Genomic DNA, 72,089 nt, shown 5'->3' with positions numbered 1-72,089 from the left:
GAGGGGACAACCTAAGACAGGCACACTCTCCGTTCAGTTCCTCTTCCTCTCTTTAATATAAAAAAAAGGGGGGGGCATTGCCTAAAATCTCCATTACAATATGGCACCTGGCAGATGTTCAAGGGGTGTGTCTGCGGCTGCTGTGGTTAAGATCAGACCACCAGCAGGGATAGGTCTGCTTTAGTTCCGGACACGTGGACAGTGCGTGATCCCTATACTTTGCTTAAGAAGCCCCTTTGCGTGGTCCACCCATGCCTGCGTGACCTTTTCGCTGATTGGCTCCCCTACTGCGCATGTCTTTCATAAGCTTTATAAGCCTGCACACTTCTTCAATAAAGCGGTTCCTGCTTCGACAGAACTCACAGGTGCTTGTGGTGTGTTCATCACCAGTGGACCTTACCTCTCCTGTTTGCCTTGTTGGGGAGTGTCTGTAGTGGCCCCTGCTGGTCAGGGGCCAGCATTGGGCTTGAGACCCCAACAATTATGAAACTTGATTATAATGTATCATGGTAAAGATCTTTTCTAGTTATGTCTATTAGGAGTTCTATGTGTTTCCTGTACTTGGATATCCCTATCATTTTCCAAATTAGGGAGGTTTTCTGCTATTATTTCCCTGAATAGGCCCTCTAATCCATTCTCTCTTTCAGTGTCTTCAGCAACTCCTAAGATAGCTTTGATCATTTGATAGTACCCCACAAATATTGAACACTGTTTTCAATTTCTCCCTTTCTGTAGAATTTCCACTGCAAACTTCTATCCAACTCTCCCTTTGGAATGCAGTTAGTCTGCTTTTTTTTCTGTTGTCTTCCCCTGGTCAAAATCAACACATCTTTTCTCTATTTAGCCATCTTAGTATCCCTCAAACAATATGCTCTTGAAGGACCAACTCTTCATTAAAGAAATTGAAGGTAAATAAAATTTTTTTAAGAAACAAAAATGAAAATAACATATCAAAATCTGTGTGATACAACAAAAGCAGTATTAAAAAGGTACCTTATAACAATAATTAAAATATGTTTATGTATTATTAAAAGACATAATTCAACATATCAATTTTTAAACACACAGTTATAAATTCTTTATTTTTTTTTTGTGAAAACAATCATAACAATAGCTTAATTAAGCACCTGCTATTGAACTCACTTGTGGTAACTCTAAAAGTATGTCAAGTCCTCATTCCAGGTATTCTCCTGCCATCTGAAGGTACTGAAAAGCCAGCTCACTCAGGTGTAGAGACCATAAAGCCAGTCTACTCAAGCAGGCCTGATTTATTAGAAAAACCCCTGGAAAACCAAGATGTTGAATGGTTCACAGATGGCAGTAGTTTCATGAAGGAAGGAGTTAGAAAGGCAGGATATGCCACAGTTGATCTTAAGTGGCAAAAGCTCAGACTTAGCCACCTGACAAAGCACAACAGGCTGAACTTATTGCTTTGACTAGAGCCTTACCATCGAAAAAAAGCTAGAGTTTATATTTATACAGACTCCAAGTATGTTTTCCTTGTGTTATATGGGCATGCAGCAATTTGTCTAGAAAGGTGCATACTGACTGCAAAGAACTCTTCCATCAAACATGAGAAAGAAATTTGAGTTCTCTTCTAGGCAGTTTTGGAGCTTCTAGAAGTGACAGTTGTCTGCTGCAGAGGACAAGAAGAGTGGAATAGCCACATCATCAAAGGCAATGCACTTGTAGATAGAACAGCAAAGAAGGTTGCTACTTAGGAGATGTTAGAAATGGCTGTAATACCTCAGGCAACCGGAAATCCCCTTTTCAACATACCTGACATAGAATGGGCCCAGCAATAAGGTTACACTAAATACCAATGGGTGGTATACTTAAATCATAAGGTCATGCTCTTAATGGCCTCAATGGAGGCCATTGGAACATTGTTAGAGAAATGCTTAATTATATTCCTGTGGGAAAAGGTGCTGTAATAAAGATAGCCTCCTGTGTTTTTAGAGGGAAAGGACTACATACTGTTTTAAGCTGAGTAACTCAATCCTGCCAGCTCTATCTACAGAATATCCCTGGTAGTCACACCAGACTACCTCCTTTACTACTACAGAAAGGAGAGAAACCTACCCAGGTGAAGACTGGCAGGTAGATTTTACTTACATGCCCCTAGCAAATGGTTACAGATGCCTGTTAGTCTTCATTAGTACTTATATAGGATGCATAAAGGCTTTTCCAATCCAAATAGAAAAATCAAAATAAGTTTATGTCCTGTTAAAGGAAATAATTTCACATTTTGCGCTTCCCAAATTACTCCACAGTGATGATAGACCCTCTATTGTTTCTAAAGTAATCCAGAAGATAACTGTTTTAGGATTTTTTTTTTAACCATCTCCATGCTGCTGTGCCTGTTGGAGACCTTAATCTTCAATTAAGGTTTAAAAGGCTGATCATTTTATTAAAAGGATTCTGGTTAAAATCTTCCAAGAGACCTCAGGTTCATGGCTTAAGCTATTGCTTGTTGTCCTCCCTAGGGTGAAGGATGACACCTAAGGCTGCCTTAAAATTTAGCCCTTTTGGGGCCAGCATTGTGCAGTAGCATTCCAAATCAGAATGCTGGTTTATGACCCAACTGCTCTGCTTATGAGCTATCTCCCTGCTAATATGCTTGAGAAGGCAGCAGAGAATGTTCCAAGTACCTGGATGCCTGCCACCTATGAAGGAAATGAAGATGGGGTTCCTGGCTCCTGGCTTTATACTGGCCCAGCCCTGACTGTTGTGGCCATCTGGGGTATGAAACTGAGGCTGGAAGATGTCTTTCTCTCTTCCTCTCTCACTCTGGCTTTCAAATATACATAGCTAACATTATATCTATATAATATGTAATTATATAACTATATCACATTATCAATATAAGTATATATTTATATTATACATTATATAATTATATATTATATATAATTGTAATATTATTATACATATTTATATATATATAGTTAACACTTAGCTCTTTTCAAATGGTATGTGGGAGATCCTTCCACAGTTTGGATATCCTCTTTTATTCAGATACCCAGGAATTGATAAAGCATTATTATCAATTTAGGTCAGGTACAAAAGGCTCTGACAATATGGTGACAAAATTCTCCCAGTGTCGGATTACAACAATCACAAGTAGCTTATTTCTCCAGGAGATCTAGTTTTGTTAAAAAGTTAGAAAAATCAGTTTCTGACCAGTTGCAACCTAAGTGGGAGGAATCTTGTCTATGCTACTTAGCATTCCTACTGCAGCTAAATTATAGGGAATTCCTCACTGGGTACATCTTTCAAGAACTAAACCTCTACCTCTTGAATCTTCTTAGGTACACACACAGGATAATTGTTCTTACTCTTGTGAACTAATTCACATACCTCTTCATAAAAGCAAAAGATAAGGAAAACATTTGCTTTTATTATATTCAGGCTGTTTTACTTTCTAGCCAATATGTTTTGCTTACTTTTTTCCTGATCCTCTCTAGAAGCTGATAGTGTCCATAAAACTTGCTGGTGACTTCTTCCACCATATGGGAGAAGGTTTTTTACATCTTGTGGGGTTGCTTTAAGAAATCTCTCTATTGGGGCCAGCACTGTGGCATAGCAGGTAAAGCCGGTGCCAGTATCCTATATGGGTGCTGGTTTGAGACCCGGCTGCTCCGCTTCCAATCCAGCTCTCTGCTATGGCCTGGGAAAGCGATGGAAGATGGCCCAAGTCCTTCGGCCCCTGTACCTGCATGAGAGACCTGGAAGAAGCTCCTGGCTCTTGGCTTCGAATCGGTGCAGCTCCAGGTGTTGTAGCCATCTGGGGAGTGAACCAGTGGATGGAAGACCTATCTCTCTCTCTCTCTCTCTCTCTCTCTCTGTGTGTGTGTGTGTGTTTCTCTCTCTATCTCTCTCTCTGCCTCTCCTCTCTCTGTGTAACTGTGACTTTAATAATAATAAAATAAATCTTTTTTTTTTTTTTTGGACAGGCAGAGTGGACAGTGAGAGCAAGAGACAGAGAGAAAGGTTTTCCTTTTTGCCGTTGGTTCACCCTCCAATGGCTGCCGTGGACGCCGCGCTGCGGCCGGCGCACCACGCTGATCCGAAGGCAGAAGCCAGGTGTTTCTCCTGGTCTCCCATGGGGTGCAGGGCCCAAGCACTTAGGTCATCCTCCACTGCACTCCTTGGACACAGCAGAGAGCTGGCCTGGAAGAGGGGCAACCGGGACAGAATCCGGTGCCCTGACCGGGACTAGAACACGGTGTGCCGGCGCCGCAAGGCAGAGGATTTGCCTAGTGAGCCACGGCGCCGGCCAAAAATAAATCTTTAAAAAAAAGAAATCTGTCTATTGTCTTGGGTAACTTAGCTCAGACTTCTGGCCAGCAGCTATGCAAGTCTGTGGATTTGACTACTATCTGAATGACTACTATATGAAGTCATTGACAGTTGATCAGCCATATCTACTGGTGGAGCAAGACAGAGTATGTGCAGTAATTCATGGAATCTATTTTGTTTACTTTCAACAATAGCATATTTAGAGAGAGATCACAAGGATTTGTATTCAGGGAAGAAATATAAGATTCTTTCCCTGTTCTAAAATTAATCCTACTCTTGACTTTTGTTTTTCCAATTATGCTCTTCTTAATTCTCAGGCTTGTCTCTTGGAATTCAGCAGTTTCTCACATAAATGATGATCACATAGGCACTCCAAACATTGCCAATGACTGGGGGCAATTCTCTGGCTCTTGAGATGGAATCTCTAGATAAGTTAGCTAAGAATTTTCATTTCCAGTATAGGCAGGGACAATGCCATGATTTAGCATGAAGCAGATATAGAAGACAGATCTTCCTCCCTCAACCTTCCATAAAGATTAAGTGAAAAAAAATCTCTGAGTGCATGATATAGGGCTAGAGAAGGAGTCAATCAGGGAATAAAAGAGTGGGAAGATTTTCTACAGATTCTGAATCTAGCACTACACCCTAATTCCACCCACTTACACATGCCAATCCAGTACATCCATTTTCTTATGATGTAACTGGGTCTCTTCTAGCACCAAGAAGATGCCATGACAAACACATGTATACTGAGCTACATTTAGAGATGCCATACAAACTTCCCAGAGAATATGACATTTGCTGAACCTCACTCAAATGCCACTCTTTTGCATATTCAATTAGGACGCCATCCCCTACTCAATAAAGAAGTCTGTTAAGCTGGGGGTCTCTATTTCTCTGGGTTTGCTCATACTCATGTCTGAATGTATACTCTTTCTTTTTAAAATAAATCCTGCTGTCATTATTATTATTGTATTTTACTTATGTTCCTCCTCTGAAAATTCATTTTCCCTAGTACAACTGAAAAACATTCTCACAAAAAACTGCTGATAGGCATCTTGGTTGATGCCCTGCAATGGCTATTGTGAACAGGACTGCTGTAGACATGGTGTAACAGATATATCTTGACACAAGTTCATGTCTTTAGATAGCATACACAGTAGTAGGATTGCTGGATGATATGGAAGTTCCATTTGTAGTTTTTAAATAAAATGATTATTTATTTGTAAGAGAGAAAGGGAGAGAAATATATCTTCCATTCACTAGTTCACTCCCCACATGGCCTCAGTGCTTGGGGCTGGTCCAGGCTGAAGCCAGGAGCCAGGAGTGTCATCCAGGTCTCTCACATGGTGGCAGGGGCTGTCTTCCACTGCTTTCCTAGGCACATTAACAAGAAGCTGGATCAGAAGCAGAGCAGCCTGGACTCAAACAGATGCTCTGATATGGAATGCTGTCATTGTAGGGGCAGGTTAGCCTGCTGTGCCAAAACACTGGTCCCTATTTCTATTTTTTAAAGAATTTTATCTACTGTTTTCTATAGTGTCTGTATTAATTTACATTTCCATCAACATTATATAACAATTCTCCTTACTCCACATCCTCATCATCAGCCTTTGTTACACTCTGTCTTTTTGATAATAGCCATTCTGACTATTATCAAATACCTGAAAAATATCAGATACCTCATTATGGTTTTGATTTATATTTCCCTGATGGCTAGTGATATTGAAAATTTTTTCATCTATTTATTGGCCATATGCATTTCTTATTTTGAGGAATCTCTATTGAGGTTCATTGTCCATTTCTTCACAGGATTGGTTATTATTATTTTTTTTGGTGGTTGAGTTTTCTGAGTTGCTGATATACTCTGGATATTAATCCTTTTTCAGGAAAGTAGCCTTCAAATATTTTCTCTCATTCTGCAGGATGTCTCTTCCCTCTGTTGACTGTTACCTTTGCTGTGGAGAAACTTCCTGAATTTGATAGAACCCCATTTATCTGGTTTTGCTTTTGTTGCCTGTGATTTTGTGTTTTATCCAGGAAGTCATCCCTACACAAGTATCTTAAAGTGTTTCCCTATATTTTCTTCTGGCTGTTCCAATAGTTTCAGGTTTACATTTAGGTCTTTGATCCATCTTGAATTGATTTTTGTATGTAGTGAGAGGCAGGAATCTAATTTCATTCTTTTACATAGATATACTGAATTTTCACTAGAACTATTTATTAAAAAGTTTATCCTTTCTTCAAAGTATATTCTTGGTACCTTTGTCAAAAGCCATTTGGCTCTATATAAGTGGGTTAATTTCTGGGCTCTGTGTTCTGTTTCACTGATCTGTGTGCTGTTTTTAATGCCACTATTCTTTTAATTATTATAGTTTTCTAGTGTGCTTTGAAGTCAGGTACTTTGAGGTCTCCAGCTTATTATTTGTTTATTTACTTTTGGTTCAGGATCACTTTGACTATTTGTCTTTTGTGATTATGAGTTTTAGGAACTTTGAAAATTCTGTAAAGACTGTTACTGGTGTTTTGGTTTAATCTTGGTAGGTTATATGTATTTAGCAATACATATATTTCTTTGAAGTTTTATAATTTGTTAGCATTAATTGTTGGTAGTGATTTTTTATGTCCTTAATGCCTAGTTTGTAACATTTTAAGCTTTCTCTAGGCTGCTCTGCCAAATTCCTCCAACCTTTCCTAGTAAAACAATTCCAAAGTCTCCTCTATATCTTTAGGCATCGTTAGTAGTAACATCCCCACTTCTCAGTACAAATCTTTAGAATTGGTCTACTGTATTAACTTTACTGTTATTTTAACTAAAATACCTGAGAGAAACTTCTTGGGAAAGAGTTTACTTCAGTTTAGTTTGGAAGTTACAGTTCAGGATCAGTCAGCCCCACAGTCCAGCATCTGTGGAAATTGTCCATGGTAGGTGTGGTGGAATGATCACATGGTGAGCCAGGGAATAAGAAAGCAGCTAGGCAGAACTTGAATTAAATAATAATCAAGTCTCTCACAAGAGCCACCCTCTGAAGGCACATCCCCAATGACCTAAATACCTCCCATCAGACCTACCTCTCAGACACCATAATTAGATTGAGCATTAATTTAGCAACAATCAGTATTAAGATATCAGGGTTCAGTGGGTTCAAAGATGATGGGATAGCGACAGGGCGGTCTGCTCTAGGCCAGGAGAAAATAGTAGAAAAAAGTGGAGAAAGTGCATTCTTAGGGGAAAGTTTCTGGGAAAACTGCAGTGGGAGATCCTGTGGAAGCAGTACTAGAAAACATTGGGGAAACTCTGTAAGACATTGGCATAGGCAAAGACTTCTTGGAAAAGACCCCAGAGGCACAGACAGTCAAAGCCATAATTGACAAATGGGATTACATCAAACTGAGATGCTTCTGTACCACACAAGAAACACTCAGCAAGGTGAAGAGGCAACCCATAGAATGGGAGAAATTATTTGCAAACTATGCAATTGATAAAGGGTTAATATCCAGAATCTATAAAGAGTTCAAGAAACTTAACAACCACAAAACAAAAAATCCAGTTAAGATATGGACAAAGGACCTGAACAGACATTTTTCAAAAGAGGAAATTCAAATGGCCAACAGACACATGAAAAAATGCTCAGTCACTAGCTATCAGGGAAATGCAAATCAAAACCACAATGAGGTTCCACCTCACTGCAGTCAGAATGGCTTTCATACAAAAATCAACAAACAACAAATGCTGATGAGGATGTGGGGAAAAGGGTACAATAATCCACTGTTAGTGGGAATGTACACTGGTGCAGCCACTGTGGAAGACAGTATGTAGATATTTCAGAAATCTGAATATAGACTTACCATATTACCCAGCCATACCACTCCTGGGAATTTTACACAAAGGAAAGGAAATTGGCATATGAAAGAATGATCTTTGCCTCAATGTTTATAGCAGCCAAAGTTACAGTAGCTAAGATATGGAAACAACCCAGATGTGCATCAACTGAGGATTATATAAAGACATTATAGTATTTATACACTATGGGATACTACACAGTAGTAAAAAAAAAAATGAAATCCTAACATTTGCAACTAGAAACCATTATACTTAGTGAAATAAGCCAGTCCCCAAAAGACAACTACTGTATGTTCTCTCTGATTTGTGCTAACTAATAGAGTACCTAAAAGGTAATATGTGAGAGTGAAACTGACACTTTATGATGTGATGATTTTGAACAGCTCCTGTTTGTTGAGGAATAAATGCTTTTTACTTGTTTTTGTTTTTTGTTCATACTATTTGTTGAACTCTCTACTTAGTGTAGGGTTAATCTTACCAGTATGAAGTTAACCAAAAATAAATCTTTGTAAAAATAAGATTGGGAATGGGAGAGGGAGGAGGAAGAAGGGTGAGAGTATGGATGGGAGGGAGATAGGGTGAGAAGAATCACTGTATTCCTAAATTTGTTTATGAAATGCATGAACTTTGTATTCTTTAAATACAAGAAAAACTAAAGACAAATATATCAGAGTTTAAACAGCTGCATGATCTTTAGGGAGACAAGCCCTCCTGAACCCATAACATGGAGCAGCCTAGGTGTACAGCAATCACTGTGCCTTTATAAAACCATAACCAGACTTAATATACCTGTTAGAGTTTTCCTGATTCTGTTGCTTCTAGTATTCTTCCCTTCTGCCTTTTATTTTTATTTATTTTACTTTTTCATTTACTTGACAGGTAGAGTTATAGACTGTGAGAGAGAGACAGAGAGAAAGGTCTTCCTTCCATTGGTTCACTCCCCAAATGGCTGCTACAGATGGTGCTGTGCTGATCTGAAGCCAGGAGCCAGGTGCTTCTTCTTGGTCTCCTATGCGGGTGCAGGAGCCCAAGCACTTGGGACATGCTCCACTACCCTCCCGGTCCACAGCAGAGAGCTGGACTGGAAGAGGAGAACCGGGACTAGAACCCGGCGCCCATATGGGATGCCGGGGCCACAGGCAGAGGATTAACCAAATGAGCCACAGCGCCAGTCCCTATTAATTTATTTTAAAGATTTATTTATTTATTTGAAAGTCAGAGTTGCCCAAAGAGCGAGTTCTTCCATCTGTTGGTTCACTCTCCAATTGGCTGTTACAGCTGGAGCTGCACCAATCCAAAGTTCTTCCACGTGGGTGCAAGGGTCCAAGGTCTTGGGCCATCTTCTACTGCTTTCCCAGGCCATAGCAGAGAGCTGGATTGGAAGCGGGGCAGCCAGTATATGAACTGATGCCCGTATGGGATGCCGACAGTGCAGGCTTTACCCACTATGTCACAGTGCTAGCCCCCCTTTCTGCCTTATAGTCTCTCCAGCTCCAAGTCATAAAATACTGAAGGTTCAGTTTACTATTAGGTAATACTGTTGGTAATATAATGTATTTAATAAACTATGTATTTATATGTCTTTAAGCCCTTTGTATCACAAGTAGTTCTCTTGTTTGTTTTCTACGTAAAATGTATTCTTTATAGATAATATTGGGTTTCTTTCCAAATTCACTTCAAAAGAATGTTATCTCTCTCTGTCTCTCTCTCTGTGTATGTGTGTGTGTGGTGTGTGTTTGAGCGTCTACTGTCCTGTTGTTCATGCTAAATCCCCCTCATTAATACGCCAACATATTTTCAATAGAAGCATCTGTTAGCCCTATGTAGATAATAAAGGAGTCTCACTTGGATGTTTCCTTCTTGGTTCTCAGGCCTATTCCTGGTTTGTCCTTACTCACTACTCTAGTGTTATTCCTAAATCTGTTCATAATATAATCCCATCAACACAACTAATGCTGGAAGCTATCAGTCTTAAACTGTGTTCAATTTTGCTCACAGACCTCTCAGTAAGAAACACATCTTTCTGCAGATCTTGATGGGGTAAATAATATCTAGGAATATATCTTCACTTAGTAATATTAAAAATTATTAGGCATCAGTGACAATCCAAGCCTCACGTAAAGTGTAGTGGTCTGCCTATATTTGGGGAGAGGCATGTTCTAAGACCCCCAGTGGGTGCCTGAACCATGAGTAACACTAAACTCTTTTTATGCCATTTTGTCCTATATATACAGCTCTTTAATAAAGCTTAATTTATAAATTAGGCAGAAGAAGTATTTGACAAATATAGCTTGCATCAAAATAGGACAATTATAACAAAATATTGTAAGAAATATTATGTGAATGTCATCTCTCTCTCTCTCAAAATATCATATTGTGCTGAAATTACTCTTCCTGTGATATAATACAATGCCCGTGTGATGAGATGAGTGACACAGGTATTGCAATATAGTGTTAGGCTACTGTGTAAGACTTACTTGAAGACAAGTAGAATAATAGCATGGTGGTCATCCAGTAACTGAAAGAGCTACTAAGAGGTGAATGGTAGAAACAATGTAAATACTTTGGACAAAGAGATGACTGACCTAGGCAGGACTCACAATGTTTTTATAACTTAAAACTTATGAATTGTTTACTTCTGGAATCTTCCAATGGATATTTAGGTTTGCAAGTAGCTAAAGCCATGGAAAGTGGAACTGCAGATAAATAGGGTTTACTATGCTGATATGTTCCATACAGCTCTTGTAGGAGCAATTATTACTGCTTGTATTTATTTATTTTTCTATCACCTCACCTTTTTCCTCTCACATCCCTGCCTGGGTTTGTGGTGATTTCTAACAAGCATACCCATTAAATTAAAGGGGAATGAGAAATCCAGAGTCATGATTGGAGGTGGTAGTAATGAGTAGGGAGTCAAGGACAAGCTTCAAGGCTGTAAAAGTCCAAAAAGGCCTACATGGTTGTTTGTCAGGTTTCCTGGCAGTCAAAGGAAGTAGAGAAGTCTATTGATCCTTTTAAAAAGTTTGAAGTATCTAAGGTCCTTGGGGAAAGCAATACTGTTTGTTTTTAGCACTAAGATTTGAAAAGTATTTTCAATGTGGTACTTTATATAAGGGGTACTTATTAATAAATAATATTCTTCAGTTCCTCTGTACAGCAAGAGCCAGAATGGCTTTCATATGACTGTTCCTTGTGTCTTTATATAGTAGAGATGCATTCTTTTTTTTTTTTAAGATTTATTTATGTGAAAGTCAAAGTTAACACAGAGAGACAAAGAGAGGCAGAGAGAGGGAGGTCTTCCATCTGCTGGTTCACTCCCCAGTTGGCCACAATGGCCAGAGCTGCACTGACCCAAAGCCAGGAGCCAGGAGCTTCCTCTGGGTCTCCCACATGGGTGAAGAAGCCCAAGCACATCGCCATCTTCTGATGCTTTCCCAGGTCATAGCAGAGAGCTGGATCAGAAGTAGAGCAGCTGGGTCTCAAACAGGCACCCATATGAAATGCCAACAGTGCAAGCAATGACTTTTACCTGCTATGCCACAACGCTGGCCTGAGTGATGCATTCTTAAAAGCATATCTCAAAGGATGTGACTATGTAAGGATCCACCTTTGATGAAATGAAAACTGTCTAAACCAAATGAATTCTATCTACCTGACGGTCTGGATTATACCTAGGACCAAGGAAAAGAGTTGAATCTATTCAATTTTTTCCTGTTTTAGTTATTCTAGGGCTTCATCCTGACCCCAATATAGTTGTCTCTTTTTGTTTATTTAATTTGTAGTATTTTACTCCAGGTAGCTGTTAATAAAATCAGTACTGTGGGAATGTGATTCTTCTTCTTTTTTTTTTCCTGGTAACTTTTTGTCCCTGAGATCTATGCAGCTTCTCACTATTCAGCCATTTTAGATCTCCTCTAAATCTTTATTTTTATCTATTTGTATAAAGATTTAATATCACTAGGGAAGTTTCAAATGGCTCTTGAGACATTTGCATCCCATATTGAAGATGGGAATTAAACTGCAAGCTACAGTCCTAATTCCAGCCCCCTGCTAATGCAAATCCTAGGAGACATCAGTAGTGGATCCAGTAGTTGGATCCCTGCCACCCACTTGAGTTATCTAGATTGAGATTCTGGTTCTTGGTTTTGGACTGACCAAGTGCTGACCTTTTAGGCATTGAGAAGGTGAACTAGTGGATGAGAAATCTCTCTCTCTCTCTCTCTCTCTCTCTCTCTCTCATCTATTTATATCACAAACAAAATCTATAAGTAAATCTAAAAAATTAACATTAAAAAAGGTTATAAATGTCAACTGAGTTTTGGATTTGCTGAATTTTAAAAAAGTTTAAGGGGCTAGCGCTGTGGCACAGCAGGTAAAAGCCCGTTTGTGTCCCAGCTGCTCCTCTTCTGATGCAGCTCTCTGCTAAGGCCTGGGAAAGCAGTAGAAGATGGCCCAAGTCCTTGGGCCCCTGCACCTATGTGGGAGACCTGGAAGAAGCTCCTGGTTCCTGACTTTAGATTGGCTCAGCTCCAGCCATTTTGGCCATTTGGGGAGTGAACCAGTGGATGGAAGACATCTCTCTGTTTCTATCTCTACCTCTCTCTCTAATTCCATCTTTTAAATAAATAAAAATAAATCTTTAAAAACAGTTTAAAATTCTATTAAAACATTGTTGGGCTTTTCAGAATTTTTCATATGCCTGTATATTGTGACTGTCTAGAAGAGAAAAATAATGCTCAGTATTCCTTGACCTTATTTGAGCATAGATTCCCTCACTCATCATCAAATACCTTTGTGAGATGTTGCTGAAATTTATTCTTTTTTAAAAAATGTTATTTATTTATTTGAAAGAGTTACAGAGAGAGAGGGAGAAAATAAGACACACACAAACACATGCATACACACACATACATAAACACACACATAGAGAGAGATATCTTCCATCTGCTGGTTCACTATCCAGATGGCTGCAACAGGGGTCTGAGTCAGGCTTAAGACAGGATCCAGGAGCTTATTCCAGGTCTCCCACATGGGTGCATGAGCCCAAAGACTTGGCTCTCTTCCTGTGCTTTCCCCAGCACATTGGCAGGAAGCTGGATTGGAAATGGAGCAGCCAAGACATGAACTGGTGCCTATATTGGATGTTGGCATTGCAGGCAGTGGTTTAACCTGCTTTGCCATAGTGCTGGCCCTGAAGTTTATTCTTTGATCATTGTATTTTTCATTTTTAAAATTTATATCTTATCATTTATAATCTATTTTTATTTTATTTGAAGGGGATAGTGTGTGTATATGTGTTGGGGGGAGAGAAAGGGAAAGAGAAAGAGAGAAAGAGAGAGAGAGAGAGAGAGAGAGAGAGAGAGAGAGAGAGAGAGAAATGTTCCATTCACTCTGCAAATGCCTGCAATAATCAAAAGCTGAACCAGTCTGTAGCCAGCAGATAGGAACTCAATCCAAGTCTCCCATGTGGGTAGCAGGGGCCCAAATACTTGAGGCATCATCCACTGTCTTCCAGGGTGACATTATCAGGAAGCTGAATTTGGAAGTGGAGTCAGGACTTGAACCAGGCATTTTGACATGGGATGTGGGAGTCTCATGCAATATCTCAATTGCAGCACCAAATGCCCAACTCCAATAATCTCTTATTTAACATAAACATTAAAAGATCTCTCACATGGATATTGACACTTTAGCATAGGATTAATAATGATCAACAGATCTTTGAAACTGAAAGGTATGAATCTATAATAGAGCATTTGAACATCCTTGGTGCCCTGAAAAGTGGATTTTTATAAGATTAGCTGCTTCCCTCTCCCTCCAGTCTTGTTCAAAGTCTAAGTGTTTCTTTTTGTGAAATCGAGATTTATTCTATCTGAATAAACTAATCAATAAAATACCATTTAGATAATTTAAAACTATCATTTTAACTACCACTTAAAGAGAACAGTACATAATTCTTTGAGAAAGAGTTGTAAACAATATATAAGATGATACCCTTCAAAATGCACATTACTGTCAATATGACACAATGTAGATAAACATTGTTAATTGTGAAATCACATCAGAACAAAGCTTATTAGTGACATGAAGCAAATCCTTATAATTTTCTGAAGGTAGAAATTGCTAAAGACCCTCAGAATGGATAGAATGAAGACATCTCATTTTATACATATGAGAAGTAAATATTTGGAACCATCTGGAATCTATTTTCTGGATAGAGAACAAGAGCATTTATCTCAGAAATTTATATTTTAAATTCTAGTTCTAACTTTTGCTGGTGAACAATACTAAAGCTTCCCTCCTCCTCATTATATTAAACTATTCCTATACTAAAAACTATAAAGTATTTTTTCTCTTTAAAAATAGCATTTTGACATTTTGAAACAAAATTAGATTTTATCCTCCAAGCTTTAACAATAGTTACCAGAGAATTGAATTCTGTTTGGAGATTAGACTTCTTTATTATCCTTGATCAGACCAGATTGAACACTCTTAACCTATCCACTCTTCTCTGTCTGGCTTATTGTTATGTTTATCTTCCCCCAAAGAAAATGAACTCTTATTCATACTCTAAAACCCAACATGGTGTAGTTTTCAAAGAAGAGTTTTCTTGTCCCCTTCTTGGCTTTACACATATTTCATTAATCTGCTGTGTTATACCTTTGATCTTATATTTATTTCTGTTTTCCTGGTTATGACACTATGTTCCTAAGGGATATTCTCTCCATAGGTAGAGTTTGTTGAAGGGAGATATGAGCTACAACATAGTTATTTTTGTCTTTTGGAGTTTAAGTTACACTGCAGCACCAGTGTTGTGGTACAGTGGGTTAAGCTGCCACCTATGATGTCGATATCACATATGAACACTGATTTGAATCCCAGCTGCTCCACTTCTGATTCAGCTCCCTGCTAATGTGCATAGGAAAGCATCAAAGGATGGCCCAAGTCCCTGGGACCTTGCACCCATGTGGGAGACATGTGAGAAGCTCCCTGTTCTTGGCTCGTGGTGCAGTCCCAGGTGTTAAGGCCATCTGGGGAGTAAACCAGGGGATGAAAAGTCTTTTTTCTTTCCCTTTCTATCTCTAACTCTGCCTTTCAAATAAATAATTAAATCTTTTTTTAAAAAAAGTTACACTGAAATAGAGATCTCCAAAAATGTATTGCTTCTTTCATTTGCTATATTTGATCTTTTCCAGCTCCACATACCCTAGTTCTGCAGCTGGTTAGAGCATGAGTTGGTGTAGAAAACACTTAACTTGCCTATCAGTGATAACTCAGCCTCTTTTGGTATAATGAAAGTTCCTTGTGATTGATTTAGCCTTTGGCATTATAATAGTCTTCCCATATCCATTATTTTGTTGCTGTGGTCAACAGAGATCTGAAAATATTACTATAGTGCAAGGAGAATTTATGATAGAGAACATTGATATAATTAAAGGAAATTGTTATTATTGTTCTGTTTTATTAGTTGTTATCTATCTGCACCTAATTTGTAAATGTAACTTTGTCATAGGTATATATGTGTACAAAAAGTTTTATATTAAGGTTTGATTCCAACTGCAATTTCAGGCATCCACTGGAGGTCTTAGAATATATCCCCATCAGGGCTGGCGCCGCTGCTCAATAGGCTAATCCTCCGCCTGCGGTGCCGGCACACCGGGTTCTAGTCCCCTTCGGGGTGCCGGATTCTGTCCCGGTTGCCCCTCTTCCAGGCCAGCTCTCTGCTGTGGCCCATGCACCCCGTGGGAGACCAGGAGAAGCACCTGGCTCCTGCCTTCCTGTGGCGGCCATTGGAGGGTGAATCAACGGCAAAGGAAGACCTTTCTTTCTGTCTCTCTCTCACTGTCCACTCTGCCTGTCAAAAAAATAAATAAATAAAATAAAATAAAATAAAAGTTTAAAAAAAGAATATATCCCCATCAGTGAAGGGGGATTACTATAGTCTCCAGGGTGATGGTGGAATAAAATGCCAGTTCAAAGTTAAATCTCCCAGGGCCAGCTCTGTGGCACAGAAGGTTAAAGCCCCGGCCTGCAGTGCCAGCATCCCATATGGGTACCAGTTTGGGTCCCGGCCGCTCCACTTCTGATCCAGCTCCCTGCTGGTGCTCCTGGGAAAGCAGAGGAGAATGGCTCAAGTCCTTGGGCTCATGCATCCATATAGGAGACCCGGAAAAAGCTCCTGGCTCCTTGCTTTGGATTGGTTCAGCTCTGGCCATTGTGGCCATTTGAGGAGTGAACGAGTGGATAGAATTCTCTCTCTCTCTCTCTGTCTCTAATTCTCTCTGTAACTCTTTCAAATAAATAAAGTAAATCTTTTTTTTTTTTTAAGTTAAACCTTCCTATCAAGTCTCTTTCTCCCATCCTCTCATGAGGTGTCTTTTTGTTTTGGTTTCTCCCAAGAAGACATGCTTGTTCCAAGAAAAGATTGAACTGTTGAATTCAGTAGGGTATATTCTTTTGGGTTGGAGATGGCTTCTCAACTATGGATTGACAAGCAATCAGCCTCCTCAGTGTCTGATTTTCTTCAGTTGGTGCCCACTGAAATATAGGTAATCCTGCAGAGTCTCCTTGAGGTTCCTGCTGGACCTCTGAATGTCTATATATCTTTCTTGAGTGAGTTTTTCAGGGTCTTGTGTTCTATGCTTTTACTCTCTCAGTACTAGATTCTTCAAATCTCTCAAAATCAAGTATCCTAAGATCCTCATCTTGGACTGTGGAAACTTTAAGGTCTACCCATGTACCCCACGATCCAAGTGTTGCTCATGGGGTGTACGGGTTCTGAAGATCATCTGCTTGTGTTTTATCTTCCATACCCACTCCACGCTGGTTCAGTGGTGGAATGGAGAACAACACTCAGTGTTCTTATTTTTTCCCTCAAATAAACTAGGGTCTATTTCAGGGATTCTGACACTTTTTCTTCTTTGCTTGACTTTGGGACACTGGATTTCTCAGATATCTAGATTATATTGCTTGTCCTACTGTAATCTCTTCTAAATACTCACTTTTTAACTGAATTATATGATTTCCCTCTACACTGAATCTTAATTCTACCCTAAACCTTTTAGTAAAATTCTGTGGTCCAGGCCAAGTCATTCAGATTTGTCTTCTGATATGAGAATGGAACTTTTACAATTTTGAGATAACCTTTCTGAATCAAAGTAGCCTGGCTTACAGGACTAATGTCCCACTGTGTACTCAAAATTTATTTTTTGGTAATCAAAAGCTGAATATTATCTATATTATTCTTTCTTGTATTTGTACATTGATGTACAATTAATAAAGTTGGTATTATATGAAAGAGACAATTGAGCTTTTGATTATCAATATCAAAAAATTGACATAGGTTTTTATTTTACCTGACTTTCTCCTTTTCTGACTATCTATAGACTTCATGGTTCTGCTATATTTGGACCCATACAATTACACCTTATTAACCCTGTCATTCTTACTCATACTGATTTTTCTCAGTCCTGCAGAAAAGATAATTCTTTGTCTTTCCTTTTCTTTTTGTGTTTAGAGATAAATTAAAATTTCCAGCTCTTTACAGATAGTGAGGGCTATGTCCCTGAGTTCTGGCCAAGGAATGTGGGTGCAAATTTGTACACTACTTCCAAGCCTTCCCACTGCTATGTCTTTTGTAATCCTCCACACTCTTTCTCAGAGTTCATCAGTTGGCTACAGGAAGAGAATTCACTAACAGAAGGACATGAGATCCTTGCTGGTTGACAGATTCACTAGATGAACTTGTGAGTTCCATTTATTATGCACCAGCATTTAATTGAAATTTCATATCTCCTTCATCTGTGAATGTAGTCTTTAAACTGAAGAGCATTTGCTGTACCTCTTTGTCACTTACAGATTCATAGATTTTATTATATTGGATTACAGATATATCAAAATGCTTGTTTATGTTCATCTCTTTTTTTGTACTGGGTTTATTATTAAATTTCTACTGGAACTTCTTAGCCAATGTATTGAAAACAAATATATATATGTGTATATATATATCCAAATTTTAAAAATACTTTATAATTATATTTTAATGTATTTTTGTCTGTGTTTTTCTTTATTTTTTCCTCTAAATTTTGGCCCTTTGTTCTATTTCTTGACATTTATTAATTTTTGATTAAGCACTGAATATTACAATAGTGTTTTCAAAAATTAAATGTTAAAAGGAAAATAATTTAGGAGAGTTGCTGACCAGAACCTATATCTCAGATACTTCATTCTGTTTAGCCACTTGGCTCTAACAGTGTTGCTTGGTTTGGCTTCATTAAGAAAATTAAACTCTATGGAAAATAAATGTTTAGCATTTACTTGCTTCTGTCATTCTAGGTGCATAGGGAAGCATTCCATTTATTTTACATGTAGTAGTTGTCTTATTGCATTGGTTGAATTATTTCTCAGAACTCTGGTTAAGGAAGCCTGCACTAGAAAATGGTAAAATTTTCAGAGGCAGAATAGCTTCAGTCTGTCTGATCACAGTAAAGGGAGTGACTACTCAGAAAGTCACTGTCATAAGACACCTGGGAGAATCAATAAAAACTGAGTACATTTCGCAATTTATGTTGATGGAAAGTCAACATTTGGTGGGCCCTTGTTGGGCCATCAATATTTTCCAGAAAATGGTGGCTTTGTCAGGTCAGGAAGTTGGTCTAGATTTATTGAAGAAGCATAAACTGAAGAAAGGTGACAGATTTTCAGCTATAGACACTTTGATGACTCAGAGACTATCTGGGATTGATGCCTTTAAAAAAGCTTAGAGAAGTAATATCAAACTCTTTCATAATAATTTCTATTGTTAGTTTTCTGTAAAAACTGTAAAGATTGGTTAGTGGGATTGCTTACATGCCATTGCTTAATCCTTTGGGAAATAAATGAATGTTGCATTAGTCCTTGCACTTCTACCATTAAAACTCTGGCTATAAAAGCATAGAATCTGGTGAATGATAGATAGCAAACTAAAAACAGTGACTAACATTTGTTAATCTTAAAGATCATTTAGCTTTACATCATTTGCTTTTCCACTTCTGCTGAAAATATCTAAACATTTTCCAGAAGCTCTGAATATAAAAACTATAAGAATTCACAGTAGGCTGAGTTGTTTACTGAGACACTCAGGATCAGCAGGTGTTTTGGGAATATGTGGCATCAAAAGCCATTTTTCTCTCAGCTAAAACCATCTTTCACAGGCAGGTACAAAATGATATCAAGATTCAGACAGGAAAAATTATGAAGCAGTCTGTTATTTTTCACCCCTATCTGTTTTTTTTCTCATTTTTATTCATTTTATTTGAAAGGCAGAGATACACACACACGCACACACACACAGAGGGAGAGAGAGAGAGAGAAAGAGAGAGAGAGAGGGCTCCCATCCACTGATTTCAGTCTCTAAATGCCTGCAACAGCTGAGGCTAAACCAGGCCAAAGCCAGGAGCTGAGGACACAATCCAAGTCTCCCATATGGGAGAAAGAGACTGAAATACTTGAGCCATCACCAGTGGCCTTCCAGGATATGCACTGCAATGAAATGAAATTAGGAGCAGAGCAGGACTTGAAGCCAGGCATTCTGATAGGAGATCTGAGCATCTGATAGGAGATCTGAGCATCTCACTAGATGTCTTAATTGCTGCACCAATTCTCACCCTCATTTTAAAATCATTTTAAACATTTTCCTCTTTCTAAAATATTTTACTTATTTGAATGGCAGGGTTATGGAGAGAGAAGGAGACAGACACACACACACACACACATAGAGATAGAGAGAGAGAGAGAGAGATCCTTTCTCCATTGGTTCACTCACCAAATGGCTAGAATGGCCAGAGATGGATTAGGCCAAAGCCAGAAGCCTGGGATTCCATCAAGGTCTCCCACATGGGTATTAGGGGCCCAAGCTTGCTGCCCTCTTCCACTACTTTCCCAGGCACATTAACAGGGAGCTGGATCGGACTTGAACTGGCACCCATATGGGATGCTGGCATTAAAAGCGGTGGCTTCCCATACGGACTTGAACTGGCACCCATATGGGATGCTGGCATTAAAAGCGGTGGCTTGCTCAGGCTGACTTGCCCCAAGTGGTGGAGTTGGAAGCATACCAGGGGATTCCAATTCAATCCCATCGAGGTGGCATGTACCAATGCCATCTCACTGTTCCAGGTGATCAATTTCGGTTCACAGTTGGTCATGGTGGAGGGACTGGGAGTCAAAGGGAGCACATAGACAAGTCTAGTACCTGCTAACGCTAACCGATGGAGTAAATAAAGGGGAGAGTGATCCAACATGGGAAGGGAGATACTCAGCAGACTCATAGAATGGCAGATGTCCTAAATAGCACTCTGGCCTCAGAATCAGCCCTAAAGGCATTCGGATCTGGCTGAAAAGCCCATGAGAGTATTTCAGGCATGGAAAGCCAAGACACTCTGGCAAAAGATCTCTGTGAGTGAGATCTCAGTGGAAAGAACAGGTCATCAAAGAAGGAGGTACCTTTCTCTGAAGGGAGGAGAGAACCTCCACTTTGACTATGACCTTGTCTCAACAAGATAAGAGTCGGAGAACTCAGAGGGCTTCCATAGCCTTGGAAACTCATGACTGGAGCATAGGGAGATTACTGATGCCATAGACAGGAGTGTCAATTGGTAAAGTCAACAACAGGAGTCACTGTGCACTTACTCCTCATGTAGGATCTCTGTCCTTAATGTACTGTGCATTGAGAATTAATGCTATAATAAGTACTCAAACAATATATTTCACTTTGTGTTTCTATGGGGGTGCAAACTGTTGAAATCCTTACTTAATGCATACTAAACTGATCCTCTGTAAAAAAAAAAAAAAAAAGAAATTATCAATTCCCAACTTGACTCTCACTGGGATTAAACATGACAATAGGTCTGCTCTGATTTCATCATCATTTAAAAAAAATCATCTATTATTTTTCACTTTATGTTTCTGTGTGGGAGCAAACTGTTGAAATCCATACTTAATGTATACTAAGCTGATCTTCTGTATATTAAGATAATCGAAAATGAATCTTGATGTGAATGGAAGGGGAGAGGGAGTGGGAAAGGGGAGGGTTGTGGGTGGGAGGGACGGTATGTGGGGGAAGCCATTGTAATCCATAAGTCGTACTTTGGAAATTTATATTCATTAAATAAAAGTTAAAAAAAAAAAAAAAAGCGGTGGCTTAACCTGATGAGCCACAACACAGGCCCTAAAGCATTTTCTCTTTTTGCTTCTTTGTGGTAGCATATTTGTTATGCAATTAGTCAGAAGTTCTCTGTTCCTTTTCCTATCAGAACTGCAGGCAGCATCACTCAATTTAGCACTTAATTCTCTGCCATTTTGTTTGCCATTATTTATTATGTTTATCTTCCATCTTACTTAAATGATAGGCTCTTTTTTTTTTTTTTTTTTGACAGGCAGAGTGGACAGTGAGAGAGAGAGACAGAGAGAAAGGTCTTCCTTTGCCGTTGGTTCACCCTCCAATGGCCGCCGCGCCCGGCGCGCTGCGGCCGGCGCACCGCGCTGATCCGATGGCAGGAGCCAGGAGCCAGGTGCTTTTCCTGGTCTCCCATGGGGTGCAGGGCCCAAGCACCTGGGCCATCCTCCACTGCACTCCCTGGCCACAGCAGAGAGCTGGCCTGGAAGAGGGGCAACCGGGACAGAATCCGGCGCCCTGACCGGGACTAGAACCCGGTGTGCCGGCGCCGCTAGGCGGAGGATTAGCCTAGTGAGCCGTGGCGCCGGCCCAAATGATAGGCTCTTTGTATATGTAAGAATGTGGTTAGTTTTTTGTAAGTGGGCCACCACATGCCCATATATTTGACTAAACATTATTACATAGTGTCTGTGATGGTGCTTCTGAGTGAGATTAACATTTGAATTGGTAAACTGAGTAAATGTGATTGCCCCTCCTAATGTGACTAGACCTCAATCAATAAATTACACACACACACACACACACACACACACACACAGAGAAACAGAGAGGGAGGGAGGGAAGGAGGGAAAGGAAGGAGGGAGGGAGGGAGAGAGAGAGAGAGAGAGGGAGAGATGCATGAATCCACACTCACGTACGGATCTCCAACCTGTGGATTCTGTTTCTCTGATGAACTCTGGCTAATATAATACATCTTGTCTTTGATATGCATTTCACATTATCCATAGCACATGGCAATCCATACTTGGGTTAGAAATGTAAAGTAGACTCTTAGAAGCAGTATTCCTTGATGAAAATAATTCATGAAACTTAAAATCAATTACTCTGAGGACGTAACTACACATTTACTAGATTCTTAACTATATGTACTATTGCACTTGGTGATTTCGATATAAATGGAAATAAAGACAATGAAAAAATCAGTATTGATTTGGAGTAGGTGTCAAATGAGCTGAATTGCTATTTATGAATGATGAATTATAATTATAGCATATAACATAGCTTACTTTTCATAATGAAAGATATTCTTTAAATTGTAGGTTAAGCTCATTTACCATAGTCAAAAGTCCATGTGTCTTCTGAAAATTCATGATATTATAAGTGACATAAGGAAGGTTCTATTTTTCATTGCTGCTTCTAAGATTTGTAAACCAGATAAGACATACCATCTTCCTGAAGAAATTAGTGCTTTTGACCCAAATTAGGGCATGCATTTGGAGTTAGTTTTCAAATTCTCTTGATGAATATCTTGTCTGATTTCACCTGTGATCCTTGACATGAATGTGTAGGAGGACTGATCAAGATAAAAGTTCTTCTTAAAGATATTTAAACATTTTTTCACTTTATTTTAAAGACAGAAAGACACAGAGACTTAAAGATCTTCCATGTGCTCTTCCAGTGTAGAATAGTCACTGTCAATATCGCTGTGTCCCTGAAGTTGAGAGTTTAACAAATGTATTCCAGGGGTCTGCATATTTTCTTCAATATACAGCATTTAAAAATACATTAAAACAGACCAGTTTCCAGATTCAACTAGTGAAACATTATAATTCAGTGCAAATATTTTAGACTGTATTTCATTATAGTTTTCCTCCATTCTCTGCCATATTTTGAAAACAAAATAACATTTCTATATTGCCAACAACTTTTTTTAATGTTACAGATGCTATTCTCAAAGCATATCTGTTGATATATTTTATAACACAGTAACCGTCAAAGTATATTTAACATGTGATTTTTTCGTGTCCCTCCCCTTCCTGAATTCCAAATGGAGGAACTAAAAGTGTGATGTAAAGTTGGGTGATCCATACTCTTTTTAGAAAGTTTGTATAAGCACTGTTGTAAATGTAATGTAAAAGAACTGCAAACTAGGATATTCTTTAGTTTATGAAATACCATTCAGGACTGCTGCTTCTTGAGTGTTTTTGTCTTTTAAGGTATTAATCTTTTTTCTCCCAGAGTATGCTGTAGCTTAGGAATATCATCACCAGGAGCACTAGTTGGGCCATTTATTACTTTTTTCTGAAGGACTTTCCTCTTTAATCACCTCTTTTGCTATTTCTTTCTTGTTTTTAGCTAAAGTTTCCCTTGGGAAGTTTCTTTGTCTGCTCTGAGACTGAGCTCCAGAAATACAATCTGCGACTGTGACTAACCACTGAAGCTCTATCAGGTTCATTCATTTCATACATCAGAATAGCATCTTCATCAGTCCTTAATGTGTGAGACAGCCTAGGACTGTTAGTACTGTGACGAGATTCACTGGGATCTGTGTCTGCAATCTGATCTGATTCTATGTTATTAAGTAAGCTGTATGGATTGCTGTCTGGATCGTTGAGCATTGAGCACAGAACCGATGGAGAATGTGCCAACACATGGTCTTCTTCCTGGCTGTCTGCTGCCGTCACACTGTTGTTGGCTTTCTCAGTCATCTTCTCTGGCTAATGACCAGCCACTCAGCTTGTTTTTATGTTCAGGATGTGTACCACACCTGGAGGTGTAATTAGGGTTAGGGTCCGACAGCGTCTGCCTCTTCCACTATGAGACCTAGAACTCATCTGTCTTAGTTGTTCATCAGTCTGTCGGCATTCCATTCTTAACTATTCTACTTCATTTAGATAAACAATATGATATTCTAAAAGAACCAGCACAATTCTGATGCTTTCTTTTGTATCAATAGATACAAATGGAACCATTCTATCTTCTCTAGGTAGTTTATTTTCATTGTCTCCTTCAATTCTCACCCAAACCACACCAGATTTGCTGTCTTTCAATAGTAAATTCGTATGTCATTGTGGTTTTGACTTGCACTTCCCATATGTTTAGTTATAGTCAGCATTTTTTCATATACCTATTGGCCACTTATATGTCTTCCTTTGAGAAATGTCTGTTTAGATCTACTGTCCTTTTAAGAAGCAGGATTATTTGTTATTTTTGCTACTGAATTGGATTCCTTATACATTGTGGCTATGAACTCCTTATTGTAAAGCTTGCAAGTACTGTCTCTCATTCTGTGCATTATCTCTTAGCTTTGTTGATTGTTTCTTTTGCTGTGCAAAAGCTCTTTAGTTTGATGAAATTTCTTTTGTCTATTTTTATTTTTATTTCCTGTGTTTTGGGATTGTGATCTAGAAAACCTTTGCTCATTTCAATACCTTGAAAGGTTTTCTCTGCTTTCTTCTAATTTTTTCAAAGTTTTAGGCCTCACATTTAGGTCTTTAATTCATAACACAGTTGGTCATGGTGGAGGGACTGGGAGTCAAAGGGAGCACATAGACAAGTCTAGTACCTGCTAACGCTAACCGATGGAGTAAATAAAGGGGAGAGTGATCCAACATGGGAAGGGAGATACTCAGCAGACTCATAGAATGGCAGATGTCCTAAATAGCACTCTGGCCTCAGAATCAGCCCTAAAGGCATTCGGATCTGGCTGAAAAGCCCATGAGAGTATTTCAGGCATGGAAAGCCAAGACACTCTGGCAAAAGATCTCTGTGAGTGAGATCTCAGTGGAAAGAACAGGTCATCAAAGAAGGAGGTACCTTTCTCTGAAGGGAGGAGAGAACCTCCACTTTGACTATGACCTTGTCTCAACAAGATAAGAGTCGGAGAACTCAGAGGGCTTCCATAGCCTTGGAAACTCATGACTGGAGCATAGGGAGATTACTGATGCCATAGACAGGAGTGTCAATTGGTAAAGTCAACAACAGGAGTCACTGTGCACTTACTCCTCATGTAGGATCTCTATCCTTAATGTGCTGTACATTGAGATTTAATGCTATAACGAGTACTCAAACAATATATTTCACTTTGTGTTTCTATGGGGGTGCAAACTGTTGAAATCCTTACTTAATGCATACTAAACTGATCCTCTGTAAAAAAAAAAAAAAGAAATTATCAATTCCCAACTTGACTCTCACTGGGATTAAACATGACAATAGGTCTGCTCTGATTTCATCATCATTTAAAAAAAATCATCTATTATTTTTCACTTTATGTTTCTGTGTGGGAGCAAACTGTTGAAATCCATACTTAATGTATACTAAGCTGATCTTCTGTATATTAAGATAATCGAAAATGAATCTTGATGTGAATGGAAGGGGAGAGGGAGTGGGAAAGGGGAGGGTTGTGGGTGGGAGGGTCGGTATGTGGGGGAAGCCATTGTAATCCATAAGTCGTACTTTGGAAATTTATATGCATTAAATAAAAGTTAAAAAAAATATTTATTTGTGTTTTTGAAAGTTAGAGTTATGGGGAGATGGAGAGACAGTGAGAGACAAAGAGATTTTCCATTGGCTGGTTCACTACCCAAGTGACCACAACAGCGAGGGTTGAGCCAGGCCAAAAACAGGAGCCAGAAACTTCATACAAGTCTTCGACATGGGTGGCAGGAGCCCAAGCACTTGAGTCATCTTCTGTTGCTTTTCCCAGGCTATTAGCAGGGAGCTGGATCAGAAGTGGAGCAGCCAGGACTTGAACTGGTACCAATGGATGCCAGCATTGGAGGTGGTGGCTTTTCCCACTATGCCACATTGCCAACCCGTTTAATCCATTTTTGAGTTAATCTTTTTACATGGTGAAAAATCAGGTCTAGTTTTATTCTTCTGCATGTGAATTTCAAGATTTCCCAGCACCGTTTATTTAAAGACTATTTTTTCAATGCATGTTCTTAGCATCTTTGTCAAAGTTCTGCTGGCCATAAATGTATGGACTTCTGTTCCATTGATCAGTGGTTCTGTTTTAATGCCAACAACATGCTGTTCTAATTTCTGTAACTTTGTAATATATTTTAAAAACAGGTAGTGTAATGTTTTGATATCTCCTGCTTTGTTCTTTTGTGTAAGATCACTTTGGCTATCTGGTGTCTTTTATGGCCCAAGGACTTCGACTATCTTCAACTGTTTCCCCAGTCACATTAGCAGGGAACTTGACTGGAAGTGGGACAGCCAGGCATTCTGATATTGGATGCTGCCTATGCAAGCAGTGGTTTAACCTGCTGTGACACAATGCTGGTTCCAGTCTGTGTCTACACTTTTGGGTACTTCTGCAATTTCAGCAGTAGCTAGCACTCTAAGTTGTGATTTGACCCAGGTCTTCTATTGGTTTGTTTGTTTTTAGATTTATTTCTTTGAAAGGCAAAGTTACAGATAGGAGGAGGAAGGAGAGAGAGAAAAAGATATCTTCCATCCATTGGTTCAGTCCCCAGATGACCACAAGACCAGGGCTGGGCTAGGCTAAAGCCTAGGTCTCCTACATGGGGGGCAGAGCCCAGGTACTTGGGCCATTCTCCACTGCTTTCCCAGGCCATTAACAGTGAGCTAAATGGGAACTGGAGCAGGGAGAACTCCATTTCGCACTCATATGAGGTGCTGGCATCACAGGTAGCAACTTAACTCACTGCATAACAGTGTCGGTGCTCTGTTGATATATGTTTATTGATTCTATCTTACATATTCCTCAAATTCAAGTTATTCAATGTAGACTAGGGAAGTGCTGAAAGCCTCTTCTATTGTTACAAAGGTAACAAAGTCTTGGCTTAAAGAGTGTATCAGAGTTTCTATAGGTGACTGAATGAGAAAGACAGTATCTGAAAACAGTAGGCTACATCTGCCTTTGCTATGCTCATTTTAGTTTAGAGGCACCAGACCATCCATACTTTTTAGAAACCACCAAGGTTTTAAGAGGTTTTGAGGAAGAAAAAATGAGCATGATGAGAAAGAATGCCTTTAAAATTTTATTCAGTTTACCGTGGACAACCTCACTAATTGTGAGAAGTCCTTGGGAGTGACGATATGCTGGGAAGAATCTGGACATTGATTATTCCCAACTAAGACCTGGTAATTCAAAAGAGTCCCCTCTCCGCTCAATTCTAAAATGAGAGCAAACCAAGTAGAACATATTTATTCACCCCTTTCTATGGGCCCAACACTGAGCTAAATGTAAGATATACAAAATAGAGACCAGCTCTATGCTTGAAGCTATAATAATTGTTCTAATTACATAGAAACACAAAAGAAAGAACTGTCCAGATATAAATATTTCACATTAACAAGAGAGACAATAGAGACAAATTTAAAGAAATCAATATTAACTGAAGCAAAGTGGTTTCATAATGACACACACTTCTCTGATGGAGAAGTATGGGGGGAGGAAAATGGATAGGCAGATGACAGAAGCAAGTTCACAGCACCAGAAAGCCCATTTTAAGGTTTGTACAACATCCTTGACCTTTAGCCTCGCTTCTGAATGTATCTGTATTTCTGTCACCAACTCCATGATACTCTTGTATAGTTTCCATGACTACTTCCTTATAATTCAGTTTCTGATATTGAGTCCCCTACAAATAAAAATTATTTATTTGATAAATGCAGTCACAGTGAGAGAGGTGGATAGAGAGAGAAAGTCAGAGACAGAGAGAGGGCTCCTAGCCTATAGTTCACTCCTCAAATGTCCAAAGTGGCTAGAGCTGGACTGAAGCTGGTGCCAGGAGCCAGGGACTTAATTTAGGTCTCCCACATGGGTGGCAGAAACCCAATTAACTTGAGTTATCACCACTGTTCCCAGCATCTGTACTAGCAAGAAGCTGGAGTCAGGAGCTGGAACTGGGAACAGAGCTGAGGCACTCCAATGCAGGATGTGGGTATCTTAACCAGCATTTTAATCACTAAAGGTTAAACATGTGCCCCAAATTTCCCTAAGTTTTAATTCTACTTCACCTTTATAGCTGTTTGTACTCCAAGGCGTAGAGTTTGGGAGAGAGAGGGTGTTTGGTCTTAGGATTTATATGTAAAATTTTCAGCTTGATTTTTTAGGAGGAGTTATTCCTTTTGTATGCTTTTAAAGTAAATGTTCCCAAGCGACTGCAAAATAAAATACTAATTGTGGCACAGATGATGATTACCCATTGATCTGATGAACACTTCTCATATTCAACACCATCATCATTGATTAACTAAATATCACTATCAAATTAAAGCGTACAAATTAGTTTCTTATAATGGTGCATAGCCATTTTGGGTAAATATTGAAATAACTTTTTATTTGGAAATAATTTAAAGACAGAGTTGTGAGAATAGCACAGACAACACTTGCAATGCTGTCTACCAGCTTCAGCTATGTTTTGTTACATTTGCTTCATCTATTGCTTTACCTAGCTACATATGTTTCTGAGCTTATTAACCTGTTAAACATAGCGCTATTTTCTTACCCAACCACAATACAGTTATCTAAAAAAATAAAAAAAAGGAAACAGACACCCTCATCTCTATCCAACCTATCTTCTGAATTCCAGTCTATGAATTGATTCCACATTGCTTTTCATTACACTTTTTCCTAATTCAGTGTCCATTGTAGGAGTGAGTACTGGTTTTAATTGTTGGTGTAATTTTAGTCTTCTTTAGCCTGTGTTTTTGCCTCTGATTTTTTTCCTGATATTTTCATTTTTTATAATAATACAGTGTTACTTCTTTAATAGGATGTTTTTGCATTTTGGATTTACCTCACAATTCCTCCCTGTTACAGTCAGCTTAAACATTTGTTTAGAAGATATTTTTATTAAAGTACAATAAGCATAACATTTTTGAACCAAACTTTTAATGTCACATTGAACAGGGTTGGAGGTGCCATGTTGTGATTGTTTAGTGGCTGGGTTACAAGGTAGATGCAGTTCCTGCAAATCACAGTGACAACAATGTAGTCTCACAACGAGCCCAAAATACCATATTTCTGGAGAAGGGAAATTTATGTAAAATTAGGAAATTGGTAATTTCTTGATGGTGAAGCACAACTTCCCTTTCAGCCTTTCAGGGCTCCTTCTGCTCAGCATTGTCTGAATGCAGCAGATTCTCTTTTGTCGGGATAAACCTATGTGATAATCTGGAACTCACGTGTTAGTGTCTAAATAGGAGCATTAACCTACCAAGGGTGTGTACAGTTTAGAAGATGATGTCCAGAAAGAGCAATCCATGACTCAAAGCATGGTTTTATAGAGGTGGCATTTCTGGCACATGGTACCCAGACACAGGAAAGACTTTGGGGCAGCAATGGTTAGTTGTATGTGACAGCTGGGCCAGCCAATTGTACCAAATTATTTAATCCAACACTAATCTAGATGTGGTTGTAGAAGTATTTTGGAGTTTTGTAAATGCAGTTAATGTCTACAATTAGTTGATTTTAGGTAAAGTGTATTAACTTTGATAAAGAGTGAGTCTCATCTAATTAGTCAAAGGCCTCAAAAACAAAAACACTTCTTATGGAAGAAGAAATTCTGCCTGAAGACTGCAATAACAACTCTTGCCCGGATTTCCAGCCTGCTGCTGTGCCCCACAGGTTTCTCAGTTTCCATCCCCCATATTTACATTATTTACATGAACCAATTTCTTTTTTTTAATTAATTTATTTATTTGAAAGTCAGTTTTACACAGAGAGAGGAGAGGCAGAGAGAGAGAGAGGTCTTCCATCCGATGGTTCACTCCCTAGATGGCCACAATGACCGGAGCTGCTCTGATCTGAAGCCAGGAGCCAGGTGCTTCTTCCTGGTCTCCCGTGTGGGTGCAGGGGCCCTTCTACTGCTTTCCCAGGCCACAGCAGAGAGATGGATTGGAAGTAGAGCAGCTGGGACTAGAACGGGCACCCATATGGGATACCAGCACTTCAGACTAGGGCGTTAACCCGCTGCACCACAGCGCCAGCCCCAAGAGCCAATTTCTTAAAATACATCTTTTTAAACACACATACATACACACACACACACCCTTATACTGACAGCTTTAACCAACCATAAATCTAAAATACTAGGAAAAAAATTGTGTCTATACTGAATATACTCAGACATTTTCACTCTATTATAGTCTTTAAACTATACAGTATAACAACTATTTACATATCACATTATATTAGGTATTACAAGTAATTGAGAGATAATTTTAAAGTATACAGGAAGCTGTACATAGGTTATGCAAATACTATAAGATTTTATGTAAGAGATTTGAGCATCTCTGGATTTGATATCTTTGTGTGTGTGGGAGTGTCTCCTGGAATCAATCTTCTGCAGATACTGAGAGATGACTGTTCATCCATATAGATAACAAGAGAAGACTGTTCATACATACCTATCTTATTGCCTCTCTTTTTCTGGAGTGTTCTGACTGATGCAGTGATAGATAGGCAGTAATTTTTCTATTCCTCAAGTCATGCCTCAAAGTGGTCATTACTAGCACCATGTTATGAATATGTAAAAAGTTCAAATAATATATGCTAATAGTTTCCTGTTTGACAAGTAATGATATAGATTTATTCTTAATTTCTATAGAGTAGATGTATTGCTAATGTAAAATTTTTTGCTGCCCTCTGGTGGACATAAATTAACAAAAGAAGAATGTATGAATGCATTGTCAAGTTCTGTGTATTAAGCAGTCTTCTTTTTGTGTATGTTCTCAAAGTTCCTTTCTATATTTGGGACTATAAATGAATATGTCACATAAGATGAATTATTAGCATTTCAGATTTGAATGTAAATCTCCATTATAATACATGAAATACTTAAAATGCAGTGCCATAAGAAGTAGAGCCTAGCAGAAGTTGTGGATATAATTGTATGAAGAGGAAAATGAATTGACAGTTATCATTTGGTACTTTAGAGGCCATCTATACTGCTGCAGCCTTGATTCCGGAGGAGGGTTGCATGCATTTCCTTAGATCTTTCCCTGGGGTGCTTCTGTGGACTGGGAATGTGTGCGTTTTGGGAGCTAGGGAATACAGAACCAAATACTTTCCAGGAATGCACTGAGGGGAGGGGAGGGGATGAGAGGGTGGGTCTTAAAGGGATGTTCAGTAGGGCTCAAATCTTGAGGAGCAGGATAAGTAGCTGAATTTGAGAGAAATTGGAGGTCTGGAAATAAGATACATAATGGGATTGGAAGGACAGAAGTGACAGCAAAGACAGGGAAAGGATAGAGAAGAACAATGGTGAGAACTGTGTTGGAGCTGACTTGTACCCATTTTGCAAGACCTAGTTGGTTGATTTTCAGTAATTTTGGAAGTTAGTTATGAAACATGATTAAAAATTGAATTGTAAAATCTTCCAACAAAATAAATTGTCCTTAGGACTAAGATACACACTCAAATTATGATTTGTTAATTATTTTACTACATTTTATTATTATTCAGTAAAGTCATCAATTGAGATGACTTACGTCTTTTGTGTTTGCATGGTGGAAATGGTGTGCTGCTGTGCATCTCCCCCCAGCTCTGCATACTGAGGTATCAGTTATTGTAGGTCACCACGGAGATACTTTGACCAAGGAGATTGGAAACGCAGAAGCCAAGGCTCTTCTCTAAGAGCTGATTGTTAAACATTTGCCAGCATTCCACTGGATAAGGAAGTCTCTTTGGAAAAAGTACCTTTCTTCCAAATTAGTTCTACCATTATCCTGGAATGGTGCTCTAATCCATTTATTAAATCAGGAAATATCTTTTACCTTGTTGAGAGACAGTTTCCCATGGATCTCTTGTGTTTCTGTGTATTTTACATGGACATCTGCCCATTGTCCCAGAATATTCTTTCAGGAGTGTTCATATAGCAAATGGGCTTGGAAAATAGTAATTGTATCTCCATCAGGAGCAAAAGGCAGGGAAGTTTTCTGCCACTGTCGAGTTTTTGGATTTCTTATACTCAGGGCTCCTCTTTGGTACCACAACCCACTGTAGATCCAGGTGGCCTCTGGCCCGCTTTGTGTTGTCCTGAAAACCTGGGGCTTAGGAAACTGAAGCAAAAATGCCAACTCTCTAGCTATTGCTATGGCTGTGGTTAATAAAATGTCCTTCATCTTTAATCCACAGTCTTTTTGTTTTTTAAAGATTTATTTTTGAGAGGCAGAGTTACAGAGAGAAGGAGAGACAGAGTCTTTCATCTGCTCATTCACTCCCCAAATGCTGTAGGGGTGGAGCTGGGCCAGTCCAAAGACAGGAGCCAGGAGCCAGGAGCCAGGAGCTTTTTCTGGTCTCTCATGTGAGTGAAGGGGCCCAAGCACTTGGGCTGTCTTCCATTGGTTTTCCAAGCCAGTGGCAGAGATATGGATAGGAAGAGGTACAGTTGGGACATGAACTGGCACCCATGTGGGATGCTGACACCACAGGTGGAGGCTTAGCTTACTACGGCACAGTGCTGGCCCTTCTGATCCAGAGTCTTATGACTTCCATCAGCATCAGTGAAGCAGATTAACTTTTTGGCTGCAAGAAGGGCAAAGTTTAACAGGCTCTCCAGCTCTCAAATTATTATGTCCTGGGCTCTGGGCTAAGCACTGGGATACAGAGGTGAGTAAGGCAAAAAGATCCACAATAACTTATAGGATTATAAACAAAAACACTAAAAGTAACTATGCATCTCTAAAAGTTATATTGAGATAATCATTAAGAAAGAATTGACCAGTGGTGGGATAGAACAATGGGAGAGTCTAGAGAGGAATCTATAGAAGTTGTTGGGGAAGTTCTATGTGGTAAGTTGAGTCAGCAGAAGTTGATTATCCTGAGGAGAGAAGTGAGGGAGTAAGTAAAACATAACAGGGTAGGATTATGAAGTAGCACTTGTTGAATGATTCTTTAAAGATTTGTTTATTTTATTTGAAAGGCAGAGTTATAGAGAAAGATGGGGAAACACACACACCCCACCATGAGTGGGAGAGAGAGATCTTCCACCCCCTGGTTCACTCCCTAGATGGCTGTAATTATCAGGACTGGGCCAGGCTGAAGCCAGGAGCTAGGAGCTTCATCCAGATCTCCCATGTAGGTTCAGGGTCCCAATACTTAGACCATCCTCTGTTGCTTTCCCAGGCACATTGGTAGGGAGCTGGATCAGAAGTGGAGCAGCTGGGACATGATAGCATGACTATACTAGATGCCAGCACCCAGGTGTCAGCTTTACTGCTACACCACAGTGCCAGCCTCATGTTGACTGATTCTTGATTTAGTAGGGAATGGAGTAGCATTTGCTGGTTCATTAATGAAGGAGTTTTTTTCTAATTAGGGGAGTAGTGTCTCTTCCAGTTTCTGCTTTTCATTATTTAGGTAAATAATTGGGAGTGATTTTCAATGGTGGGGAATTCTTGCAACACATGAAATTCTAAATATTCTGTAAAAATTTCAGAAACTTCCTGGAAAGAATACTTGGGGCTGGAAGGGAGTAGTATTCATTTTGAAGTGGGAAAGAACCAAGAGGATAGAAAAGGGGCTGGGGTGAGGGGAATGGGATGAATGTATTTGTACCTGCCCTGGGCAGCACTCCTAGGTGAGAGCTTAGGCATCGGTGGTAGATTGCCAGGAGCATTAACATTAACATATTTTTCCAACCATTATTCTGAGAAATTGTGTATCAGAATCCATGGAGTACGGTACACTCACCATTCAGAATTAGCACAGGATTAAGGAAAAGGTTTTTGAGAATCAGTTCCTGACTCCTAACTGATTGCTCTGTGACCTCTCTACTGTGCTTGTAAGATGTGGAGCTTTTTAAAGAAAGGTTACTTTAGCAGCTTTGCTGAAGATCTGACACATGAGAGCAAAGGCACAGGCAGCAGAATACAAAAATTCCCTTCCTATGTCTTCTATATATGTGGTGCTTGAGTACCTCTGTGGCTTTTTAAAAACGTGGGTTAGAGTTTGCCCTCAAAGCAATTGAAAATGTTTTTATACTCTATTTTTATTGACACAAATGAATATAATGTATTTTAGATGGAATCTCTTAAGTTATAATTGCTTCTTTCTTTTAGTACTGGACATTAGACAGCATAATGGTATGCACAAGGGAACAGTTTCTGGATAATAATACAATGCTGGATTCTGGGGAGTTTCCACAGTAAAGTATCAACAAAATAAATGTGGTAAACATTCGAATTGTTTTACTGTAGAATTTTGTAAAAATGAATATATTGCTGTAACCATGCATCTTTACAATTAATCAAGCACTTAACATATTTTATCATAGTTCTATAATAATTTTCCAAGTAGTTATTGTTATTACTCCTATTTTAGAGACAAGGGAACAGGTTCAGAGTCATGGAATGTGTTTCTTCAGGTCTTATAATTGATAACTAACTGAGTCGAAAATCTGATATGAGCCCTTGAACATCTAGGCAATGCTCTCTCCGATAAAACCTTAAGAATTTTTGGCAAATTTCCTATTTGCTGCTACCCTATTCATTTACGGGAATATCCTTGCTTCATACACTGATTCTTGTTTTCACTTCCTGTTGTGGCTGTTCCAAGCTTCCTTTAATTGTGGATCTTAATTTTGACCCCAGTCCCAATCTTTGTTCTGTGGAAAAGCAAGATCATTGCTTGTCTGAGTGAAGAGGTGGTGTTTGGAAAAAAAAACACCAATCCCAGCATACTATAATTTAATGTTGGTAAGAGCATAAAACAAATTCATTCATATGTAGAAAAGAAAATCAGACTGTAATTACCCAGAACAAAATTCAAAGATATTGTGTCTAAAACAATTTAAAATATCAGTCAGACCCCCAGTTGGTTTTGCAAATTTGAAGTGGGGCTGGAAAAGATCACATGTTTTTGGAGTCAGAGGAAGAATATCCTCTGCACATTTGTTTCAGAAGTACTGTGAAGAAAAAGAGTTTAAGAGGAAAATGTTGAAGGTTGGGTATTGCTACTTCTCTGTGACTCCTGTCATCCATGGTGAACCTTGCTAAGGTTTTAGGTTTTTCTGTGTGGTCCAGCCTCGGGCTCCTGTAACTCTATCATCTCCCTTGGCTTCTCAACACTGCTGATTGTCAACCTGGCTTCCTTACCAACATTATATGATTTCTCTCAACTCACTTGCATTATCAGTTTCCCACACTAGATTCCATATGGCTTAAATATTCAGTGTGGATATCATTTTATGATTGGATGCTGTATTATAAACTTTGCTACCCAATTTTGATTTATAAGTATATCATCTAATAATATTTTAACCTTTAGCAGTATACATATATAGGACCAATAAGAACACCTATTAATCTAATCTCTTAAAGTGCTTTGTTTTGGAAAAAAAATGCCTGCTGGCATGCCTTGGGACATGGTGTGAAAGATAATTACACAAATGACTCCAGTGTTGCATGGATATAGAATAAATATTTTTTAAAGTTTTTATTTAATGGATGCAATTTTCATAGGTACAAATTTAGGAATATAGTGGTTTTTTCCCCCCATCCCCACCCTCCCACCCCCACTCCCATCCCACCTCCTACTCCCTCTCCCATCCCACTCTTCATTCAGATTCATTTTTAATTAATTTTATATACAGAAGACCAACTCTATACTAAGTAATGATTTCAACAGTTTGCACCCCCCCACACACAATGTAAAAAGTACAAGGACTATTTGAGAACAAGTTTTGCAGTTAATTCTCATCTCATAGTACAACTCATTAAGAATAGAGGTCCTACATGAGGAGTAAGTGCATAGTGACTTCTGTTGTTAATTTAACAGTTAACACTCTCATTTATGACTTCAGTGATCACCCAAACTTCTTCCATGAGCTGCCAAGGGTATGGAAGCCTTTTGTGACCACAAATTCCGTTAGTATTTAGACAAGACCATAAGCAAAGTGGAAGTTCTTTCCTCCCTTCAGAGAAAAGTACATTTTTTTGGTTTACATTATATTTCTTTTTGTTCAACTTTTATTTAATAAATATAAATTTCCAAAGTACAACTTTTTGGTTATAGCGGCTTTTCCCCCCATAACCTCCCTCGCACCTGCAACCATCCCATCTCCCACTCCTTCTCCTTTCCCATTCTTCATCAAGATTCATTTTCAATTATCTTTAAATACAGAAGATCAACTTTGTGTATACTAAGTAAAGATTTCAACAGACTGCACCCTCATAGACACACAAAGTATAGAGTACTGTTTGAGTAGTAGTTTTACCATTAATTTGGAGTTTGTGAGTACATCTTTTTTTGATGGCCTCTTCTTTCCACTGAGGTCTCATTCACAGGGATCCATCATGTAGGATATTTTTTGCTGCAATGTCTTGTCTTTCCATGCCTGAATTGCTCTCATGGGCTTTTCAGCCATATCTGAATGCCTTAAAGGCTGATTCTGAGGTCAGAGTGTTGTTTGGAGTGTTTGTCATTCTATGAGTCTGCTGTGTGGCCTGCTTCCCATATTGGACATTCCCTCCTTTTTAACTGTCTATTATTATTACCAGGCACTTGAGAATAAGTCTTAACCTTTCAAGTGCCTCACAAAAGCAGCAAAGATTGAAAAAGCCATGCAAACAGGGATGAGGCATGTTTCCATATCCTCTTCCTTGACCAATGACAAGAAAGGGGAAATAGGCAGCTAGTAAAAGCTACTATGATTCGATGATATACAGGACTGGATGATCTGCTTTTGATTCTTAGGTACTACAGTAATCCCAGAATTTACAGTCTCAGGAAAAAGCATTAATGGAACCCAACCTTATTGAGATAAAAAGAGTCTTACAGTTTTGAAATTTATACACAGATTATCTATATTATTGAAAAATTCATCTTTTCCAAGCAATTTGAAATAATATCTTTATTACATAATAAATTATTTTATATATTTATATTAGATTTTCTTCTATCCTATTGCTTTACTCCTTTTTAAAAAGTTATTTATTTGAAATGCAGAGTGACAGAAAAAGAGAGAGAGGCACAGAGAGAGATCTTCCATCTACTAGTTCACTCCCTAAATGGCTGCTACATCTGGGGCTAGATCAGCTCAATGCCGGGAGCCATGAATTCCATCCAGGTCTCCCACATAGGAAGTAGGGGCACAAGTATGTGCATCATTTACTGCTGCTTTCCCAGGTGCATTAGCCAGGAGCTGGATCAGAAGCAGAGCAGCTGGAACTCAAACCAGCCCTCCAGTGTAGGATTCTGGCATCATAAGCAGCTGCTCAACCCATTCTGCCACTTTGTAGGCCCTACTATCTAGGCATTTAGAGTCATCATAACTGTGTGTTGGGCCACAACACTGATAGAGAGACTGACTCCTTGCTAGATAGACAGGAACCAGGGGCTCCTCCCCACCATTTGGAGATGAGTCTTGGAGGACTTGAAACAAGTCAAGTGACCAGATTTGTGAAGGACTTCTGTGATTGGAGACTTAACTTTCACCTAATTAACCAATCGGAGCTGTCACTTCTCTGTGCATTTCCTGGACCAATCCTGAGGACTTCCCCCTTTACAGCTTATAACAACCCTTGGAAATTAGTCCTCAATGGTTTCCTTCTTCAGTGACCCTTCCTAGCTGCTGGGAGCTTTCTATGATGCTTTTAACAAACCACTTCTGCTTTACATAGTCTTCCTTGTCCATTCTCTTAATTCCTTGTGGTCAGGAGACATGAACCCAGGCAATTAGAATGACAGACTGGTGCACCGTTTCTTGGGGATTCGTCTAGGATTGTTGGAGGGATGAGTAAAGAGGGACTGTCTCTGCTTCTTTTCTTGGAGACCCTTGTTCTCCACCATAGCCCACTATCAATTAAAAACACTGGGACTCTGTCAGCCAGTTAAAAGCAATTAGCATAGCTGCGAATCTTAAAGACTCAGAGGCTTTCTGGGGCAAACACGATTAACTTCCCCTTCACTTTTTTGCATTGGGAATGTTGTTTGGTCTTACTCTGCCTCAGTTTCTTTTCATGAAAATTCATCCAATGTGTGAAACCTGAGTAAGTTCTTGGGATAATTGAAGGTTTCTGGCTGAAATGGCTCCCTGATTGGATCCAAACTCTGACTCCAATTAGGGCATTGAACTGAAATCTGTAATCCTCACTGTTTCTCCTTCCCATTTGCTACCCATCTTCCCTCTGTCTCAAATGTCAGGAAGGGAGTGAGGAGGATGTCTCTGCTATAGTTGACTGGAAAGGTTTCCCCACCTAAGCTAATAGGAGAGAGAAGCCTAATTCATTCACTGTTAAAACTTGAAAGAGTTTTTTTCTCCCTTGTCTGAAGTTTATATTTTGTTGGTGACTTTTTTCTTCAGCTCTTAACAACAGAATTATCTGATTCTTCATTCCTTTGTTGCATGACATGTTAAAGTGCCCTAAATAGGATCAAATGTTGACATCATGTACTAGTCCTTTTAATCAACATTTTTCTGTGCTGATGTGACAGACTTAGGTAACGAGAATTTTATGCATCTTGAGGGAAAGTGTCATTTGTTTTCTGTAGTCTTTATTGAGTCTCGATTTATTGGGAGAGCTAAGTCTTAAAGGAGTTAGCACTATCTGCCTGTTTTTATTTATTTATTATATTACTTCCAGTTTTATGTTTTTAATTTAATTTTAATTAGTTTTAACAGATTCAATGTGATTTGTAGATACAATTCTAAGAACATAAGATATTTCCTTCCTCCCTCACCTCTCTCCTTCCCACTCTCCTTCCTTTTCTTTTTTTTTTTAGTTTTTGAGATAATATTTTGAATTTATATTATAGCAAAAGGCTTAATACTTCACTGAATAAGTTTAAAAGTAAAAAGCAAAAAGACCCTAGTTTAATGGGACTGTAGACAACATCTATAAAAAATAATTGAGTGAAAAAAATGACCATTTCACCCATATACAGTCAATTTTAACGTAATCACTGATCATTAAAACTATAGTAGTAGAAACTATTGGTTTCACAAAGATGTAAAACAAAGTGTTACAAAACTATATTTGCAACATTACTGATATGCATAGACATTACATTTCTTTCCTTTTTTTAAATTTTAGCTTCTGTGTATTAGGGGAACATGTGGGTCTGGCTTATTTCATTCAACATGATGTCCTCCAGTTGTGTCTATTTTGTGGAAATGGAAGAACTTCATTCTTTTTTTTAATAGCTGAGTAATATTCCATTGTGTATATATACCATATTTTCTTTGTTCATTAGGTAGTGGACACCTTGGTTAATTCCAAACTTTGGTATTGTGAGCAGTGCTGCTATTATCATGGTGGTGCAGGTATGCCTCTGATACATTGTGCTCAAGTATTTTGGGTATATAACAAGTAGTAGGATTGCTGGATCATATGGCAAATCTTTTTCTAGTTTTTCAAGAAATCTCCACACTCTTGCCATACTGGCTGAACTAATTTACATTCCCATAACAGTGTGTGGGTGTTCCTCTTTCTCCACATCCTCACCAGCAGCTGTTACTCTCTGTGTTTTGAATTTAGCATTCTGACAGGGGTGAGGTGATATCTCATTATGGTTTTTATTTACATTTTCCTTATGGCTAGATAATTTTTTTTCATTTTTTGGCCACTTGTATTTCTTCTTTTGAGAACTGTCTGTTGAAGTCCTTTACCCATTTCCCAACTGGATTGGTTTTTCTGTTGTTGTTATTGAAATTTCAAGTTGCTGATATAATCAGGATATTAATCCTTTGTCAGATAGGTGGTTACAAATATTTTTTCTGACTCTGTTGGATGTCTCTTTTTTTGTTGATCATTTATTTTGCTGTGCAAAAACTTCTGAGTTTGATATAGTCCCATTTGTTTAGTTTTGCTTTTGATACCTGTGCTTTGGGGTTTTATTCAAGAAGCCATCCCCTATGCCAATATGTTTCCCCTACATTTTCTTCTAGAAACTTCATAGTTTCAGGTCTTAAATTTAGGCCTCTGATCCATATTGAGTTGATTTTGTATATGGTAAGAGGTATGCATCTAATTTCATTCATATATATATATATATATAACTAGTTTTGCTATTGCCAACTATTTGTTGAAGAGATTATCTTTACTGCAATGTATGGTCTGAGCACTTTAGTCAAAAATCAATTGGCTGTATGTTTGTGGATTAATTTCTAAGCTTTGTATTCTGTTTCATTGATCTACGTATTGGTTTTTAGGCCAGCACCATGCTGACCATGTTGTTTTAATTACTATAGCTTTGTAGTATGCTCTGAAGTCAAGTATTGTATATTGTGATGCCTGTAATTTGATTTTTCTTGTTCAGGATTGCTTTGACTATTTTTTATGTGATTCCATATGAATTTTAGGATTGCTTTTTCTAATTCTGTAAAGAATGTCACTAGTATTTTGATAGAGATTGCATAGAGATAGTTTTTTTTTTTTACACTGAATTGTTTTTAATTAAGTACAAAGACTTCTCTAACATGTCACAAGGAGAGCATTTCACCCACTGCTCTGTTTGGCAGCTAGTCTCTTGTCTTTCTCTTCAGCAATGGTGAGGCGGATCCCCTTTCCTTGAGGAAGAGAAATCCATGGTTTGTTGCCCTCACCAATAATGAAAATGTTGGAGAGCCAAGTGGCAAAGCTGTTGCCATTCCCATCTTTCACATGAACCACATCAAAAGAGCCAGGATGTCTCTCCCTATTGGTGATCACACCAATTCTTCCCAGATTGGCACCTCCAGTCACCATGCATCAGGTTACCAGTATCAAACTTGATGAAATCAGTAATCTTGCCAGTCTCCAGATCAATCTGAATGGTGTCATTCACTTTGATGAGGTGATCAGGATAGCAAATGGTACAAGCATCATGGGTCACCAGATGAGGTTTTCCTTTTGTTCCCACGAAGATCCTTCTCACTTTGTACAACTTGTACTTGGCCTCCTCAGGTGTAATGCGATGAACAGCTAAGCGACCCTTGGTATCATAGATCAGACGGAAATTCTCCCCAGTCTTGTCAATGCTGATGACATCCATAAAACCAGCAGGGTAGATTATATCAGTTTGGACTTTGCCATCAACCTTAATGAACCGCTGCATGCAAATTTTCTTTACTTCGTCCCCTGTCAGTGCGTACTTAAGCCTGTTCCTTAAGAAGATGATGAGAGGGAGACATTCTCTCAGCTTGTGGGGACCAGTGGATGGCCGAGGAGCAAACACACCAGTCAACTTATCCAGCATCCAATGCTTTGGAGCTGCTACCCGCTTCAGATGCTTCTCTAGGAGTTTTAGATATTTTAATGGTACAAATTCCTCCAATCCATGAGAAAGTAATATCTTTCCATTTTTGTGTGTGTCCTTGATGATTTCTTTCATCAAAGTTTGATCATTTTCATTGTAGAGATCTTTCACTTCTTTGTTGATTATTATTCCTAAATATTAGATTTTTTTTTTTTTTTGTGGCACAAGTACTTGTAACATTAGCTGCTTTCCCAAGTGCATTAGCAGAAAGCTGGATTATAAACAGACCAGCTGGGACTCAAACCAGTTCTCCAGTATGGGCTACTGGCATCATAAGAAGCTGATTAACCTATTCTGCCATATTGTAGGCCCCACAATGGGTTTCTTTCTTGATTTCTCTTTCGGTGAGTTCATTAGTAGCATACAAAAAAGCTACTTTTTTGTGTTTATTTTGTAACCTGCAACTTTACTGAATTGGTTTATCAATTCTCACAGCTTTTTGGGAGGAGTGTTTAGATTTTCCCATATACAACATCCCATCTCCTGCAAACATGGATAATCCGATTTCTTCTTTTCCAATTTATATGCCTTTTATTTCTTTCTCCTCCCTAGTTGCTCTTGTTAAAACTTCTGGTACTGTACTGAATAAGAGTGGTGAAAGTGGACGTCCTTGTCTTGTTCCAGATATGAGGGGAAATTCTTTCAGCTTTTCTGCATTCAGTATGATATTGACTGTTGATTTGTGATTTATAACCTTTATAATTTTGAGGAATGTTCCATCTATACCTAATTTGTGGAGTTTATTTTTATTATAAATGGGTATTGAGTCTCATCAAATGCTTTCTCTGCATCTATTGAGATGACCATATGATTTTTGTCCATTGTATTGTTGTGATTTATGATGTTTATTGATTTGCAAATGTTGAACTACCCCTGTGTTTCTGGGATAAATCCCACTTGATCATGATGTATGATCTTTTTGATGTAGTTGGTTTTGGATTTTATTTTCTGGTATTTTATTAACAATCTTTAAATTTATGTTTATTGAGGACATAAGTCTAGTTCTCTTTTCATGTAGTGTGTTTGGTTTTGGTATCAAAGTAATAATGGCCTCATAAAAAGATTTTGGCAGTGTTCCATCCTGTTCAATATTTTGGAATAGTTTGAATAGTGTTGGAGTTAGTTCCTCTTTGAATGTTTATAGAATTCAGTAGTAAAGTCATCAGGCCTCTGACTTTTCCTTGATGAAAGATTTCTGCTTCTGTTTCATTGCTTGTTATGGGTCTGTTTAGGTTGTATGTAAATTCTTGATTTAATCCTGTTAGTTTATATAAATCCAGGAATGTATCTATTTCTTTGATTTTTCCAGTTTATTAGTGTATAATTCTTCATAGTAGTTTCTTATTTATAACTGTATTTCAGTTGTGTTGGTTGTAAGGTTGCAATGTCTCTTTTATCTCTAATTTTATTTGAGTTTTTTCTGTTTTTTTTTCTTTGTTATTCTAGTTAGAGGCTCATCTATTTTATCTTCTCAAAAAAAGCTTTTTGTTTTGTTGATCTTCATTTCTTTTTAGTTTCTATTTCATTTATTTCTGCTCTGATTCTTATTAATTCTCACTTTCAGCTGATTTTGGGTTTGGTTTGTTCTTGTTTTTCTAATTTTTCAAGATGCATCATTAGATTTATAATATGAGCCATTTCTCTTTTACATATGTAAGCAGTTAATGCTATAAGCTTCCATCTTAATACTGCTTTGGCTGTATCCCACAGGTTTTGATATGTTGTGTTTTCATTTTCATTTATTTCAAGAAAAATTTTTGATTTCTTTTTTAATTACTTCAGTGACCCATTGATCATTTGGTAGAATGTTGTTCAATTTCCAAGTATTTATCAGTGTTCTATTCTTCCTGTTGATTCTAGCTTTATTTTTTTATGGTTTGAGAAGATACATGGTATGATTTCAATCTTTTTAAATTTGTAAAGACTTGATTTATGGCCTAATATGCGATCTATCCTAGAAAATGTTCCTTGTGCTCATGTGGAGAATGTGCATTCAGTAGCTATTAGGTGAAATGTCCTATAAATGTCTGTTAGGTCCATTTACTCTGATGTATCTTTATTGGTTTGTTTCAACTCCGATGTGTCTTTATTGATTTTCTGTCTGGATTATCTGTTCATTGATGAGACAGGGATGTTGAAGTCACCCATTATTATTGTGTTGGAGTCTATCTCTCTGTTTAGGTCTAATAGTATTTTCTATATATATTTGGTAGCCCTAGATTGGCTGCATATATATTGGTGATTATTATGTCTTTTTGTTTAATTTATCCTTTTATCAAAATATAATGTACTTTATTTCTTTTCACAGTTTTTGATTTAAAGTCTGTTTTATCTGACATCAGGATAGCTACACCTGCATGCTTTTGGTTTCCATTTTCCCAGTATATCTTTTTCAAACTCTTCCCTTCATTTTGAGTCTGTGAGTATCTTTGTGAAGTGAGTTTCTTGTAGGCAGCATATAGTAAGATCATGGTTTTATATCCATTCAGCCAACCTAAGTCTTTTAGTTGGTAAATTTTAGTTTCTTTACATTCCAGGTTAGTATTAATAGATAAAAACTAAGCCCTGCCATTTTGTTAATTCAATAGTGATTCTATCTGCTCTGTTAGTGAATTTGGTGGTGACATGTGTTTTCATGTTTATTGCTAATTCAGCACACCCTTCAGAATTTCTTGTAAGGCTGGTCTGGTGAATTCTCTCAGTTGTTGCTTATCTGGAAAATACTTTATTTCTCCTGAAGGAAAACTTCATTGGATATACTATTCTTGGTATGGAAGCATTTTTTTAAGACCTTGAATATATCATCCCACTCTCTTCAGGCCTGTATGATTTCTGCTGAGAAGTCTGATGTTAATCTAATTGGTTTTCCTTTTTATGTAACTTGATTTTCTTTTATGGTCTTTAGGATACTTTCCTTGTCTTTAACTTTTGACAATTTGATGACAGTATGCTTGGGAGAAGGTCTTTTTTGTTTGAGTTGGATTGGGATTCTTTGAGCTTCTTGTATTGGGATGTCCATGTCTCTTTCAAGACTTGGGAAATTTTCAACTATTATTTCATTTAATAAGTTCTCAATGCCTTTTCCTTTTCTTTTCCTTTAGGAATACTTATAATATGAATATTTGGTCATTTAATTGTCCCATATTTCACATGGAGTTTCTTCATTCTTTTCTCCTTATCTTTTTATTTCAAAATTCTTATCCTTGAGGTCGGAAATCCTTTCCCCAACTTAGTCTATACTGCTCTTAAAGCTCTCAATCATAATTTTTATTTCACTGATCAAAGATTTCATCTCCAAAATTTCTGTTTGGTTCTTCTTAATTAGTTTTATCTCCTTGGTAATACTTTTTCATCTCATTTATTCATTTCCTCATTTTTAAAAATATTTATTTACTTATTTGAAAGTCACAGTTACACAGAGAGAGAAGGAGAGGCAGAGAGAGAGAGAGAGAAAGCTCTTACAGCTGCTGGTTCACTCCCCAATTGGCCGAAATGGCCAGAGGTGTGCTGATCTGAAGCCAGGAGCCAGGAGCTTCTTCTAGGTCTCCCATGTGGGTACAGGGGCCCAAGAACTTGGGCCATCTTCTACTGCTTTCCTAGCCCATAGCAGAGAGCTGGATCAGAAGTAGAGCAGCTGGGAATCGAACAGTGCTCATATGGGATGCCAGCACTGGAGGTGGTGGCTTTACCTGCTACGCCATAGCGCTGGCCCAAGTCTTGAAATTCCTCATTTCTTTATCTGTGTTCTCTTGCATCTCATTGAGTTTACTTATAATCATTATTTTGAATTCTATATCTGTCATTCCATAGATTTCTCTCAGTTAAGGATTTAATTTTGGAGGGGTATTGTGTTGTTTTGGAGGCATCGTGCTACCTTGCTTCTCCATGTCTCCTGTGTCCCTACATTGATATCTGCCCATCAGGTGTTCTCATCCCTTCTTTTTTATGGAGTAGATTTTTTTTTTGGAAAAGAGTTTATGGTTTATCTGGAATGCAGGGTATCACTTGACTTGTTGCTTTGGGTTTGGTTCTAGGTGAGCCTAGGAATTAAGTCTGATTTCTTTTGTCTTAATCAATGTTGGCCTTGTCTATAAATACCACAGTGGTCTAGTCTGCTGCAGTTCATAGGGACAGAAGTGTGACTTTGAGATGAATAAGGGTTTCCTTGGGTCTGTATCTTTGACCCACAGAGTTTGGTGTCAGTCTCCCTGGTGAATATGATAGACAGAGCCTTGATCTTGGTTCTAATAGAGACAAGAGTGGCTGCCCCCTTGTCCTACTGGCAAGCTTCAGTGATTTTATGGCTTGTGGTACCAATTGTTGTGGTTCTAGGACTGTGTGATATGGATGGACCCTTCCTCAGATCCTGCTAGGAGAGTCCAATTGATGCTATGGCTTATCATACCCAGAGCCTTAGTCCTAAGACTAAGGGGGTGTGAACTGAACTCTGTTCCTATCCTGCAGGGTTATTCCAAGGTATACAGGAGATTTTTCTCTGGAGAATATGAGTCCAAAGTGATGGAATGCAGGTAGCTTCTTCCCTATGTCCCCTGGCTAGATTCAAGTGGCACTGAGAAATTTAGAATGAATTGTTGCAGTCCTAGTGTTACAGGACATAGTGGAGTCATTACTCAGATCTTCCAGAATGGGAGCAGATTTTTTTTATGGGCTGCCTTTCACCAGAAGCTAAGGTGAATCCCAATGGCTCATATGAGTGTGTAAGTGTAGCTCTGGGATAATGCCCCAAAACTCCAATAGTTGCAGGATGTAAGGGATCTGTCCTTCGCCCACATGTTGCCATGACAGCAATGATGCTGGTAGGAGCAGAACAGAGGTGTGTTGTGCCTTTTTGCTGCAGAGTATAGTGCATTGTGTGGGTAGGGGTGGGGAGAAAAGCAATGCAGCCTCTCTGTTCCAAGCCCAGTAGTTGCTGAGACCCCAGTCAGCTCTCCAGGCTGAAGTAAAAGTCAGTAGCTGACTGTAGAATTCCTTGTCAGTGATTAGAGGGGCATGCAGCAATCTTTCCTGCCTTGACATGGTAAGATGGTGACTCACAACGGGCACCTGGCAGTGCTGCGCAGCTGGCTGCAGCGATGTCTCTTTCCTCTTGTCACATGGAGTCTTCATTTTTTTTTTTTATCACTTCTTTGCTGAAGATTTCCATCAGTGAGACTCCTGGAAATGTAGTCCTTCCTTTGTTCTTTTCATATCCCAAGCAGCTTAAGTTGGTGTGGCTGTACCCTATGCAGCCATGTTCATCTTCTATATGCCTATTTGTGGTTTAAATGCTTACTATAATTCTGATTAGATTTGACCCACAGCTTTGATTAAGATGCTCATGTTAAATGGATTATAAAATATATTATAAGTTTATAAATGGTGCCAAACTATGTTGTGTTTATAGAAAGGTCTGATGTTTTATGCTCTGGGGTCAATAACACATGGTTACAGAATGGATTCATCCCTGCATTCTCTACATGGGGCCATGGATATTGAAATCCACCCCATCCTTACAGACCCTAGTTTTTAAAAGCCTAGTATAGATGGTGACTAGGGAGGTTAGGTTTCAAATATAGGCATACCAGACACAGGAAGGACTTAGAGGTCAAGATCCTAGGGAATCAAGGGCAGGGGTGGAGTAGCAGGTAGGAGTGTCAACTGTTCTCCAATCTCTCTTTGCTGTGGTTTCTAGAACACTGTGATCCCACAGCCCAGGGTCTTGAGGGATGCCTCAGGTAGGCAGAGGCATTTTTTTTTCTTGTCCTTTAATTTTGCATTGGTAATAAAGCAACTATAGCATGCACTCCTTTGGAGTCTATCTTCAGTTACTGGGATTGTTTTAAATCTCAAATCTTGAAGAAAGAATTCCTGATCTCTTTCTGTATGGCCAAGATACAAGCTAGATGATGGACAGACTTGGTCCCTAGAGGGAAGTATTGACTATACACCACCCTCTAACTAGATCTTCTCTGTTGCAGAGCTGGGAAATTGTTAGAGATCACTTATGTCCAAACATTTTTGCCCTGTGAGATAAGCCAAGTGTTTTTCAAGTCTGTAAAGTAGACCTGGGTTTCAGCTTACCAGTGTCTTCAATTTATATATAACAGAGTGAAAAGGAATGGCTTTAGAGTTATTAACCCAGCTTAAGGGACCAGCTCAGCAGCCTGTAGGGTATCTCTGCAAATAGCATGACCTGGTGGCCAAAGTATAGCCTGTCTGCCTCCAAGTGGTGGTAGCTATCAACCTCCTAATCTCTGATGCAACTGAACTGACCCTGGGACAAGATCTAATGGTGTGCATATCCCATAGTATGACGGGGTTTCTAGCCTCAAAAGGAAGTCTCTAGATAACAAACAATTGCCTCTTAAATATGTTATTTATTTGAAAGGCAGAGATAAGTGGGGGGAGGGAGAGCATGCACACACTATCTTTCATATCTTTCATTCTTCAAATGACTTCAATGGCCAGGAATGGGCCACACCAAAGCCAGGAACCAGGAAATTCATCCAGGTCTCCCACATGGATAGTAGTGGCACAAGTACTAGGCTCATGGAGCTGGATCAGGCGTAGAGAAACTGGGCATTGAACTGATGCTGTTATGGGATACTAGCATCATAGTTGGTGGCTTAGCCCACTATGCCACAATCCTGGCTCTGACAGTTGCCTTTTAAAATACCAGTCATTACTGTAAGACTCTACAGTTCAGCTCAAGATTTGCTCTCCCTTTAATCCCATTACTTTTGTCACAGAGGAGGTGGAAAGCCCAGAACATGAGTGTGAACAGGTAGTTCTACAGATATGTTTAGCTAGAGAGGACCTCAAATAGACTCCCTTCAAGGACCTGGTTTGGGTTGTTTGCTTATGGGAGTTCCTTTGCTGAACAAGGAACCCGCTGGGCTGGATATGGCATAGTCACCTTAAATGAGATCATCAAGAGCTGTCATCTTCCTCCTGGCACAAGTGCTCAATTGGCAGAGCTAGCAGGTCTGACAAGAGCACTCAAGCTGAACAAAGAGAAAAGGGTAAATATTTACACTGATTCTAAGTATGCCTACCTAGTTCTCCATACTTATGTGGCTATTTGGAAAGAAAAGCACTTCCTCACTGCAAATACCATCAGGAAATTGATTGTTATCTTCAGTGTTCCCTCTCAGGGAGGTGGCAGTTATACACTGTAAGGGGACCAATGAAATAACTGAGAGGAAATGGCAGATTTGGTGGCCAGAACAGCAGACCAGGAGGCTGTCACCATTGAGTCTTTAGAGGCCTCTTTGATTTAGGAAAACTACCCTACAAGAGATCAGGTCACAATACTCCTCTGAAGAGACAAAATGGGCACTTTGTAGAGATTATAGCCTCCAGCACAATGGATGGCTTCAGTATAAAGAAGGGAGGATCTATCTTCCTTTCTCCTGCCGGAAGGCACTTGAACTCGCCATCAAGCTTTTCACATTGGTAGGGATAAGACTTCTCAATAGGTCCATAGGCTATTTATGGGAAAGAATCTCCTCAGGACTATAAAACAGGTTGTAGGGGCTTGTGATCTTTATCTCAGGAATGTCTCTATATCAAAGGCTTCTCTCCAGAGTGCAAAGAAAAGGAAGCTATCCTGGGGGAGCACTGACAACTTGATTTTACTCACATGCCTAAAACAAGAAATACCCAGTACTTCCTGGCATGGGTAGACACCTTCACTAATTGGGTGGAAACCTTACCCTGTAGAACTGAGAAGGTCATTGAAATAGTAAAGGTACTAATTTCTGAAATAGTTCCTTGGACTTCTTAAGAGCCTATAATGATAATGGTCCCTCCTTCGAATATCTCTTAGGGAGTTTCTAAGATTCTAGGTATACAATATTATCTGAGAGGTAGAGTTACAGACAGTGAAAGGAGAGACAGAGAGAGATCTTCCTTCCATTGGTTCACTCCCCAATTGGCTTCAACAGTCGGAGCTGGGCTGATCTGAAGCCAGGTGCCAGGAGCTTCTTCTGGTCTCCCATGTGGATGCAGGGGCCCAAGGACATGGGCCATCTTCTACTGCTTTCCCAGGCCATAGCAAAGAGCTGGATTGGAAGTGGAGCAGCTGGGACTAGAACTGGTGCCCGTATGGGATGCCAGCATAGGAAGTGGAGGATTAACATACGGAGCCATGGCGCCAGCTCCCGTTTATACCTATTTTTTTTTAAGATTTATTTTTAAGATTTTTTTTAAGATTTATTTTTTGAAAGGTAGAGTTACAGAGAGGGAGAGGCAAATGCAAAGAGAGAAATCTTCCATCTACTGTTTCACTCCTCAAATGGCTATAACAGCCAGGACTGGGCTGGGCTGCGCCAGGCTGGAGCCAAGAGCCAGGAGCTTCATCAGGGTCTCTCACATGGGTGCAATGTCCCAAGCACTTGGACCATCCTCCGCTGCCTTCCCAGGCACATTAACAGAGAGCTAGATCAGAAGTGAAGCAGATGGGAGTTGAATGGCATCTACATGGGATGCCAGTGCTGCAGGGGGCGGCTTAACGTGCTATGTGCTATGCCACAGTGCAGGTCCCCATTACTAGTGTAGTTTCTTCTACAGAATTTGTATGATCTTACTGTTTCCTGTATTACATTCATCCCATTTTCCTTGACATAATGTCCAAATTTGTTATCAAGCCATACCTGTTCCAAATTCTTATTTTAGTCTACATCTCCATTTAAGTCCCTTCCTGAACCTCTTTGTAGTTGTGTAAGTAGAGTATCAACAAGAAAGAGAAAGCAAAAATTCAAATTGGGTAGTGGAGGAAAGTTTGTTGAAAAGGGCTAGTTTTAAACGTGGGAAAGCGTTAAGAAAACTGAGCAAGGGACATCATAATATCCTGGGATTAGAGGTAGCATGCAGGTGGAGGGAACGGCTGCAGACCCTGGAGGGAGCACTTAAAGGAGAGGCTGCTGTACAAGAACTGGGGATATTTGTAGAAGAATATGGACATCTTGGTGGAGCAAATTCTCTGATCTGCTCTTGTCTTGCGATTTGATTACCTACCAGTTCCTCCCAATGGCCAAACACAGAAGCTAGAGGACAAAAAAGACCAGTGATGTGGTCCACAGATGTCTGCCTCCTGAAGCACAGAGTAGAGAGGAGTAAGAGTAGATCTGGAGAGTTGTATTTAGCACACTGGGCCTTCTCTTTTTGTTAAAATTGTAAATGGAATCTTCTGCCATTATTTGTGTGTGTGTGTGTGTGTGTGTGTGTGTGTGTAGTTCTACCATTCATGAACCCAAACTTTAAGGGGGATGATAGTAAATCAGTAGTTGCAATACATACATTACTATAGGGGAAACAAATAGTTCCATGAATAGATTAGTAGGTAGACCTGAGGTCTATAGAGTCATAAATGGCTCTTAGAAAACAGAAGTTCACAATGATCTTCTGAAGATAAAGAAGGCTGATGGTGGTGGAGTTTGACAAGTGGAAACTGGGGTGAAGGGGGTTTTCAAGTTAGATTAGTGGTTTAAACCTTTACTTGCTGTCTGACTTTGGATAAATTACCTAGTTTCTTTATGCCACAATTTTTCCAAAGTTGTTTTAATGCTTACTTCACAGCATTATTGTAACAATAAAATGAGTAAATTAATTTATGTTTTTGGGACTGTACTTAGCAGATACTAAGTGCTCAATAATTTCTTTTTTTTTCTTTCTTTTTTTTTTTTTTTTGACAGGCAGAGTGGACAGTGAGAGAGAGAGACAGAGAGAAAGGTCTTCCTTTGCCGTTGGTTCACCCTCCAATGGCCGCCGCGGCCGGCGCGCTGTGGCCGGAGCACCGCACTGATCCGATGGCAGGAGCCAGGAGCCAGGTGCTTTTCCTGGTCTCCCATGGGGTGCAGGGCCCAAGCACCTGGGCCATCCTCCACTGCACTCCCTGGCCACAGCAGAGAGCTGGCCTGGAAGAGGGGCAACTGGGACAGAATCCGGCGCCCCGACCGGGACTAGAACCCGGTGTGCCGGCGCCGCAAGGTGGAGGATTAGCCTAGTGAGCCGCGGCGCCGGCCAAGTGCTCAATAATTTCTAGCTATTATTATTGTTATTATTGGTATTAACAATGTTTAAGAAGACCTGGAGTCAATAAAAAGTAATATCTATGGCCAGCGCCGCAGCTCAATAGGCTAATCCTCCACCTAGCGGCACCGGCACACCGGGTTCTAGTCCCGGTTGGGGCGCCGGATTCTGTCCTGGTTGCCCCTCTTCCAGGCCAGCTCTCTGCTGTGGCCCGGAAGTGCAGTGGAGGATGGCCCAAGTGCTTGGGCCCTGCACCCCATGGGAGACCAGGAGGAAGCACCTGGCTCCTGGCTTCGGATCAGCGCGTTGCGCCGGCTGCAGCACAGTGGTCATTGGAAGGTGAACCTATGGCAAAGGAAGACCTTTCTCTCTGTCTCTCTCTCTCACTGTCCACTCTGCCTGTCAAAAAAAAAAAAAAAGTAATATCAAGCATAAGAAATTCATCAGAGTATATAATGCTAGTGCGAGAGGGCCAGGGAGAGGCCTAAATGGAGATGTAGACAAAAGAATTTGGAATGCCTATGGCTTGATAATAAAATTGGACCTAATTTCAAGGACAATAGGGAGATCCCTGAGTGATTCAACCCAGGGAAATGATATGAGCTGATGTCTGTTTCAGGAGGTATTGGTGCCTACTATTTATATCTCTTCTCTTCTCTCTGGGCATACTACCAAGCTGAATGTCTAAGCTTTCTTGCAATCATAGATCATATGCCTGACTTCTGGCCTTTTAGTATATGTGTTTGTTATAAGGAATTGGCTCATGTGGATTGTTGAGGTTGGTGAGTCCAAAACATAGCCTGGTACGTGGGATGCCCAGGAGAGCCAATGATGTAGATGAACTCTGAAGGCAATTTTCTAGAGAATTCCCTCTTGCTTGAGGAAGTCAATGTCTTTGTTCTATTCAGGCCTTCAGCTGATTGCAGGAAGCCCAGCTACATTACGAAGGGCAATCTGCCACTACTCAGAGGTCACCAGTTTAAATGTTGACCTCATCCCAAATAACCCTCACATTGAAGCATAAAATTATCCTCAGAGGGTGCCCTCTACAGTCTGGGCAGCTGAACTTTCTTGTGCAAAATCATCCATGATTTTGTTCTTTTGTCAGGTGGGAGGAAGAGGATCTAGGATAGAACTTTAAACTCGAGGGGATGAAGGAGCCACTAACTGGAAGGAAGCTGAGTGGATCGCAGCCTTCACCCCACCTCCATCTCATGTTGAACTGAGATATGTGTGAGAACTAAGTGTCCTCTGTGGTAAGGTACAGGATTTGAGAGGGTTGTTCACCACCGCAGTTAGTGTATCTCAAAGGATGCACTCATTCTGGCTGCAGTGAAGAGAATGTGTTGAAGCAGGCAAAGGCTAGAGTCAAGTAGACCAGTTAGGAATTTGTGGTACAAGTTTAGGCAAGAGATAATGTTGACCTAAACTAGATTGACACGCATATCTAACTTAATCATTTTGTGATTAGTCATAAACAGTTAGTGTTTTACTAAATTTTCTCAGTGCAAATTCCAAATTTCAATTCCTCCTTAATGGAAATTGATTGATTAGATTCATTCTACAATAAAAGAAAGCATGAAATATGATGCTATTTCTGGTTTCTTATATGATATTTTAGTTTTTAAAAATAAAAGTCTTAAGCAAATAGGAAGTGATATTGCTCAGTTAGGAGGTACATCTTGTGTAGCTAGAGTGACGAACAAGAGAAATGAAGAAAAGGGAGGCTAAGAGTCAACTTCCAGATAATAAATATCCACTGGTTCTTTTCAGAAATGCCAGCAGCAGCAGGCAATACACCAAGTTGAAACCAGGAGCCACAAATTTAATCAAAGTCTCCCATGTGTGTGAGAAGGACCCAAATACTTGGGCCATCACTTGCTGTCTCATAGGGTGTGCATTAGCAGGAAACTGAGTTGGAGAGCAGACCCAGGACTCAAATGTAGGCACTCTGACATAGAATTCGAGTAGTATCTCAAGTGGTTTCTTAACCACTGCACCACACATACTTGCTCAATTCGGTGGCATTTCTTATTCTTTAGCTTTAAGTTTGTTCCTTTATTGAATGTACTAAGTTGTAACTCTTAAAGGTTTTTCATGATATAAAGAAAATTTGATGTATCCCAACTTTCTTCTCTGCTGAAATCGGCATTACTTCACTTAGTTCTTTCTAGGAAAGATTTATTTATTTATTTGAGAGAGCATGGGAGAGACAGAGAGATCTTCCATCTGCTAGTTCATTCCCACTATGGCCAGGGCTCAACCAAGCCAATGCCAGGAGCTTCATTGAGGTCTCTAACATGGTGGCTGGGTCCCAAACATTTGGGCCATCATCCACTGCTTTTCTTAGGCCACCAGCAGGGAGCTGGATCAGAAGTGGAGCAGCTAGGACATGAATGGACAATATGGACAGCACTCATATGGGATACTGACATTGCAGGCTGCAGTTCTACCTGGCATTCCACAACACCGGCCCTGGATTTCACTTAATTCTTATAATAATCTTATGAAGTGGATGTTAGTGTAAATTTATAGATTTATAATTTAAATTTTTTTACAGATTTGTGAAATAAATTTTTATAGATTTGTAAATTTTAAAAAGATAAAATATCTTTCTCAAAGTCACCTTGACATATGTTCAATCTGTTCCCTTATTGAAATTTATCATAAGTCTCAAAAACTGGAAACAAAATACTGAGTCCTAATAACTCTTAAGTTTAATAGAATTATAAAATGATCTCAACCCAGATGGAACTTGAAAGATAGTGACACAGGTCATTTAGGCAATTACCTATTTATGCTTCAAAGCAGGTGGAAGGTGAAATCACGGAGAGTGCTGGTGTGCGATTCTTCCTCTATCCCAGTCGTTGGCAGAGGACAAGGATGTCAAGGGTCATGTGGGTCTTTTGGAGTCTGGAAGCTCTAGGGACACATTGACTCATGTTTGAAGAGGCTAAAGGTGAGAGGCTGTGGCTGGAAGTGCCACTGCATGGTAGCAGAGTACAGAGGATTGTGCTGAGAGTGGGGCATTTATATGATGGGGAAAAACAGAGGAGGAATTTCAGTGACTCGCCTGAAACCTACCTTGGAACACTGACTATGGTGCAGGGGCTTGGAGAGATCAAGGCCATGGTCTAGGTGCCTGAGAGGGAAGAGTAATGAGTGGCCTATTGGAGGAGGCCATTGATGTACCCTGATAAGAGTCTTTGAGGGCCTGCCCCTGAATCACTTTGAAGACGAATCAGCCTTGGACGTGAGAGGGCATGGCTATAAGATCAGCACAGTACCAGTACATGAGGGCTGTGTGCTTCCTTGCCTACTCCTCTTCTCTTGGTCTGACCTCTAAGTGAGGCAGTGAGCAAAGAAGAGAAAGGAAGCCAAATGCATTGTACTGTAGTTGCCTGTTGCAGGCTTCTGAGCCTGAAGCATGTTGGAACTGGGAGAGGTGAGAAGTTTTAACTTGAAATGAAGATTGCAGTTGTGCAACTAGTCTGGACAGAAATGAACTGGGCGTTTTATCACTCAAAGACACTGGCAAACTTTGCAGCTGAACATGACCTCAGGAGAAAAGAAAAGGAAAGAAAACAAAAGGAAAGAAAAGCTGAGAAAAGAGAAGAGCAATTAATACTTGCTTGATATTTCTCTCAGAGTGGAAATTAATGAATTCACAGAACAGGTTAAAAGCCTGTTTTTCCTTTTTGTGTATCATCATGTACATCCTGTAAAACCAGCAAGTTGCATTCTCAACCACTCTTATATATGGCTCTGTTTTTAAGAAGTCTAAATGAGAGGAGGAAGACATTAATCAATGATCACTTTTTAAATCTGTGGCTTGAATTAATTAATGCAGGAATCAAGATTAAGACACTGCAAGAGTAGAAATTAAAAAAAAAAGTTTGGGGTGCATAGTGAATTACTGGGCAGTCTGTGCCACCATGCTGAGGGGGGAAAAGGCATTGGTACCTGGCAGTGGAGGAAAGAAAGGAACTGAACTGAGAACAGCTCAAATACTCCTGCTTATCCATCCTACAGGTAGGCAGCCTCAGTGACTTCCACCTGCTGCGACCTCTGCTGGCCACTTTGGTATTATAATAATTCAATGTGTATTCCCAAAGCAGTGAGTGGCACATAATCTGGAAGCTGATTCCCAATATTTCCTCTAGTGTAAAATTTAGGACTTTTCAACTTTGCAGGAAGAAAGTTCCCAGTGCATTTTAGTGGTTTGATTGGTTAAGTGGAGAATGGGCGAGGATGAGTGTACTTTGGCCAGTTTCCTGAGGGCTCACTTTCATGCTGAGTGTAAATTTTGTCAGACACTTGAAGTATCAAATGGCAAACAGAAGAAAATGAAATAATTCATAGTTTTCTCAACTGACCTTTGGCACACAGGAAAAGCACATAGAAGGCTTTGAATATGTGCTTGTTGTATAAATAAATGAGGACTTACCCCTGTGTGATCTTCTTTACAGTCATAGATTAGAAGAAATATTTAAATGATAGAAACATCAGTATATTACCATGACAAAATTTTAAATTAATATACAAATAAAGAAATAAATTTACTTATAAATAATTTGAATGATTCCTGGCTGGCGCCGCAGCTCACTAGGCTAATCCTCCACCTTGCGGCACCGGCACACCGGGTTCTAGTCCCAGTTGGGGCGCCGGGTTCTGTCCCGGTTGCCCCTCTTCCAGGCCAGCTCTCTGCTGTGGCCAGGGAGTGCAGTGGAGGATGGCCCAAGTGCTTGGGCCCTGCACCCCATGGGAGACCAGGAGAAGTACCTGGCTCCTGCCATCGGATCAGCGCAGTGCGCTGGCTGCAGTGCTCCGACCGCGGTGGCCATTGGAGGGTGAACCAACAGCAAAGGAAGACCTTTCTCTCTGTCTCTCTCTCTCTCACTGTCCACTCTGCCTGTCAAAAAAATAATTTGAATGATTCCTCTTTTTTGAGTTATATTATTATTTGCAATTCATCCAGGGTATCCAGAACTGTAAGTCACACATTTTCTGCATTCCTGAATAAATGCTTATTCTTTGTTAATTGTCCATAGAAGGCAAATAATATATTCAATACTTTGTGTTGGTTAATTTGGAAGCTTAATAATGTAATGATAATAACAGATATTTGAAGTTTTTAGAAGAAGTATCGCAATAACTATTTCAATTTTGGCTTGATTAATATAGTCAATAATTTAATCAGGTTCAACAAGCCTGATGAGAACATCAGAAAGTATCCAATTAGTAGATGTAACAACTCGTGACTCCTCAAGAGGGCAGCAAAACTGCGCAGCTCAGGACTTAAAATTCAGGATGAAAATCTTACAAAGCTTGTTCACAGACATTCACCTGATTTGATTATTCATAGTAGTCCAACTAATCACATATAATAAATGTTGATATTTATATTGGAATTTTACAGAATTTTAGTCTTCATGTGTGAAATGAAAAAAAGGATTCTATTTGCTTGGGTCTCAAAATGCATTATTAAAATTTAAGATAAATATTTGAGTAAGCTACTATGAGTAACAAAGAATTAGGAGGTTCCCCATAAAACCCTGGAATTATTGAATATGTAACTAAAGAAGGGTTGCTTTGAATTTACTGGGGCCATGATGAAATTTTTCCTTTTTATATGTGAAGGTAGAAAGACCTCCAAAAATATGTATCTCACAATTGAAGAAACCAGCAAGATTGGCACCAGGAACATAGGAAAGTGAAAGTTGAATATATTTCTGCCAACATATATGGAAAGGAATTTGGACATTTCTTAGGCACATTATACGTGAGATTTATCTTTGTAGTATGTAGTAAATATAACATTTTTTTAACATTTATTTAATGAACATAAATTTCCAAAGTACAGCTTATGGATTACAATGGCTTCCCCCCTATAACTTCCCTCCCACCCGCAACCCTCCCCTTTCCCGCTCCCTCTCCCCTTCCATTCACATCAAGATTCATTTTCAATTCTCTTTATATATAGAAGATCAGTTTAGTATATATTGAGTAAAGATTTCATCAGTTTGCACCCACATAGAAACACAAAGTGAAAAATACTGTCAGAGTACTAGTTATAGCATTAATTCACAATGTACAGCACATTAAGGACAGAGATTTTTTTTTTTTTTGACAGGCAGAGTGGACAGTGAGAGAGAGAGACAGAGAGAAAGGTCTTCCTTTGCTGTTGGTTCACCCTCCAATGGCCGCCGCGGCAGGCGTGCTGCGGCCGGCTCACCGCACCGATCCGATGGCAGGAGCCAGGTACTTCTCCTGGTCTCCCATGGGGTGCGGGGCCCAAGCACTTGGGCCATCCTCCACTGCACTCCCTGGCCATAGCAGAGAGCTGGCCTGGAAGAGGGGCAACCGGGACAGAATCCGGCGCCCCAAATGGGACTAGAACCCGGTGTGCCGGCGCCGCAAGGTGGAGGATTAGCCTAGTGAGCTGCGGTGCTGGCCATGGACAGAGATCTTACGTGAGGAGTAAGTGCACAGTGACTCCTGTTGTTGACTTAACAAATTGACACTCTTGTTTATGGTCTCAGTAATCTCCCTAGGCTCTTGTCATGAGATGCCAAGGCTATGGAAGCCTTTTGAGTTCACCGACTCTGATCATATTTAGACAAGGTCATAGTCAAAGTGGAAGTTCTCTCCTCCCTTCAGAGAAAGGTACCTCCTTTAATGACCCATTCCTTCCACTGGGATCTCACGTGCAGAGAGCCTTCATTTAGGTCATTTTTTTTTTTTTTTTGACAGAGTGTCCTGGCTTTCCATGCCTGAAATACTCTCATGGGCTTTTCAGCCATATCCGAATGCCTTAAGGGCTAATTCTGAGGCCAGAGTGCTGTTTAGGACATCTGCCATTCTATGAGTCTGCTGTGTATCTCGCTTCCCATGTTGGATCATTCTCTCCCTTTTTTATTCTATCGGTTAGTATTATTCAGACACTAGTCTTGTTTATGTGATCCCTTTGACTCTTAGTCCTACCACTATGATCAATTGTGAACTGAAATTGATCACTGGGACTAGTGAGATGGCATTGGTACATGCCACCTTGATGGGATTGAATTGGAATCCCCTGGTATGTTTTTACTCTACCCTTTGAGGTAAGTCAGCTTGAGCATGTCCCAAATTGTACATCTCTTCCCTCTCTTATTCCCACTCTTATGTTTAACAGGGATCACTTTTCAGTTAAGTTTCAATACTTAAGAATAACTGTGTTTTAATTACTGAGTTCAACCAATAGTATTAAGTAGAACAAACAAAAAAAATACTAAGAGGGATAACATATTAAGCTGCTCATCAACAGTCAGGGTGAGGGCTGATCAAGTCACCTTTTCATAGTGTCCATTTTACTTCAACAGGTTTCCTTTTTGGTGCTTGGTTAGTTGTCACCGATCAGGGAGAACATATGATATTTGTTCCTTTGGGACTGGCTTATTTCACCCAGTATAATGTTTTCCAGATTCCTCCATTTTGTTGCAAATGACCAGATTTCATTGTTTTTTACTACTGTATAGTATTCTATAGAGTACATATCCCATAATTTCTTTATCCAGTCTGCTGTTGATGGGCATTTAGGTTGATTCCGGGTCTTAGCTATTGTGAATTGAGCTGCAATAAACATTAAGGTGCAGACCTCTTTTTTGTTTGCCCATTTAATTTCCTTTGGGTAAATTCCAAGGAGTGGGATGGCTGGGTTGTATGGTAGGGTTATATTCAAGTTTCTGAGGAATCTCCAGACTGACTTCCATAGTGACTTAACCAATTTGCATTCCCACCAACAGTGGGTTAGTGTCCCTTTTTCCCCACATCCTCGCCAGCATCTGTTGTTGGTAGATTTGTGTATGTGAGCCATTCTCACCGGGGTGAGGTGAAACCTCATTGTGGTTTTGATTTGCATTTCCCTGATGGTTAGTGGTCTTGAACATTTTTTCATGTGTCAGTTGGCCATTTGGATTTCCTCTTTTGAGAAATGTCTATTGAGGTCCTTGGCCCATATCTCAAGTGCGTTGTTTGCTTTTTTGTTGTGGAGTTTCTTGATCTCTTTGTAGATTTTGGTTATTAATCCTTTATCTGTTGCATAGTTTGCAAATATTTTTTCCCGTTCTGTCAGTTGCCTCTTCACTCTCCTGACTGTTTCTTTTGCAGTACAGAAACTTCTCAATTTGAGGCAATCCCAATAGTTAATTTTGGCTTTGACTGCCCGTGCCTCCAGGGTCATAAATATAACATTTACTACATTGCTTTTCCATGCCCTCTCTGTTACTGACTCTTTGGGTGCCATTCTTGCACTCACAGTGGCCAAACAACCCAAGTATATGTTTTACATAATGAAGGTTCAAAAGATAATTTTTCTACTCTGTTTGCATTTAATAGAGGACTTGTGAAGAGTGGAAGATTTCTTTTGTCTCACAATGCATTTATTTTTACATATTTGAGTTTACTCCATATGGACAGTTATTAACCATGCCTTCACTTAACACCACCACCATTTTTCTTACATGATTAAATTTATTTTATCAAATGAAATTTTAATGTCTACATAATATTGTTACATGTATATGCTATAAACCATCAGTAATTGTGCACTTTTTTGGAAAGTGCATGATTGCAAGTAACATTTCAATGATAATCCACATATATCTCAGTCCACATTATAGGTTAGTTCATTAGAGTTTTAACAACATTAATAGTTTATACACATAGCACCTACTGTGTGCAAGGCATTTTTTAAAGTGCTTTTCACACAAATTATGTCACTTAATCCTCACAATTACACAATAACCCACTAAGGTAGATATTAGTTATATCCTTTTCATAAAGTTGAGGAAATTGAGCCACAGGTTATCAGAAATTTTGAGATAACTTGATAGAGGAACTTTTATTCCCTTAATGACCACTGCTTATAAGGAAATTATAGAATATGCTATACATGTAAATGGGTATGTAAGCACGAAGGAGAGTAGAAAATGAGGTACCTAGGATCTAGTACTGAATCTGACTTCACTGTCAGACCCATATATGTGGGTAGAGACCCAGGCCAACTCACTTTATCTCAACTGTACCATGAAAAATGTGATTTAGATGGCCTCATGTGCTTGTAGTTCTGAAGTCTCATGGTTCTAGCCATATTTCTAGATTTTTCCTGGAAAAGAGATATCAACATCTCTTAGAATGGAAAATTTTCAATGCTTAAAGGAATAGGTTGCACAGTGGTAGCAATCTGGTCCCTAGCAGGTTTACCTTTTGTGTGTAGTAGGTTTCACTAAATCACCATAAAGTGAATAAAGGTAAAAAGGTAAATGAGAGAGTGGCTACTCTTCCACCTGACAAAGTACAGGGTAACCATTTTCTTCTTCTTTTTCTTTTTTGTAAGACTAACTTTGATGGAAGAAAACTTAGGTTATTTTTATTAGAAAGAGTACAGGAATGGAAAGCCAAGGCACTGTGCCAAAAAAAAAAAAAAAGACCTAAATGAAAGATTTGTGTGAGTGAGATCCCAGTGGAATAGAACAAAGAATGGGCCATCAAAGAAGGAGGTACCTTTCTCTGAAGGGAGGAGAGAACTTCCACTTTGACTATGACCTTGTCTAAATATGATCAGAGTCAGTGATCTCAGGGGGCTTCCATGGCCTTGGCAACTCATGACAAGAGCCTAGGGTGATTACTGATGCCATAAACAAGAGTGTCAATTTGTTAAGTCAACAACAGGAGTCACTGCGCACTTACTCCCCATGTACGATCTCTGTCCTTAATGTGTTGTACTATGTGAATTAATGCTATAACTAGTACTCAAACAGTACTTTACACTTCGTGTTTCTGTGTGGGTGCAAACTGTTGAAATCTTTACTTAATATATACTAAATTGATCTTCTGTATATAAAGATAATTGAAAATGAATCATGATGTGAATGGAATGGGAGAGGGAGTGGGAGATGGGAGGGTTGCAGGTGGGAGGGAAGTTATGGGGGGGAAAGCCACTGTAATCTAAAAGCTGTACTTTGTAAATTTATATTTATTAAATAAAAGTTTAAAAAAAGAAAAAAAAGAAAGAGTACAGGTAGATAAGCCAGAAGTATTTGATGGTTTGGGCTTTAATTTGTTCCTGGTGATCACATGTGATTGAATCTGTCCTGGTGACCACATATCATTGAACCTGTTTTAACTCCTAGTCAAACCCATTCAATATGATGTAACAAAGAATCATATTCAATGGGTTTGACTATGGATTAAAAAGGATTCAATGACGTGATCACTAAGAACAAATACCACAAGCTCAGATTTGTAGTATTACTCCCCTCTTTCAACTTGTTAAACGTCTGATAAATATTAACATTCATTTTTATCAAGCATTTATTCTTCGCAAATTCCAGTTATTCATGTATTGAAATTTATGGCACATTATAAAAAGACTAAACTGTGCCTCTGTCATCAACACATTTATAATCTCTTTGGAGTCCCAAGACTTGCACACAGGAAACGTTGCTTATCATAGAAGGTGTAGATCACTAATGCAAAGGACTGAGTGGCATGTCCCAGGGTTAAAAGGGCTCTGAAGAAGGAGAGATCAGTAAAAGGCAGAGAGCCTGAGGGAAAGCTGCACACAGAAAGGGAACCTTGAACTGACAATTAAGGGGCAGGTTGGGACAGAAAGAAAGTGAAGGTGTCCTGTAAAAGTAGCGTGTATGAAGACGTAGAGGCGACGAGCATGGGCCGTCTAAGAAAAGGCACTAGAGCATGACTACAAGTTGGCTGATAGTGAATACTATTTTTGGGAAAGTAATGCAGTTTTGAGAGTTGAAGCTACAAGAAAAGATAAAGTATCTAGCATTGTTGAATAGGAGAATAATGAAAGGATAGCCATATTTACAAAAGATTAACTTCCTTTCACTTCTATTGCTGTGGAAAACAGGAAAAGCCCATGGACTAACAGTAAGAGAAGGAATGTGTGGGGAGGGCAAAAGATGAGGAACATTTTATTGATTCTTACTTGGTAAAACAAAATACCTGAGGCTGGATACTTTCTACAGAAAAGTCTGCTTAGCTCGTGGCTTTGGCTTTGTCACATCATTGTAGGGGGTATTACAGAAGGAGCATGGGAAAGAGGGAAAAGTTGCCCAGTGTGACAAGAAGTCAGAGACTCGAGAGGGGCCAGGCTTGCTTTTATAACTACCATCTTCTGAGAACTAACCAGGGTCTTATGAGAACTACATCGATTCTTTCTAAGGGCAAAACCTTCAACAACCCAATTACTCTCCATTAGGCTCCACTTCTTAAAGACTCCATACTTTCCAACATTGGAGTGCTGGAGACCAAGTTTCCAACACACAGATCCTGGGGAACAAACTACAACCAAATCATTGCTGATCTTCTTACTTTTGTACTGTGAATATTACAATTATTGAGCTGAATTATATTTTCAAACCTATACAGTGATATATTTTAAGAAAGTAAAATAGGCTTAGAAATAATTTGTTCTCAATTTCCACCCCAATAGTGTATTAGTACTAGATCACTTTATGTTTCTGTGTGGGAGCAAACTGTTGAAATCTTTACTTAATGTATGCTAAACTAATCTTCTGTATATAAAGAGAATCGAAAATGAATCTTGATGTGAATGGAAGGGGAGAGGGAGTGGGAAAGGGGAGGGTTGCGGGTGGGAGGGACGTTGTTGGGGGGAAGCCATTGTAGTCCATAAGCTGTACTTTGGAAATTTATATTCATTAAATAAAGTTAAAAGTAAAAATAAAAAAAAAATATATCGCAGTCATTGGAAATCCACCTAAAATAAAAGGTGAGATTCAGTGAAGGTACAGTATTATTTTTCATCAAGAAGCTATTTCTTTCTTTTTCTTTTTTTAAAGATTTTATTTATTTATTTGAGAGTTGGAGTTACAGACAGTGAGAGGGAGAGACAGAGAGAAAGGTCTTTCATCCGCTGGTTCATTTCCCAAATGGGCGCAATAGCCGGAGCTGCGCCAATCTAAAGCCAGGAGCTAGGAGCTTCTTCTGGTCTCTCATGCGGGTGCAGGGACCCAAGAACTTGAGCCATCTTCTATTGCTTTCCCAGGCCACAGCAGAGAGCTGGATTGGAAGAGGGGCAGCCAGGACTCTGCTGGTGCTGCAGTTGGAGGATTAACCTACTGCTCCACAGCGCTGGCCCTCCAAGAAGCAATTTCTAACATCAGACACTGATAAACTATTGGTTTGTTGGAAATAATGTCCTTTAGTAGAAAGCTAATATATGCAGTTAAAAACATTTTACTTGTTTCAAATTGAAATCTGCCACAGAAACAATATAGCTTTTTTCCGTTTGCTTTTTACTTTATTGAAATGAATATATATTGCAGAAACAGGGAGTATATTTATGCATCAAGTTAATGTCTTTGCCAGCTTGCTGTTGTATACTTTCCTGATGTGAATATTTTCACTAATCCATCAATACTGAACTAGAGTTCGCTTAAAGATGCAAATTTACCAATTTAATGACATATTTGAAATTTTATCACAGAAGTATAAAAAGTGAACTATGGAAAATATGAAACATATCACAAAATCATGAAAATAGGAAAATTAACTTTTATTTAAATTTTGTAAAGTTTATTTTATAGTTAGAGAGAGATCTTCCATGTGATGGTTGACTCCCCAAATGCCCACAATAGCCAGAACTGGGCTAGGCTTAAGCCAGTGGCCTAGAACTCAATGGCAAGGAAATAAGTACTTGAGATACCGCCTGCTGCCTCCCAGGGTATACATTAGCAGGAAGCAGAAATTAGAAGGAGAGCCAGGATTCACAAACAGGGATGCCAGTAAGGCTTCCAAAGTGGTGTCTTAACCATGTTTACCTTTCATTACTGTATTATTTCCTCTCCATTAGCTTACTCTCATTTGTCAGAAATGAGGAAGCAAGTATGATGAAATGTGAAAGCAAGTATGAAAGATGCATTTTTAAAGACAGATAGGTGAGAAACCCTTAATTCTTTCAGGAGTTAAAGATGTTAAAAGGTGGGATTAAAAAGAGACATTATGAAGCAGAATTCTTGAAAATTCAGTAGTTCAGAGAAATTTCACAGTACTTAGAAGGTGTAACAGATTGAATAGAGGGTTTTTGTCTTATTGTATTTTATTTTGAAGCTAAGCTATCTATTTGCATATTTGAAATCATAAAAAGTACAGGAAGCCAGCAATGTAGAAGAGATGTTGAGGAGAGGGGCCGGCGCTGTGGCGCACTGGGTTAATCCTCTGCTTGCGGCGCCGGAATCCCATGTGGGCAACGGTTCTAGTCCCGACTGCTCTTCTTCCAATCCAGCTCTCTGCTGTGGCCTGCGAAAGCAGTGGAGGATGGCCCAGGTGCTTGGGTCTCTGCACCTGCGTGGGAGACCAGGAAGAAGCTCCTGGCTCCTGGCTTTGGATTGGCATAGCTCCAGCCGTTGCAGCCATTTGGGAAGTGAACTAGCAGACGGAAGACCTTTCTCTCTGTCTCTCCCTCTCACTGTCTGTAACTTTACCTCTCAAGTAAATAAATAAAATCTTTAAAAAAAATGTTTAGGAGATGGATGGTAAGTATGGGATTAAAGGTCCCAGGAATTAGGAAGAGGCGTGACCGAGGACCTTCTTGTGTATACATGCAGTATTATGGAGAAAGAGGAAGCAAATACCTCACATTGAAATTTTAGGAAGGAAGGATAGACATAAAGAGACATGCATTGAGATGAGGACAGGGGTTGGTGGAAGGACAAGAGCTGGATGACCCCAGCACCTCAATTTTCCACTAAAGTTGATGGACTCATCTGCTAAAGGGACAGAGGGAGAGGAGCAGGTGAAAGGTGAGAAAAGAGAAGTTTTGAAATATCCACCGAGGGAAGAAAACCTGGCTCTAGTTAGAGGATTGCTGAACACAGTGGACTCATTTGAAGTTAGACTGCATGAATTTGTACTGTGCCAAGTCTGAATAGTGCTCTGTCTTTTCTCAGTCGTGTTGGATGTCCCAGGAATGGCAGAAAAAGCTCACAGTGGAGGGTGATCCAGGTTTCTGACTGTTATGGATTAAATTATTTGCCCAAGTTCCTACTTAACGGTTCTTTCTAATCCTTTTTCGTTGTTTCTGCGTAAAAATACAGTATCTCCCCACAGACCTATTTTATATTCCTGTGGTTTTGATTAACTTCACACCGGCTTGAAATTCATCTCTAACCACTGGAGCCTAGATTTCTTTTTTTACACTTGGCTCTTTTTAGGCCAGGATTTTTGTTTTTGGATATTTTTTCTACCTTCTCATTTTTTCACCTTGATAGTCTTTTCAAGTAACTTTCATATATTATTTTTCTACAGTTCTTTGCAAAAATTTGTCATCTCATTTAGTCCACCCATCAGGTAATTAACGATTGTTAATTAATGATATGCGCCAGGTGCTGTGCTAAGATTTTAAGGACATGAAAACAAATGAAACAACCTACCTTTTCTTGATGTGCTTATAGAGTTCAAACTTCAGCTAGAGATTATGAATGGAAGCAACCTGCAACACCAGAAAAGTACAACCTGAAGTTTCTTAAGCTCCTCAGATTTGTATAACTTTGTATTTCAGTGGCTTTTGATCTCAATCTGGCCTGTGCTATTGAGGAACCTAGCTAGCTTTCTGAAAAAGTTCCTCCCTGTCCCTTCTGTATTAATGGATTACTTTTCATCCAATTGGTTAATTACTACATGTAATCGACCACTGCTGAAACTGAGGCTAATTGCAGATGCTATCTTACCCCAAGAAGTCTTCACTAGATTTTGTCATGTTTGTGCAAAAATGCTAGCATTTCTACAGGCTCTCTCTCAATGACTATTGTACTGGAACCTTGAATGTTAAATGTGATTGTTCTATTTTGACAAGAAAGCAATGTTTTGTTCTCCTATTTCTGGTTACAATTATTTGGAATAGAACCAATGTAATGCATGTAATGACTATCAATTGATATGAAAACAGTGACATTTATACACTCATAATCATAATCATATAGTGATTATAGATATTACTTTTACATCAACTGATGTTCACACTCTATGCCTCGTGAAAGCCTAAGGTATTCCACCTTTCTACAAATTTCCAGGGGCATGCAGACATGTGAGCACCTCTGATTCTGATTTGGTGCCTTTGCTGCATTTTTGGTTTCTATCATGATTATATTTCCATAGAGGCATTTAAAAATATAGCATATTGTTCCTTATATCTATAAATATATTATTCTCATAAAGTTCTGAAAAATTTTTGGTAGGAAATGCAGAAAAATGCTTATAATTTGAATATGCAAACATATTGAATGAATTTTAAATTTTATCTATTTTTTTGTGTTAAAACATAAGACCTACTCAACAAATTTCAAAGTGTGTAATGCTTCATTGTTGACTAGAGGTATAGTGTTGTACACAGGATCTCTAGAGTGTGTTCATCTTGCATGACTAAAAGTTTATGCCTGTTTATTAGTAATGCTGCCCTCCTCCCACCCCCATTTTCTCTTCCACACCTGGCCCTTGGGAACCACCATTCTACTCTTTGATGAAATGCATTTAACTATTTTAGATAACTCATATAAGTGGGATCTTTCAGTATTTGTAATTCTATAACTGGTTTATTTCCCTTAGCATAATGTCCTCCAGGTCATCCGTGCTGTCACATATTGCTGAATTACTTTCTTCTTCTGGCAGAACAATATTCCCTTGTGTGTGTGTGTGTGTGTGTGTGTGTGTGTACATCACATTTTCTTTATCCATTCATCTGTCAGAGAACATTAAGAATATTTACAATGAAGTAATTAATAGTTAATTATAAATACTAAAGGCAAACATTTATAAGAAGCCAACCATTACAAATTCCTACTGATAAACATCTAACAAGGGACATTTTTCACCACTGAAGTTCATGCCATCTTCTCTTCTTTCTCTTCCCTCACCTCTGCTCTCTTGCCTCTGCTAGTCCATTCAGAAGGAAATACTTGAGGTCTTCAAAAAGTGCAGGGAAAAGGCATAATAAAAAAAATGATGCATGACTTCAAAATATTTTGTACCACAATAAACTTATATTTTAATTTCATTTCCACAAACTTTTTGAATTGAACTATGGCATTGTTAACATTGTCCCATGAATGAAATTCAGTATTAGTTTTGATTGCTGCAGGTCTTCCCTTCAGAATCTCTTTTTATTTATTTATTTAAATAATTTTTTAAAGAGTTATTTCCTTATTTGAAAGTCAGAGTTACACACAGAGAGAAGGAGAGGCAGAGAGAGAGAGAGAGAGAGAGAGAGAGAGAGAGGCCTTCCATCCGCTGGTTTATTCCCCACTTGACCTCAATGGCTGGAGCTGCACCTATCTGAAGCCAGGATTTTCTTCTTGGTCTCTCACATGAGTGCGGGGGCCCAAGGATTTGGGCCATCCTCCACTGCTTTCCCAGGCCATAGAAGAGAGCTGGATTGGAAGTGGAGCAGCTGGGGCTCAAACCGGCAACCATATGGCATGCTGGCACTGCAGGCATTAGCTTTACCCGCTAGGCCACAATGCTGGGCCCTTAGTTTAATAATTTTTTTTAAAAAATCTATCTATCTATCTATCTATCATATATATATATATATAGAGAGAGAGAGAGAGAGAGAGAGAGAGAGAGATCCATCCATCCACTGGTTCACTCCCCAAATGGCCGCAATGGCCAAAGCCTGGAGCTTCTTCTGGGTCTCTCACATGGGTGCAGGGCCCCAAGGACTTGGGCCATCTGCTTTCCCAGGCCATGGCAGAGAGCTGGATCAGAAGCGGAGCAGCCAGGACTGGAACTGGCACCCATATGGAGTGCCAGCACCAGAGGCAGTGGCTTTATCCTCTAGGCCACAGTGCCAGCTCCTCTTGCTTTCTTTACTCTATAAGCATTATCAAACAAGGTGGTTTACCAAGCAGTTTTTTTTCCCAAAGTAGAATTATAGTGACAACTCTTAATTTCATAAAATGTTCAAAACTATTACATGACTCCAAAAGACACATGCATCAAACTCTTGGGAGAACAAGTTGATTAAGCTACTTTGAGAGACAGCTTGGAAAGACCAGGTTCATAGGTGTGTGTATAGAGGTTGTGTGCTTTGAAGGCTTCCATACATTTTAATGTTGCTGTTTTGAAAGTCTAACAGGTTTTGAACAATAGACACTCTGTTTTTCCGTTTCATTTGCTCAAACAGAAAGTCATGCAGTTGGGCATTATGTACCAGAGCTGAGTAGGCCCAGTGTGCCAGAGATTTTATTTTTAAGCAAAATCCTAATGGAATTTTAAATGCATGCTCACTAAAAGATGTTACAGAAATATTTATCTCAGCATTATTCATAATAGCCAAAAAGTTGGAAACAACACTATTTCAATCACCAATGAATGGATAAATTGAGTTACAGTCTTATGAAGAAATACTGTACAGCAGAGAAAATTTTAATGATGCACTGTTATAAATTATGTGAATTGACCTAGTGAACATAGTATAATACTAGAGAAAATAAGACTTCTTCTATTATTTGAAAGGCAAAATGTCGGGGAGACAGAGTCAGAGACAGACAGTGAGAGAGGTCCCATCCACAGATTTATGACCCAAATGCCTGCAGTGGCTGGTACTGCACCAAGCCAAAGCCAGAAGCTTGGAACTCAATATAGGTCTCTGACATAGGTGGCAGGGACCGAATTATTTGAGCCATTATCACTGCCTCCCAGGGTGTGCCTTAGCAAGGAGCTGGAGTCAGGAACTAGAACTGGGACTCGAAGCAAGGCATTTCGATATGGGACATGGGCATCAGACCCACCAGCAAAATAATAGTTTGTTTCCATTTACGTAAAGTTTGACAACAGGCAAAATTATAAATTATATATCGTACAGAGAGAGGGAAGTATGGCGTTTAACAATTGGAAGGAGAGGGTTACAGTAAATGGGAGGAAACATGATGGAGGTCTGTGGAATTCTGCTTATGTTCTTTCTTGACCTGTGGCTGGTTATAAGTGTGCCAATTTTTAAAGCTTGTGCATCTGTGTTTTCTGCATTTTTCTGTACGTGTCTTATATATCAAACAACTGAACAAAATTAACATACAGTATGGTGTTGTTATCAAGGGAAATGGGAGTGTGATCTATTGTGAGCACAGAAGTTCTGTTGAGCAATCTCTGATTAAATGACTCATTGCATTAAAGGATGCTCTTCATTCCCTTTGTGAGCGCACTGTGATTCCCAAGGCTCTCCAAATAGTTGTATCATGTTGTGTGCCCTGTTGATAAGCCAACCAATTCCCGAATAATTTATTATTTCTCATTATCTATATAGGTTGGCAATCTGGGAGTCTTATCCTGGTTCCATCTGGGACTTTCCAAGCTGCAATAATCTCCAGACCCCTCCGTGGCTGCAGGTCTAAGATGTTCTAAGTCAGCTGTGAGGCTGGTGCTGGTGTGTGTGAGGCTGATGGTCTTATTTTCTCTAGTATTATACCATGTTCACTAGGTCAGTTCACATAATTTATAACAGTACATCATTAAAATTTTCTCTGCTGTACAGTATTTCTTCATAAGACTGTAACTCAATTTATCCATTCATTGGTGATTGAAATAGTGTTGTTTCCAACTTTTTGGCTATTATGAATAATGCTGAAATAAATATTTCTGTAACATCTTTTAGTGAGCATGCATTTAAAATTCCATAAGGATTTTGCTTAAAAATAAAATCTCTGGCACACTGGGCCTACTCAGCTCTGGTACATAATGCCCAACTGCACGACTTTCTGTTTGAGCAAATGAAATGGAAAAACAGAGTGTCTGTTGTTCAAAACTTGTTAGACTGTTGTGCGTGGTCTGCCTTCCTCTGGTAGGTTGGACTAGGCTTCTATATAGCATGGAGTTGATGGGATTGTAAGAGGGTGAGAGTAGAGGCTGCAATGACAGACATTATCCCTGGGGAGAAATGAGATGGGACAAGGGGAATGTATAATCAAAGAAGATCTTTTCTGAAATGTTTTTAAGTTTTAAAGTATAGCACAAATTTACCTTGTCATTAAAAATATACATAGAGGTAAATATACACAGGGAGACAAAACACTTTCCTTCTTCAGTAATCTAAACTGCTTGCCTTTGCTTGCTCTTCTTATCTCAATTAAAGTTGAAACAAGGAAACAGCTGACTCATACTTTTTGTTGCTTATCATTAAGTCAATCACAAATTTCTCTACTCTCTGCATAAGCTACCCATGGAAAGAGCAATTTCATGAAAGTTTAGTTTGACCATTAAAGATATATCTGAGGTGATGTGATGCTAGCATCATAATTTTGCCAAAAATGTCCATTAGATACATTCAAGAATATTGTGATTTAAGGGGTCATTAGGAAGAAAAGCCTATTACAATCAGAGCATTAGGCACTTAACTCCTTTTTCTGAACTGCATTCTGAGAACTGGATGTCAGACTTCTTGAGACTATGCCACACTTGTAAAAATGGTAAGCAATCTGAGGCGACAAGTTGGGATCTAGTTCTGTTGCTATGCATTGTGTTCCTGGTACATTAAATTTTCTGGACATCTTTTGTTTTAATGAAAAAGGAATAATGCTTTTTTTCTTTGTTGCTTTACATTTGGCAATCATCTACACAAAGGATGTTACTTTTGGTTTGAAAAAAAAAAAAAAAACTTGGTCTAATGGTACAATGTGTACCCAATTCTGTGGCAACCAAGCAATAAACAGACATATAACGTGTCAGTATAGACATATAATGTGTCAGTATAGACATATAACTTGTAAGTATAGACTTTGCTGGAAACAAATGAGGGCAGAAATGCTTAGGGTAGTGCAACAGGACAGATTGGATACACAATTAGAAGAGCTTGTCCTTCCTGCATCCGTGGAGAAAGAACAACCTTAGCTTTTCCACCATGAACCTGACCTGGTATACGGCACCATTCTCTGGGGGATGAAAGCTGGTCCTAGAGAGGTAAAGGATGAGGGGCAGATGGTTCAAATGGTATAAAAGAGAAGAAATGACTGCAGCTGTGTTTGGCTGTTGCTTAGAGATCATGGCAGCGTTGAAGTTCAGTGTAACAAGGACCTCCACTATTAGGTAAGAATTGGAAAGGAGAAGCTGACTTTTGAGGTATTTTTTAAAGTACTAGATCCTGAAAGTGGCTCTGGGGAATGTCTGTAGCTCGACAGGAGCACATAAACAGTAATGATTTTGGATTCTAAAAGTAGCAGAAGCAGGACCATTCTCTAGTGCAGATACTGTTTATAAATATCTGAGAAACTGGGCAGTGACCAGGTAATAGAGGACAAATTTTCATTTCTCTATGTTTAGTGTGAACAAGTTGCACAATGATATGAAAATGAGTTTGTAAAACTCTAAGCTGTAGGGATATATTGTGTTTAAAGGCCTAATGCTGCTTGATATGAGGTGGAAGAATTGAGAGTTACCATCATATTTCAGGATCTTTTTGAAGTGACTATTTTAAAAGCACACTTCCTTACAAATGTGAATTGAACTGTTCAGTTGAAACCATAAATTCC

General features: G+C 39.2%; 2 pseudogenes; both read right to left on the bottom strand.

Moving 5' to 3' along the window:
* Positions 1-23,466: 23,466 nt before the first annotated feature.
* Positions 23,467-38,070, bottom strand: LOC127482837 (RNA-binding protein FXR1 pseudogene; annotated as a pseudogene).
* Positions 38,071-40,646: 2,576 nt separating this feature from the next.
* On the bottom strand, positions 40,647-41,489 carry LOC100350270 (small ribosomal subunit protein eS4, X isoform-like; annotated as a pseudogene).
* Between the last annotated feature and the right edge of the window lie 30,600 nt (positions 41,490-72,089).

Source organism: Oryctolagus cuniculus, chromosome 4 (genome assembly GCF_964237555.1).
Source record: "Oryctolagus cuniculus chromosome 4, mOryCun1.1, whole genome shotgun sequence".
NCBI lineage: Eukaryota > Metazoa > Chordata > Mammalia > Lagomorpha > Leporidae > Oryctolagus > Oryctolagus cuniculus.
The sequence above is the reverse complement of the archived record's forward strand: the minus strand, read 5'-3'. Positions and strand labels throughout refer to the sequence as shown.